General features: G+C 32.2%; 1 protein-coding gene and 1 long non-coding RNA gene across 2 annotated transcripts; one reads left to right on the plus strand and one right to left on the minus strand.

Moving 5' to 3' along the window:
• Positions 1–15790: 15790 nt before the first annotated feature.
• On the minus strand, positions 15791–45385 carry LOC149478009 (uncharacterized). The gene is made up of 3 exons (XM_089710064.1): positions 44691–45385; positions 17507–17694; positions 15791–16766 (listed from the first exon to the last, which is right to left on the minus strand). The coding sequence occupies exons 1-3, from the start codon at positions 45070–45072 to the stop codon at positions 16518–16520; spliced, it is 819 nt and encodes a 272-aa protein (XP_089566190.1). The 5' UTR covers positions 45073–45385; the 3' UTR covers positions 15791–16517.
• A 20024-nt stretch (positions 45386–65409) lies between these two features.
• Positions 65410–66891, plus strand: LOC149478010 (uncharacterized). Its single transcript, XR_016317520.1, has 3 exons — positions 65410–65964; positions 66091–66152; positions 66227–66891. It is a non-coding gene; the product is annotated as an uncharacterized LOC149478010 (long non-coding RNA).
• The last annotated feature ends 5198 nt before the right edge of the window (positions 66892–72089 follow it).

Below are 72089 nucleotides of genomic sequence, written 5' to 3' on the forward strand. Positions count from 1 at the left end.
CAGTTGTGAGTATTTGGTGTAGCCGCGTTGTTCTAAATTTATTGCACCAATTAGTAGTAGCTTCGTGAAGGGGTTTATCTTGAACTCCGATCGCGCTCTATTTGGGAGGTAACGGTTGATAATGGTCGAATTTCAAGGAACGCACCTTTGATTTTTTTAAGTATAGTAGCTATTTTCGGAAGCGAGAATGTAACAAGTTAATTGGACGAAAATATTCGTCGCCGACACTAACCGGTAGCATTAAATGATCATTATGGGCAGAGATTAATTAGAATTTCGGTCGGTAATTGAAGTGGAATTTCTATAAGTTAACAATAATGAGAAAAATCATTAAGCAAATTTATGGTTATAATGAGCGCTTTTAAGCCATAATAATATGGTCAAGATGAGGTAGGCACGTTTGTTTCGCCAGTGGTCGCAATACAAATTAAGTTTAATTATGAGGAAATTTATATCTCAAGAAATTCCTCGTTCCAAGGCATACACGACAAAATTCACGAATTTTAATTTGGGCACACAATGTTAAGTGATACTTTTTCTTGATACGATTCGGTCAATGACACGGTGCAACTGTATTATCTTGGCATCCTTTAAAGTATCTATTTTTTAATGATATAATTCCATAGCTTTTTTTAGTTCAGATACTTATATACGTACATAGTGTTTATATGAGTTGACAGGGACAGTTGTTATCATTTTATTTGCACATAGTTTCTAAACACATACATAGTTTTCATAAATAAGTGAACAGATGCATTGTTACAAGTTGGAAAAACAAATGCTTGATACGGTAATTATGAGACGTCAATATATTATGTTTACGATTAAATTTGCCATAAATGGTTGTTCAATATACCTTATCTGTTATTATTCAATAAAATACTGGTGTAAGGCAGTATAATTTAAAATAACAACTGAATAGATGCCCATTGCTGTATCCTTAATTGTGATACAATAAATAAGGATGATCTTGTACGATGAGTACCTACTATTTTAAAACTAATTGCACTTTATATTTATGTATAGTTTGCGAATGTAAACATTGACATATGAAACCACATTCCCTTTCGTCGTTTTTTTAATGTGTTAATTATTTATATAATATGTTAATAATGTTATAAAAACGAACATTAGTACATACAATACAGCAGCACATATGTCAACCATTGCTGAAGTATGTTTAAAGAAATTCAGTCATAAATGAAAATGTACATTTCTTCATACACCTACAACATTGGGTCGAAAACACGCTACACCTTTACGCAAAACATACAACTCTGTCACAGTAAGCGCTTCTCTACCCACCCATATAATTAAGCACACAGCTCACTTCGACAAGGTCCCTTCCCCGGTGTCGTTCTTAAATCCAGTAGCTAAAAGTAATTTGTGAAATTACTTTCTAAGAATTGGAGTCAATTAAGGGCCGTGTTGTCGACCAGTTTCGTGTTGGCTTTTATTTGGCCATTTTTGGTGAGATAACTCGACGAATAATTAGAGTAAGTGATGCTTGGCAACTATATGCCAAATTAATTTATTTTATTTGTGCTACGGGATGGATTTCTTTATTGTTTGCTTTGGTTCTCATTTTAAGAGGTATTTCGTGATGAAATGAAGAAGATGGTGCTGTGTAAAATGTCTAAGCGTAATAATTTAATAATTTTCTACTTCTACAAACTTACGTATACGGATAAAGGACCGACATGAAGAAGAGTTAAGTGTTTATGAGAATTGACGATTGAAATCAAAAGAAAATACATGCTTGGAAAATCATATCATACTTATATGCAAGAAATATGTATATGCTTTGTCATATTCCACCATAACTATCAGTTCGTAAGCATTTCTGAGAAATTACATTTATAAATCATCCACAAAAACTGCGATATCCAAGAAGTCCGTAAGTAGTTGTACCTAACGATTCTTAGACCACCTTGAAGTTAAATTGTCATATCTGTTATATTTTTTCGCTAAGCATTGCTCAGTAAACATCTACTTATCTATAATAATCAGATAATCAATGTAATTCGCTCCTGGGAACCAAAAAACGCGAACATTCTAGCCAGGCCAACATGTTTCTCCGTACTGTCCAAGGATTTCCTTCCAACCTGACTTCGACTACTTTGCATATAAACAGATATGCGGAATAGAAGACCTCAATTAAACCTATCATTACTTTAATAGTCACATATCTGAGGTGCCTAATATGGGGTCTGAAGGCAGAAGCAACAGTTGTATGCTAATTAAGTAGGCAAGGCAAAAAGTGTAACATCGATTGCTGGCAAGTTTTCGCGTCATATTAAACAGTCGGTGATCACTAATGAGAGTGACGACATGAAATTTTTCCACGAAGCATTTAATACCATTTTCAGATACACTTTCCAAATGGGGATTGAGTAAAAAGTGTAATGCGTTGTCTTTGAGGTTGGTGACCATGTTGTCCTAGGCGCATTTCCTGTGGTATACTTATGGATTCTACAATTATATACACTATTGAATTAATTTCCTTTAACTGGTTATCTGAGCTCTTTGCATATTGTTTATAATTACTGAGAATAATATTTATACTATCTAAGTGACTTAACAAACAGAAAACTCACCCTACTTATGAACTTACTAAATACTGCTGCATTTTATTTAGATGATATTGATCCTTATGAACCTCGCCAAACTGCAAATCAAATCTGTTTATTTGTTCGTATGAAGTAATTATTAGATACTCTGTTGAACAAGGTAATTGGTAAGCATTAGAATGTTTCCAATTTTGTGGGACAAAGAACACTTTTTTAAATAAGGCTAGCTAAATACCACGCTGGCTAAAATTTTTGTAATTTATTACGTAAGTATTTTTATACGTTACATAAAAGAGGGTAGTTTGGTAATAATTTTCGCTCGTACAACTAATGTGATCAATTAATAATTATTGTAAACAAGTGATCAATTATTATTTCGCTACAGATAAAATAAACTATGTTAAAATTTAAAAATTAAATAATTGAAATATTTTGCCTGTCACTCATAAATAAAAAAGGAACCGAAACTTTTTACTGAGCAAATAATTTTGTATCGTTTTGAAATAAACGTTATAATATCCCATCATAAAACCGATAAACTTGTATGAATTTTATCAGTACCAATAGTTGTAAAACAATGTTTTCCAACCATAAGTTTTCCTTAATTTAATTAATAAAATATCAGCACATAACCTTTAAATACTGGTAGTGATAAAAGTTAACAGCGGCCATTTTTTCAGTAAATTAAAATTTTTAACCCATTTATTTTGTTCGCTCGTTATGTAAATGCCCTTGTATTGTTTGCATTATCTTATGCATCTGTGTCGATATTAAATTTAAACATAATTAATGGCGAATTGTTTTTTTTATAGTCTGTGGTAATAGGCGTGTAATTTGGATAGTAATACGTCATCGACGAAGTCTTGACAGACTTGTACTGTATTGTAATTTGTAAGCCAAATTGTATAAGCTGAGCCACGTAGGCCGTAGCATATTAGTAACCTGAAATCTCACTAGTAGTACCTAACATTATGTACGTTTAGTGGTTGATAGGAGTTGTACTTTTCATATTTTTTTCTGTTATTTTTAATTGACACTTATTAAAATTTTAGTTCAATACAATTATTTTAATAAGGATAGATGTTTTTAATAGATATTTTCAAATTGTTCTTTTGATTCGGAACTTACCTTTAGCATATTATTAAAATTGAATACAATATAATTCTTTTTATTACCCAACCATCCTAACCACTACAATTCATTAAAAAATCAAAAATAACATGTCCGAAAACAAATAAACATAACTCATACACTGGCAATCGATTATTAAAATTGCGAATGGAATCGATTAATTCACACGAATAATATACCGAGAATCGATCGTTAATCGGAATGTTGACGTGTTTTGATAACTCACTTGCTAGTGGGCGTTATATTGAGCTTGTGTTAATCACGGTTTGAGATTAAGGATTCGAGTAATGGTGCGGATACACGGTGCCAAAAAATGTAATGGTACGTCCACACTGCTTACACAAAATGTGGGTTGTTTGATGTAATAAGCTTTAATTTTATGCGTTATACATAATTAAATAAAATAAACTTGAAATAAAACGTACAATTATACTAATTAATTAAATAAGTTTATTTCATTGCACTGCATTTATAATTATTTTATTTGTTACTCAAGTGTTAAAAACAAGATTTACTAGTTATCGAAACTGTAATCAAGTGAATAGTTTTTAATTAACCGTATTGCAATGTAATGCTTTGGCAAGTTCTTATATAATTCAGACTTATAAGTAAAATGTTTTCTTAATTTTTATGCTACGTAAATTTCTACAGTTTCTATTCCCGGAAAAATTAAATCTCAACAAAAAAATAATCGTCAAAATAGGTAATACGACGATTTGAGTCATCTCCTCCTTTTATAAGTCGGTAAAAAAAGTCTTACTTTGCTGGTTGCTTTTCATTTTCTAACAAGTTAAGATGAAGGCAAGTGAAAATAAGGTAAATCAAAAATAAAAGAAATGTGATAAAAGTAAATAAATTTATTAATTTGGCACACCTCAAGGCTATTTTGACAGGAATTGCGTTTGCAGAGTTTTATTTTGAAAATAAATAATTTATTGTCCCGATAAATAAACATAAAGTGCTCTGTAGACTGTACCGACCCATGTCAGAAATATAATTAAAAATACTTTCCGGTACTTGATTCAAAATTAGTTTTCAATACGGAGAGCTAAATGAAGATATTCGCCGACACTGGAAGGGCGTTAAACAATTTTCATGACTTCATAGCAGTAACTAACCAACCTTGAGGTAAGGGTTGCCAAAAAAAAAATGTTAATAATTTTTTTTTTGTTAGAGCCCTAAATTATATAATATTTCATAATACTTGCCTAATATCAAACACAAATGCGTTGTTGTTAAAAAAATGTAACAAAATGTTACGGATGAATACGCCTGCGCCTGGCTTAAAAATTCCCTACGGACACATCATGTGATTGTGTCAAATGCTTTGGATATCAATTCTTTAGTAAATAAATACATATTGCTTATACAACATAAATTAACATTTAAAGTTCCCAATATGATGTTAGAACAATTAGTAAATGCAAATTCAATGTGCAATATCTGCAAAAATTAATTAGACTTCGCAAAAAACAGCAACGTTCTTGTCAAAATAATATGCTCATTGTTCCGTTCTTACGATGCAAATATTGTAACTCATTAGTATCTACTTAATTTCGTTAATTGAATATTAATGAAATTCTCAAACGTTATTACCTACTGTTTTTACAATCGCTCCTGATACATAATTACAAACTAATTATTCAAAGTTACCAATTACGTTTGATGAATTAAGGTTGTTTATTAAGTATAAGTGATATTCATACCCGTAACTGACAAGTTACGCTTTAAACGATGTATAAAGAAGAAAGTTTATGACAATAATTTTAAATCTTTATTAGGTCTTGATGAGATAGTATGATTAGATACTGACGCCGGGTTGTTTCATCTGCATTTAAAACACAAAAGTTGTTTTAATCGTCGTCAAATCTGACTTTTCTCAACATAAATCTAGCGTGTGATTAAAATCTGAAAATTCTAGATTGCACTCGGTAATCATATAAAGAAGGAGTCCATTTGATTAATCTAGATTAAGAAAGTCGTCATCTGTATCTGTACCGAATATTTCATAATTCATTAGTCGTTTTTTCACTTATAATACCACAAGAGCTTCAAAATTATCGGGTATTTTCCGATAGGTTCGTTGCAAACAAATGAAGGAGTCAAGTTTTTAGTCAAGGTTAAAAAATCACGAGCGCGAAGCGCGAGTGATTTTTCCTGAAAAACTTGACGACTTTATTTGTTTGCAGGGAACCTTGAAGGAAATGCCAGATAATTTTGAAGCTCGTGTGGTATTCGGGAGATTATTTTTCCGTCCCAAATGTCGGCCAATAATTTCACAATTGAATTGAACCTGTCAGTTTGACGTCAACGACCAGAGAAAATTTTCAAAAAATTATCAGTGTAATACCATGTAGGTTGTACCACGTGACGTCGAATGGTGCAATTCTATTGGTCGATATTTGGGTCGGAAAAATAATCACTTATAATACCACAAGAGCTTCAAAATTATCGGGTATTTTCCGATAGGTTCGTTGCAAACAAATGAAGGAGTCAAGTTTTTAGGCAAGGTTAAAAAATCACGAGCGCGAAGCGCGAGTGATTTTTCCTGAAAAACTTGACGACTTTATTTGTTTGCAGGGAACCTTGAAGGAAATGCCAGATAATTTTGAAGCTCGTGTGGTATTCGGGAGATTATTTTTCCGTCCCAAATGTCGGCCAATAATTTCACAATTGAATTGAACCTGTCAGTTTGATGTCAACGACCAGAGAAAATTTTCAAAAAATTATCAGTATAATACCAATTACCATGTAGGTTGTACCACGTGACGTCGAATGGTGCAATTCTATTGGTCGATATTTGGGTCGGAAAAATAATCATCATAAATCTTCACAGATTAACAATTCGAGTACTTACTTTTAATATATGTAATTGAACTAGTGGTCCGCCGTGGTTTCGCACGTGGGTCACGAACATATCCAATGGTAAAAGATGTTTTGAAAACGGCAAACAAACAAACTCTTCTGCCTTATAATATGAAGGAATGAAGAATAGATATGTGAATATTTTACAAATGTGGAAGGTATGGAATATACAGTCATGGGTCAATGATAGTTATACATTTTTTGCCTGTCTGCATGTCTGTCTAGTCGTCACAGTTCCATTGGGGTCTTCATATTTCTACAATTTAATTGGTCAACGTTACTTGAAGGTTAAGTTCTAATATTACATTATTCCTGTATCTATACAAAATCGCATCACCAATAATATATCTAATTCGCACTATTGACAGCCCTACAGACCAATTGGCAAATGGCTAACACCGTTGCCTGTGGGCTAATTAAAACATCAAGCCAGGCAGCGGCCATTTTGCTGCCGACAGATAATCTTTCATATTTTGTCTTAACTGTCAGGTAGAGCCTTTGGCCATGTTCTGACTATTAAATATACGCGTATAAATATAAACGGTGCAAAATGATGCAGCCAGCTATTATTTAAAGTAGCTGCATTAATCTTTTAGTTCTATTAGCGATGCTCGATTTATGGTTCTGTTCTAGGTGTATTTTTAGTCTGTGGACGCTGTTGTTGAACTCTTTTTTTAGTGGCGCTCATAGGTGGCGCTACATGGAGAATAAATGTATTAAATTTTCTCATAATTTTAGCAGTAGCGTGATATTACTATTCACGTCAATATTATAGAGCCTATTTTAGCGTTAATTAAGTACTATACCTTTTCAAACAGCAGCAAAACAACATCGACAAATAAAGCAAGAAACATCGAAAAGTTATCTACTATCTATCTAGTATCTATATATGTATATCTATCTAGTATCTTTAGTGTGTAGGCAGGTACTTATAAATGCATTATCAAACATAACAATATCATCATAAAGTAGGTACTCTAATGCACGTCGACAAACCTATTATGATAGTAGTACATATATGTATACATAAGTATGTATAAATACATAATAAAATCGAGAAAATTGTTAGTTATGTGCAAAGATGTGTATAATCCACGTAATCGTACGTTTATAAGCAGTTTAAAACCACTGAGACACGTACTTAAAGCAGAAGTATCATAACTAATTATACCTGGGATTAATAAAGGACTAAAATAACATTTTGCAATCAAAGGGTTTATTATTCGGTTATAATATTTGCGTTCAAAACGAATTATTATTGACAAATGGCTAACCAGGGGATCGCGGTGAGTCAGGGTTGTCACTTGAATTTTATTTTGAATTTAGTAAGATATTTTGATGCTGTATAATCGATACATATTAAAAATATTGAACTCATGCAACTTCCAATTTTATAAGATAACAAAACAGTTTATCGAATTTTCCAAGCTATATCTACCACATTTTTTGCGAATTATTAAATTATGTTTCATATATGTATTTACATAACAATAGTGTGTTCTTGTCCTGAAATCGTTTATTATCAACTGATACTATTGTAATATGTTTGAGAATTGACGTAAGTTTATACTTTATAAGGATGGATGGACATTTGTAAGGTAAGTAGGTACTCTTTTACGCAAAATAAGGATTAATCTACATGTATGTCGACACTTGACACTCACATCAATTTGATATTAATTCCTATAAGTGTTAGTATATATGTATGAGTGCTAGTAATTTTAACATCTACATTGATAACTTACATTTAACAAAGAAGTGACAGCCCTAGGTGTTTTTATTTGCATGCAGGTATTAGTTAGGTGACTCCGCAATTACTCGGCCACACCCCGCTCAGTTTATTAACAGAATGCCGATTAGATAGTAATATGAGATATGCTTGCGTGCGTATGTTGCTAATTATTTTTCGCTTTTAGCATATAATTATAAGAGCTCAGCTATGTTTACTTGAATATTATCTGGGGATTCGTTATTTCGTGTTTATTTAAATGCACTTATCTGTAAATTACTGGGTATACCTAATAATGGGAAATAACACGATAAAATTAAAATACCTTCTGGGTTGACTTACCACTTTAGAGTCTGCCCATTTTTCATCAGGTGACTATGATCACACGTCTTTATTTCTAAGGACTGACTTTTCAATCCGTGGTTAACCTTATTCGTCGAATATCGTATTAAGAGCCCCTTGTACTGAAAGTTTAGGCATTTTAGGCACTGAGATGGCTCGCGCCCGCGTTGCGCAGGAGCCGGCGCGGCATGAACTCCGGTGACCTATGAAGGCGGGCGATTATGCCACAGTATAAATAAATCAGTAGTTCGATTTTATTTGCTATCGTAGGAATGTTGTTGATAAATAAATTTACTACTTATCCTATACCATTAAACGAGCAATATTTGCATATTTATATATTTGTTTGTATATATACAGTGTGGAAATTTTCGATGTGCCCTGAATGGAAAGTACTTGAAATACTAGGGATAGCAAATTTTTCTGAAAGGAAACATTCCTTTTTCAAATTTTATTTTATTATTCAAATCGATAGAAACAATATAAAAGATAATTTATTGTTAATTTCTCGTAAAAATTTTTTGGTCTATTTTATACATACATTTAAAGTTTAAAATGAAACTCTCGTTCTGGATACATTAATTTATTTTCTTCTGAAAATATTGGTAATAATAATTAAAAGTAAAACAAATAAAAAAGGCAAAATAATAATTGAATATAAGTATGTAATAAGTAAGTTAGTGTATTCAACCAACTTAAAAAAGTGTGACTATTTTACAACAATTTGAATAATAATCAATTAATGATTTGTATTATTGTATACAATATCGAAGCTTTTTAAGAAATGTATAAAATACTTTTTTATGAATTATTAATTATTATCATACATCATAATATTATGTTACCGGCAATATATTAAACCCTTCTTAGTAAATGTATGTTATTCCGAGAAACGGTCGGAATGAAATAAATTATATTCGTCACATTACCTATGATATCTTTAAATCTGAACTTTTCCTAAGTAGCAAATGTGGGTGGTTTTTGGGCTAGCGATTAACCAATATGAGGTCAAAACTAAAATCCAAGATGGCGCCGACGAAAATTTGAAAGGAAATTTGAAAAGATGAAAAGGATATTTGCTATCTCCAGTATTTCTAGTACTTTCACCCAGGGCCCATCGAAAATTTCCACACTGTATTTACAAACAAATATATTAATATGCAAATATTGTTCGTTTAATAGTATAGACTATAGAATAAGAAGTTAATTTATATTTACAACAATAATCCTAGGATAACTAACAAAATCAAACTACTGATTTATTTATACCGTGACATGCTCGCCGTTTTACTCGCCGCTCGGTTCTAATACGCGAGCGGCGACTGCAACGTGGTCGGGAGCAAAACTAGCACAGGTCCTCCTTCGATGACGTCCGGCTGGACTCTGGCGGCACTGACGTGGTGCGCGCGAGTCGCATTTTACGTATTATATTTTATATAGAAAAAAATAAGGGCTAAATTAAAAATCTATCCAAAAATTTCCCTGTAAAACCTGATTAGTAAATGAAATGTCAAATTTTCGTAAACATAGCGTTCCCCTAATTCTCATAAAACTGATTATGCTTTTAAAATCGATGTTACTTCTGATTTTTTTTTGATCGAGTCAAATGTTTAATATTGTGTTTTTATCCAAAAAAGTCACTAGATCAAACGTTTATCTGTGCTATATATTTTTTTAGGATTTTAAATATGATGATTTCTATCCAAAAACCATGATTTAGAAACATACATTTCGGAGCAGGGCCCCTTAAGCAACCATTTCAAAAAATATATAGGTATACGGTCGAATTGAGAACCTCCTCTTTTTTTGAATTCGGCTTAAAATGTGTTCTAATAATAATTATTCGACTATTTTTATATTATTTTGTAATAATTTATTGGATGGATACGTTTTAACCATTAAGGATTAAAAATATGCACTTAATTAAAAAGTAGTTTGTACGTGTAGTCTCATTTCAGTTTTGTTAACTCAATAACCTGCATGAAAACTCATTTCTATTCAAAATTAGTAGGTACCTAGTAGTTATTATTTTGAATAGTGTAGGTACGGGTTTTGCGTTGCTTCTGTGGCATTTAATAACTTTCCTATATTAGAGAATATTTTATATCCTATGTACCTATAACTGAAAGTGGAGTTTTTGCAAAAAATATTACTGTATAGAACACAGCGGGTATTTAATATTTATACTTTTAAAATCAATTAATATCACTAGTGGCGAATGTTCTAGATCTAACAACGATAAAATTAAAGCATCAACCCGCTAATTAAACACATTAATCAACTAATCAGCTAATTAATTGTTACTAATTAGTAAAACTAGTTTTTTCAAATTTAACTTAAATTTGGTCCGATTCTGGCTTGATAATTTACATTATAAAAAATAACCTATTCTAAATGATATACATAATCGAATGCGTGATTATTATATGGTAGTTTAGTTTTAGATACTGCGTAAAAAGGTAAAGGAAAATATGTATTATGATGAATTTAACAAAAACAATTTTTATGGGTTCCCAATTCCTTTATATGAAATGTAAAACCACTTGATCAAGTAGGTACAAAATACATAATATAAATAACTTGTTGTATAATAATTGCTGAAGTTACTGAAGTTGAATATAACAGAATAGATATTTTTCCAAGTAGGTATGCTATTTGTTTACTAATAAAATATATTTATCTACTTATAGAAGAATTTCATGGTTTTTAACCCACCAGCATATTCCATGCGGGTTCTTCATACTAGAACCCTTCAAGCTGCCCCCAACCAATTGTTCAATAACTAAAATACCTATGTTGCAGTAATTAATTGGAACCCGTCACAATACAAACAATCCCTTATACACACAATTTATGTAACCATTAATTATATGAATATGGTTAATTAATAGAAGTGAAGAAGGTTAACTAATTGAAATTCTAATTCGGATAATGATTAATGACTGTATATTTGTTATGCTATTGGTGTAGGGGGCGGAAGGTGGACGGTGGCATTCGACTATATAGGGACGACAATAAAAATTCTTCAAGTATTTAGCAATTCATTTCTGAACAAACTAAAGGTGACCATAGAAAAAGTTAAAATTGCTTCGTTACCGCTACGTTTTATGAGCAAAAAATTAAGTGCTGAGGCCGAACTCTGTTGGTTGCAAACGTCATTACGAAACTGACCAATTACAATAAATTACTGCCAACGTATAGTAATAAAACGGCCGTTTTGGTGAATAAATAAATAAATGAGTAATTAATGACAGTTGTCAGTGCGTTCCGTTCGTCGCAGCATACAAATCTGTGCATTAAGTCGAATTAACATCGTTAAACGAGCGGAATTGTGGCGTTTTTTTTGTTGGCAACACCAATTAGTGTTGGAGGGAAACCAGTATGTAAACTTGTACATGGTCTTGCCAACCGTGAATTTTTTTCTTCACTATTGACATAAGCTTGTTATTTCAGTTTTACAACCACTATAGAGAGTCTAGTATAAAAGTTCTTAATTGGGCAATAATGTGGCAATTAATGTTATGTAAATTTTGTGTTATTTACGCGTTAAAGGTTAGTATGGTGGTTTACTAATTTGTTTTTTGATTCATTAATATTCCGTTATTTTAAACGATCGTACCTAAATAATTTTCACATACGCTTGTCATGCTAAAAATGAGTTTAATGCAATATTTTAACCATGTTGACAAATTTAATTGGGTATATTACCTACTCGAAACTGTAATAAATAATGGCTTTAATTTGTACGACAACTACACTAATACGTTATAAAATGGTTTAACAATATTAATATGTGGATTGTTACATATTTTATTAAAAAAATAACGTCTGAAATAATTGATAACAGCCGCACATGCACTGCACAGCTTAACAAACTTTTCAGTAATCCTTCTGATTTGTTTTTATTTGATAAGTTTCTATATAATATAACATGAATATTAATTATGTTTTATCTAGTTTTTATGTCATTTCATTAACATTAATTTTACTAGATGTTCAATCCTATACAGGGTGTAATCGTTAAGTGTGCACATGCGATTATTCCGTAACTATTGTAGATATCAAAAAACTTTATACTGATATCGAAAGCCCTTTACCTAACGAGTAAAATGATAATAATAACTTTTAAAAAATAAAACGGGAAATAACCAAAAAAGTTACATTAAACACTCCCATACATTGAATTTTCCATACATTTTGTGTTCAAAGCAAATGTTTGAAGTGACGTCCTCGTTTTGGAATACCATTGTATTCCACATCGAGGTCTGTTTATAGTTTCTAAATGAATTTTTATTAAAATTTGCGAAGTAATTTAAGCACAAATTCAAAAAAAGAACCAAAATTTTTCATATTTCATGTTTAGGATAGTCATATCTCATACTAAATGTATTAGACCGGGAGATACTGACACAAAATTTCGAGTCATTTGTAACAGGATGGCGGTTCTACAGGGGTCTTAGTACGCAATGATAAAAAGAAAAATGATGGTGTGATCGCTGGTATCGGTGGCTTAGTCGCGTGGGCGTTAGCCGAACTCGTCGGAAAAATAGCGAAAGTCAAACGATTTGTAACACAAAAATTTTAGTATTTACCGATAGCCCATAAAAAAGAAGTAGGCGGTAGTGTCATGCCATACTTTTCCGGTGTGACTTACAGCCCGCCATACCGACGCGAATATGTTGATTTAAATAAAACAATTATTCAACCATTTGTACCAGGCTAACTTTTGCACAGGTAACCATCGTCGTGCAGCCATTTACGAAAATCGCCATGCCATACTTTTCGGACGATTCCAAATGGTCGCCATACCGCCGAAAATCTGCAAAAAAAATTTATTTCGCCAAACTTTTTGTACCAGTATTGCATTTGGATTTTTAGAGAGTATTTGATAAAATGTGACCATTATTATATTTGCCATACTTCTAGTAGGGGGAAAAAGTGCTGTCATACTTGAAAAATTAATTTAGTATTAATTTATATAAGTGAAGATTTCCAACACCTAGATCTTTGAAATTTTGTATTTATATTCTTTGATCCTCAAACTTCCAGGAAAAATAAGTGCCATACTGTTACAAATCGTTTGACTTTCGCTATTTTCCGATGAGTTCGACTAACGCCCACGCGACTAAGCCGCCGGTACCAGCGTTCACACCATCATTTTTCTTTTTGTCATTGCGTACTAAGAACCCTGTAGAACCGCCATCCTGTTACAAATGACTCGAAATTTTGTGTCAGTATCTCCCGGTCTATATGGGAGTGTTTGGTGTAAATTTTTTTGGATATTTCCCGTTTTATTTTTAAAAAGTTATTATTGTCATTTTACTCATTAGGTAAAGGGCTTTCGATATCAGTATAAATTTTTTTTATATCTGCAATAGTTACGAAATAATCGCCTGCGCACACTTAACGATTACACCCTGTATAGATTTGGAGGAATATAAAGTCGAAGAGTGCGAATAAGTAAACAATGATTATAATTAAAAAACTAAATACAGTTGTAACTTCATTTTATTTAAGAATTTAAAAGGAAACAAAATGCTTGACGATATTTTACATATTACAAGTCTACTATAACAGGAATTCACCTAATACCGAATTGATATTAAACAGTAAATTAACCTTTAAAAAATCTATTTTATAATATTAATCTTACGTATACAATAAATTAATGAATATTTACAATACATTTTTTTCTATCATTACTATAATTTTGTACAAAATAGGCCAAAACATTGGGCATAGCCAAAAATAATCATGTTTATTGGAAGCAGAATTAATAGTTCCATTTAATATTGTAACTATATTATTTATTGAAACATGTATAGATCTATTTATCTAGATAAGAAATGTAGCCTGTAATACACTGTTCGAAAAATCATTCACAAAAAAATATGATTCCATGTAGGTATCTGTAGAGCTTTGCGCTATAAGTATTTTGACATAATTTTTTATTACAATCGACAATCCATAACCGAGTTTAGTAGGTACATAACACAAGTAAATTAATTAAAATAATAATTATTAATCTGATTGCAAAGTGTTTCAAACGGACTTTACATATATATTTTATGATTGTACATTAGTTTTATTTAAAACATTTCAACATAAACTCGTCTAAGTAACAAAGTCTGGTATTTGTTAGCAATTAAGTTTAAACATGATAGGTCAGTCCGAGCTCAGTTGACTTTTGCGAATTTATTAGTGAAGGGACCTTTACAGTCATCTTTAGAACAAGATAATAACTAGCAAAACTATAGTTTAACCCGTGACGCGTCCTATGTACAGACGGTTGCTCATAACTAAAACTGTACTGTAGCGTCCTGCGTAACAACGACTGTTCATAACGCGGCCAATGACTTTGAAGGTCACCTGTAGTTCTTACAAGTGAATGTTTCCAGTATAAAAAATATTTCTCTATGCCTTAAACATTTATAATTCGAATCGACACGACTCCGAGACAGGCAATAGAGACCAAAACCACAAAATAAAAAAAAAAGTGAATCATTGATTGAGTTGCGTCATCGGCCATAGTTTGTGACATTTGTCTTGTTCAACGAATATTTGGATTGTGAATTATGCCGAGAGGAATAATTAGATGAGTGATAATTGAGACGTATATTACTGGAAATTTTACGTAGAATACGTTTATGATATTGGTTTTAGGGATATTTGAAGAATACTCAGTGAAAAAGTGTCTCAACTTTTCAGTGCGGAAGACGCAAAATGGCGCTTTTTTTCTTGTTTGTGAATAATGGAGATTTGTTATTATTCATAGTGAAATACGTTGTGTTAAATGTGTGAAAATATAAGTGAATGTATTTGGCAATCGTGTAGTGATATGAAAACGTGAATATGATCATTTGATGACTCAGCATTATCATGTAAGTGTTAGTATGTAAGCAATTAAAATTAAAACAAAAGAAAATCAATTTTTTATAATTTTATAGAAAAAATATATCGTCATGATTACATTTTTATGCTATAACTAGTTTCTTCCTCTTTCCAAAAATATATCATACATGGCATATAATTATAGAACAATAGGGTAAATAAAATTTTCAAACTCGGTAGTCATAAAAAAGCTAGATTTCGTGAACTCCCTTGACACTATCGGGATCGGTGCCGGCTGTGCGCCGGACGCGTCACGGGTTAAATTTAAACTTCGATTAGACATAAATTCTTGAAATAAATCTTTTAGAATAAACATTAAAATCAATAATTAATTAGTCACTTTTTTGAAATTTTTATCATTAAACAATGTCAGTCTCGAAAACCCAAATAAATATACTCAGTCTAATAATAAAAATAAATCGACATTATAATTGAATTCGTTACATAATTAATATATTAACTATAAAGATTATTAGAAGTAAAATAAGTACATACAAATGCAAACAAGGCAAACAATAGGTAATAATAATATTTAATTTAGACACTTTAATATTAAAGATTGAATTATTGGAAGGCTAGGCTATCTATTAGCTATAACTTAAATGATATCTAAAAAAACTATTACCATGGACTAATAAAATTATATTAGTCCATGCTATTACGGATATAATATCTAGTTAAATGATACAGTATGTACGTGCCTTTATTTACAAATTTTATGAGGGTATGAAACAATGACAATAAGGATTGCACTTATTTGTAATAACAGTATGTCTATGTGTCTAAACCTTTATTCCTATTTATATTTTACTGACTCATATTGTACTAAAACTATGACGTGAGAATCGCAGATCTACCATATTATACAGATATATTACACTCAATGCGTTCATGTCACTAAAATCACGTACAAGTATCTGAATTCGATTTTAAAAGTCTTCCACAAATCAAGATGGCGGCTGTTCACGCGTTCCCGCGTGTTCCGAATGTCAATGCGGTTGGAGGGAATTCAGGATATTCATATTTATGGCGTGTTGGTGCGACGGTGGACCTCCCAAGAAGCTTAGTTGCGGTCTCGTGGCCGCGGCCATTGCGGCAAAAAGGGGGGGTGCCCCTCCCCCTCCGAATAAGGCAAAAGAGGGTGGAAGCAGAGGCCTCGCTGATAGACGAAGCTTTTCTATTTCAGCTTCTTGTAGACGTTTCGCTTTGGCCCGCCGATTTTGAAACCATATTTTCACCTGCAACGAAAATATGTTGATAATAAGTATTGCATAATGGTAATATGTTACATGTGTTAAACTGTTGACGTACAAATCTTGATATATTATGTATTGATACTAGGACTAATTTGTCGTCAACGACCGTAAGCGTAAAGTATGTTAAATATAAAAATTATGCTAAATTAATGCCCATACATGGCCACTTACAGTTCAGTCGTACTTGCATACGGTTTTTAAAAGAGATTTAATCAACTATAAGTATTCGAATATTACCAAAGCTGGATTGACGATAATGTATTAAAGAACATAAACATGTATAAGCTGAAACAGCCGTTCGAAGATGGAAATATTTGTGGAAAATTGATATCATTTACCTACTCCTATCAATTCATACCTATAGGTAAATAATTAAAAACAGTCATTTCAAACTTCAACTAATCAATACAACAATGATGATGAGTGATGACTTATACAATGTGGGAGTAACTACTACTTACTTTATGGCATGAACTTAAAACAAGCGACAAATGTCTAATTGAATACCTATGTTTTAGATCTGTCGTTTTGATTTTAATATTTCAAATTATGGCGAATTAATTGTCGAGATAAAGTGTAAGAATATTAATTGTGCTTGTGCTTGCACTCTTACAAAAAATATTTATACATATAAATCTCTTGTAGATACTAGATACCGTCAAAATTGGCGCCTTATAAGAATTTAAGGCAGTATGACATGCAGTATCGACTAATGAAATTACCTGTGTTTCAGTGAGCCTCAAAGACGACGAGAACTCCGCCCTCTCTGCGATGCTCAAGTACTGCTTGTCCCGGAACTTCTTCTCCAACGCAAGCAACTGCTGCGTTGTGAACGGGGTCCTAGGTTTTCTGTTGGGCTTGTGCTTTCGTAGTTGACAACGAACTACTGGCGGACCGCTGGGAGCACCTGCTGTAATAGAAATAAATAAAATAAATAAATATTTCAGGACAATTTTCACACACGGCACGATCTGATCCCATACTAAGCTTTCGCTTGTGTTATGAAAACCAGATGGCTGATAAACATACATATATAATTTTAAATAAATAATTATATAGATCAAACATCTATGTTCATCACACAAATATTTGCTCCGGGTGGGAATCGAACCCACGACCTCTAGCTTAGAAGGCAGGGCCACTACCAACCAAGTCAACCGGTCAGTCAGTATAAATAAAGTATGTGTTAATACTTAGTGGGTCGTCTTGTTCCTAACATTAGAGAAAACTTGATCAATGATAATGACTTATTTGTCTTCAACGTAAGCGTAAAGTATGTATAATATATTATGTATATTGTATAATGTGGTTTAAAATGTACTCTCTATTGTTAGTTAGTTAGTTTTAATTAATCGCTCATCTTCAGTGGTACTTGGTGGTAGCCTATGTGCTAATCCAGACTGTAATCTATCTCTGTATCAATTCGCTATGCGTGACAGCGTAATAAACATACGTTCATCCATGAATAACTTCAAAATTTATAAAATTCATACGATTATAGTACCTATTACAATATAATGAAGAAGATAATTCCCTATCGATAATAGTAGCGGAATGAAGATGAGTAAGGTTTAGAAGATTGTGAAGGTAGTAGGCAATGATGGTAGTTCATTAGACTAGTGTATCAACTGAGTTTAAATTAATTAACTGAATAGTAGCATATATAATCCTAGAAGAAAAGGGTGTCCAAAATCACAAGTAGATTCATAACACTTAAGGCTATAAAGACAGCTACGTATAATTTTAATATCTAATTCAAAATAATATTTCTATAGTATTTAAACAGGTCAATAAACGGAAACAGGACAGCCATTATACAGTGCAGCGATTCGAGGTTAATATTCAAAGGAACAATATCGATTCTATACCGATACATCCGGTAAACATTGTATTCGGTAAATTAATTAACGTGTGACGTCATAAATTAGGCGGTAACATGTTTTAGAGGTTACCATGGCAATTTTTTAAGCATTTCTTTACGCATTATAGTTTAGTGAATAACGTCAAGTGCAATTAGTTAAAAGGATTTTAATTAACATTTAGCAAATAGGTAGATTTCCATGAAAGCTAAAAATTCATATAAATATGTAGGTATATATATTGACGTAAGAAATCGATTTTGGACTTTTTTGTGCAAAAAGAATTGGAATAGATGACGTAGATATTATTATGTTATTTGTTGTAACAATTTACCAAAAAGATGGTAGGTATATTTTACTTATTGAAGTCATATATAATGTTTGTTTAACATATTCTGACCTATATTAATATTAAGTGTCCAAAGACATGATTATTCAAATGACATAAAGCGATTATAAACACTTTATATATCGTTCGTTGACTTTATTGTTCCATGACCTACATTAACATACAAACAGCGCAGTCAAATCTATTATGCTATCACTGCTATAATTAACATTAATTAAATGATTAAGGAATGCATATGCATGTGCATATACTTAATTCTACTGTGGTAAAGCTAAAAAAACAAAGATATTAAAAATTATCAGTCTTATTATCGATATCAAACTATAATAAGTGACAAGTTTATTTGTGATCAAAGTTAAGTGTAGTTATGTAAATAATTCACAAAGTCATAGACAAACAACCAATACAGTCTATACTTGTAGTTACTATTGTCTACTTCTCTTTTTGTTACATAGTAGACAGTAGATAATAGTTTTACAATTATTCTTTCAGTTTTAGCTAGGTCTTCATAAACTAAAGCCTTTCTTTTTGATAGTGAAAAAAAAAATCGTACCTATTAATAATTATTATTCTAACCAAGCGAAGCGAAAGCGAATCATTATTGTTATTATAAAGAATTAGCTTTGATCGGAAAAAGCTATAGATTAAAGGATGAAGAAAAGCTAGGAATTTAATACTAGGTATAGGTATATTTCTACAAACAAATAAGCAACTAACTCGGCTTTACCCATCCGTAACACTTCAATATGGTTGATTGAATTGAATTGTAATTGGCATTGCGAGAAAACTAAAAATATTCGGTATTTTCTCGTTTCTCGTTAATTGAACAAAACAATAAGCGCATTACCAAGTAAGTGTTTCTGTGTAAACAACAGTGTTGTTCAATTATTTTGAATAGGTAATTGTAATTTAAAAACATGTTGCATGAATTAGGTTACTTTTTCAAAGAAAAGTGCCATTGAAAATCGTATTTTTGAGCCCAGTATAGGTACTAACTTTAAGTACGTAGTACTATTATGCTATATATTCTGTGCTTTAAGTATGAACCGCGTGTATTGTGCTAAGTATTTTTTTTTATAAAAAGTAAAAACATTGCCAATAAATACCGTCGTTGTTTTAGGACGTTAACGGCATCCTCACAAATAAATGACATGCGAAATGAAGTTAAAAGCAAACAGATGAATGGTTATGATAATCAGCAAGATTATTATTTTAACGGACTGAAATTCTATGAGACAACTGAATTGAATAGAATACAAATATTCTTATATCTTAGTGTCCCACTCATATTGCCAGTAAATACCGCTGCATTGACGGCAGATGTTATTGAGACCCGATACAATACAGTAAGAGACAAACTAAAAAGGCAAGTATAAATGCCTTTTGCGAGTGATAAAATACAAACAATTTCAATGGCCCAACCCTTAGACATATCAATGCGATGCCTTACGCTAATGAAGATATAATATCCATCTCTATACGTATTTATTTTCCCGCGCGTACGGCACCGCCATTTTGTTTTGATGACAGACTATAGACAATTTGTGCGTAATGACGTTCAATTATGCGCGCTCTTTGTTTTTAATAGGATTTAGTTGTCAATGTCGAAATTTAATTGGATTATTGTAATCTCTTTCGGTCAAATGCGTTATGCAGATGTTTATTAAGGCTTTAAATTGGTTGGATTTATATGAATTGCATATTCACGTTTTCAATGGCTATCTAAAGATAGTTTACTTAGCCGTATGATTTATATAGCCATTACTGAATATTTCCGTTATAAATATATTTGTTCATTAAAAACTTGCCATATTTCTTCGTAATCTATGTGTTTATTTGTATTTAGATCAAAAACAGAAATAATAAGATATTATCATAATAAAGGGTAATTATGTTTGTACATAAGTTAGTTTTTCAAAGTAATTAATTAAAAAACGTCACGTCCTCTAATGATCTAAAGAAATGATGAAGGGTTATTTGTTTTTCTATAATGATAAATTGAATTGACTAGGTGTGTTACGCTTTTATTATATGTATATACCTATTTATAAACAAAACAAAACCAAACAAGTCTTTTAATTTATACTTCAAAGGGAATTGATAAGTTTCAGTCAACAGAAAAAAAATACTACATACCTACCTATTATTAATTATAATTTATAAAACAACCCCATTTCACATAACCGATAATACACAGAGTGTAACTAAGTAGTTCGTGAATGTGTCCAATTAAATCGGAATATAAACGTGTGTTATGTGTATGATCTGTGCATTTTCCGGTAAATAAAATTATCGATGCTTCACTGCTCTCGATGTTTTTACCGATGTTTCTGCGAATCGATAGACATCTCGATTCTTGTATTAGATTTAATTGATTCTGCATTAATGTTTCAGATATGCGAGGTTTAATTAATTACTGAATGATTTTGTTTCGTAAACTATTTATTTTGAAATTAGCTAGATAGCTAAGACCAAGATTGGTCTGGATTTTTAGTGGTATGTACCTACTTAGGCACTTTCTGCTGCTAATTGCTGGTATATTTTACCATTGGTAATTTGAAAATTGAATATGTGACTGTGTTTTTTAAACTTTCACAAACATTCTTATTTCAATAACGCTGTTCGTATAATACGTTCCTACTTCCTACGCTTAACTTTACCATGTTCTTAAATAGATACTTATCTACTTAATAATAATTGAAAGGCAATTAGTAAACGAAATTTTTTATTTATGGTTATTTTAAAATATTTAGGTAGGTATCTACTTATTTTTAATTCATGAAGTTATATTAATACCAAGTATCTTGTGTTTTAGAAAATTATCTGACAAAACGAGCATTTATAAATTGATAATAAATATAGTCATACATCGTTATACCGTCTGCGCCTGCTTTTGCAGTTATCATCCATGTTAAAGAATAAATAATACCTAGTTGAAGTCTTGTCAATACAAAATGGCAACCTCAATAAAAACTTGACGATGGTCGATTGTATAATTTTTGCTTCACCTTTCTGGCTTATCAGTTACTCAACTCTTCACACTTACGCAATTAGCCGTAAGTCAGACAAGGACAGCGATAACGCATGGCGGCGAAGGAAATTTTATAGCTTTTCACGGATGTTTAATTTTTATAGAGAGTAGGTTTTAGTTTTAATAACGATAACAATTTCATATAAAATTATCGAATTATCGATTTGCCTATTACTTAAGCTGATAATGGCAGCTTTTGACTTTAATTCTGTGCTAAAAGTTTTAAAATGAATTTAAGAGATAAATTAAATCGCGTGTTTCTGTAAAAGATACATTAAAAGGTAATATGTAGATACCTTAAGACTTTAGAGCATTAAGTACCCACATAATACATTTAAAGTTTAAACATAAACATAGGTAGTTAACAAAAAAATAATTTTATTTTTCTGATCTTTTGGAGCTAAGAAAGCTGAGAATTTTGTAATATGTATTATAGGAATATTAAAAGTAGTTTTTCTTTTCAAATCTATCAAATATGCGGTTACTATAATATGATATCATAGAAAAAACATTTATACAAATAATTTTTAATCTGTATAACCGCACAAAAAGCATAGTCTGTGGTCGTGACTCGTGGCACAGACCACAGACAACAGACTACAAACAACAATTTTACAATTTGTCCCGCGCGCGCTTTTTGCGCTTCTGTAATTGGCGTTCACCTGCGTACGCTCGAGCTCCCCGCCAGCATAGCGCCCAAATATGGCATCCCGCTCAGACATTTCGCTTTTTAAGACTATCTGACAAATGTGTAATTATTAATATCGCTCCCGCAGACGTATTTGGCCACGATTCGCATACCAAGGGTTTTTCTTGAGGCTACGTTCTTTCAGCGTTGAGTTTTGATGATGCAGGTTTTCCGCTATTCATAAAAATGTTATTAATAAAATTCATATATGTACCATCATTAGTTGATATTTCCAACCTATATTACAACAATAAATCCTAATATTCACCCGCGTAAAAAGAAAAACCCGCATAATTCCCGTTCCCGTGGGATTTCTGGCATAAAAACTATCCCATGTCCTTTCTCGGATCTCGATGGACCTCTTTACCAAATTTCATCTAAATCGGTTCAGTTGTTGAGGCGTCAAGAAAAGATAGACAGATAGAGTCACTTTAGCACTTATATATCTACAGGGTGTAATCGTTAAGTGTGATTATTTCGTAACTTTTACAGATACCAAAAAACTTTAAACTGATATCGACAGCCCTTAGGAACGAACGGTTTATTTATATCATCATGCTAAGACAAACAAGAGCGGAGCAATGCGAGTAAAACCGCAGGGCACAGGTTGTTAGGATAAGAAAAGGTGGAAATATGTTTAAAATTACGATTCATGTTTTAGAGAATGACAAATATTTTTCACGTTACATCGTTATTTCTTAATTATTTAATAATTTTATAACCATTCAAGGACTGTCATCACAGAAAACGTAAAGATATAAATTTTAAAGTTTATTATCAGAGGACATTTAATGATGTTATAAATAATAAGTCTATAAAAGGTTTAATTATAAAAATCAAAGGTGTGGCAAATTAAATGGTTCCTCTCGCTAATTTTCACCTGTCCAATACAGTGCAGCTGCGAATCTAAGTGACATATCACACTAGCGGATTGCGAGCGGTTTCAAAGCGGAGCGGGTGCGCAACGAATACGTTGCGGTTGCGCAGCGAATTCGTTGCGGACGCGTGGCAGATGCGCAACGTTTACGTCGCAGTCATGTACACTCATTAACAAAATGGAATCCGTGCTGGTTGTTACTTATAACTTGTGATAGTATAATAATTATGAGATCATTATTTTTTACGAGTTTCATAACATGTTAATGTTTAGGGTATTGTTTTATCTATTAAATCTTGGTCGAAATGCAATCAGATAACTTAATTGCTCATTAAGAAAGTTCATTAGTGAAATAAATGTTAAAGCTCCTTAACTAAAACAGGGCTATCTTATTATTAGATAAATAGCAGTGAATAGAAAATTTTATCAAGCAACCAGCAACTCACTATCACTTTGCTCATAATTAGGTTCACAAAATCTCTTTATAACATACGTTGCTATGGGAGAGATTATACTGGTCAGTCGTTACATACTTTTGGAATGTATGGTACATTCTAAAAGTCCTAGTAATTCAATTTTATAGCACCTTTTTTAACAACTCCAGTTGTTATTACATCTTTAGTTAACTGTTAAGTAAGTGCATTTCCACAGTACGGTTAAAAAATTGAGTGCTACAGAAACGATGGAAATATTGAATGGAAGTTAGGCAAGGCGGAAGGGCTGGCTTTTGTGCGAGAGTATACAAAATGACGCGTCCGCAACGAATTCGCTGCGCAACCGCGGCGTGTTCGTTGCGCGCCCGCAACGTATTCGTTGCGCACCCGCTCCGCTTTGAAACCGCTCGCAATCCGCTAGTGTGATATGGCACTAAAATATGGAAATTATTGTAAAAACACTTGTAAATTCAACTAAACAATTCTATAATTTAGCACGCTAACTTTTCAGTAATTAGGATTAGCTTTCCTTTATATGTTTTATGCTTTATGAGGTTTTGTAGAGTGTGGTAGAGTTGACAAATTGACCATACTTACTTTACAGATAACAATTTTTGTTTTTGAACTTATGTTAGTACATACTCGTAATAAATAGGAATATAAATATTTAATATATATATGTATAAATATTTTTATCAACTAATTATTTACAGAAAATTATTCCTTTCTAGAGAATTTCTACCGTTTGACTTAAAAAAAAAGAAATCATGAAGCAAAAATATTTGAATTAACTGTTACATTTTCTCGTATTTAAGTACACGATTTCCTATATTCCATCTTGAAACACCTCAAATGAAACTATTTACTATCATTACCGCGTCTAGGATCACTAGGGGGTCCCACCTCATTACCTTATAATTACGTACTTATTAGAAATTTGCTGTATTCCCTTATATGGTATAAGTAACCATTACACCTAGTGAACCCCCCGTGGCGAATCACGGGAAAGCCTACTTTTTATACGAAAATTTACAATTCATGCAATTTTAACAAGAAATAATTTATATGAAGTAGGTACTTGAGATGTTTTTAAACGTTAACAAGCTGGGTTTTTGTTTGTTACTTTGCGTTTCTTTTGGAGTATATTTATAAAGGTATTATTTGCGCAATTATATTTATTTTTATATTATAATTATATTAAATAGGTATTTACAAGCCTGTAGACGGTAGTAGGCTTTACTTGGGTTAATTACAGAATTTTAAATTTTATGAAAAAAAGTTAAAATGCTTCTTTCTATAGAGTCTGATGTATAAACAACAATTGAGAGTGAAATCAGGGTGTGAAAAATGTATGTTAAAAAAACATGCATAGCTTATTGAAACAATTACATGTCCTAAGTGATTTGCTAATATTCAATTAAACACTTATATAGTATCTATAATTTTATCGTGCATACTGCAGTACCTATATACAAGTTTTCATTAGAGATACATATTTGTCACAAGATTTTCTACTCCATTTTTACATTAATTTTCTTTAATTGCAATATATTTCCACGTATGTAGGCACACGTTTTTAAATATTTAAATGAACACCGTATCAGTATCTCAAATGTAATTGAAACATATTCCACGAAAGGGAAACTATTCATTGAGTTTATAAAGCGATTTGTACACTATATTTGTACCTCGAAAGTTGTATTCGAGCTATCTCTAATTGCGTCTCGTTTAAGGCAAAACCGGGGCGGTTGGCTAGTTAAGTCAAAAGGAGAAACGATTTCTTGCAATACCCCATAATTTATTACCTGGTTTTAAAATGTTACGCGTAGCAAGAAAATATTTTAAGATGGAAAACATGGCTATATTTGGGATTATAACATCGTGATGCGTAGATATGGATGGAAAGTTCTTTGCTTTCAAGTATCGTACGGTTGGTTTATGTGAGATACCGTTTAATGTATTAGGATTATTTAGAAGTGTGGTGCTGAGTCGAGTATGGTTTGATCACGCTCTGTTCCAGGATATAACAAAATAGACTTTTCATTTATAGGTACCTATGGTATATCATATAAAGAGGGTTTAAAGAGGGTTGGGTTTAAATCTTGTGTTCTAAAAAGTTTTTTTGAAGTGAAACTTCTTTATCGGGGTTGGACAAAAATTTAGTGTAACATTTTTGCGTTACGCCGTACGCGTGACATTTTTGCGTTACGCCGTACGCGTGACATTTTTGCGTTACGCCGTACGCGTGACATTTTTGCGTTACGCCATACTCGTGACATTTTTAAGGTCATAAAGAAGTTTCACTTCTTACGTGTGTACTCTAGTACACGCATACATTTTTTTTTTATAAAGGAAAGGTTACGGTTTGTATGCTGTTGAGTAAAGATAAATACTAAGTATGCAAGTTAGGTAGGTACTATGTAATTTAAGTATTTGCAGTTATGTATAGTAATTAGTAATTCAAATACGCATACACTCTCACTCAGTAGCCGTAAGGTGCGTGTACAGATAAATGATAAAAACTGAATCAACTATTTTTTTCATAAAATACAAAGGGTTAATCTCTCATGTCATGTTCTCAAACATGGCGATAGAAGTCTTCTGCAAATATATTTTTTATTGCTAATCTAAAATAGTCTTTATGTAGTTGACACATCGTGTGTTTTTAAGTGGTTTTTAATTTTTATACTATCTATCTATACTATAGTAGAGCCATTTTAATAGGCAACATTTGACAGTTCAACAAAATTCAACAACGTAACCTAGTAACGACGACATAGAATAACATGATATTTCGTGTTGTTAGAACTGCACATTTGCTTAACTTTTTTCAATTACGATTACATATTTATAATAATAATGACCGATACAACTAATTTTAGGATTTGATTTTACTGATAGACCATTCTAAACATAATAAACAATTTCTGATTTAAAGAACTGACGTCGCTACAATTTTGTGTCAATAAACCTTTTTTCTTTTTAAATACCAGAGACGTTACTCTAAAAATCGAAATCTGACATCTAGAATCGAATGCATTGATTACTTGGGAATAAAAATAAATGATGATAAATAATTGACATGTGTTTCAAGTTCGATTGACAAATGTTTCAAGTCCGTATCGATTAATTCACTTTAATCGATGTTTTTAAGCAGGTTACCACCCTATGAAGATAAAATTGATAGACGTCAAATGTTGCCTATTAAATTGGCTCGACAATAGATAATATTATAAAGCTGAAGAGTTTGTTTGTTTGTTTGAACGCGCTAATCTCGGGAACTACTGGTCCGATTTGAAAAATTCTTTCGGCGTTAGATAGCCCATTTATCGAGGAAGGTTATAGGCTATATTTCATCACGCTACGACCAGCAGGAGTGGAGCCACGGAGGTGAAACCGCGCGAAGCAGCTAGTATATAATAAAGGCTGATGGTATGAAGTATCTATTCGTTATTACCAGTTACCACCTAACATTTTTAAACAGCAGATTAGTTGGGAAGAGGCTATCCGCTATAGCATTCGAAACAAATGAGGAAACTACGCAGTTTTATAATGGGACAAAAAACAATTCACACTAACAAACTAGTTTGACATTGAATGCACTACAAAAAGAGTTTCTATGAACGTTCATATAAATTCCTTTTATCTGAAAGTTTTTCTGAATAAAATATACGTTCATTCATTAGGAGTAACGGTTGCTTTCCGTTCATTCATCGGTCAACATTCAATTCATCTTGATCGTTAGCAAATTCATAAGAAAATCTGGTGTTGCCCTAGAATCTGGTTCCATACGTATTAAAAAAATATAGTTAACTAGCTGTGCACCCCGGCTTTGCATCTATACTGTCGAAGATTAGATAGTCATATCAACTCCGAAACCTTCTTGGGTTCATGCACAACACTTTACTGACGATCACAATATTATGATGAAATGTTATACATTACGATTCTATAAAAGACATCAAACAAATATTTATTTTTATTTGGATAAATGATATTGTACTAAAACCGCTCTACATAGGTATTATAAAATTCATTAACAACTCTATCAGTCTAAATTTTAATTGGGGACAAAATACAAGAATAATTAATATTTGAAGTTGCTAATAAATTTTATTTTATTATTTATTTTTTATTCTAGATTTTGAATCTCATAAACATATACTAAATTCGACATAAATAGGCAATTAAACCGTAGTTACATATTTATAATATTGTGTAACTATAAAGACTCAAGATCTCATTGGTCAAATAATTGCCAGATACAAATCAATTGGATATGCAGGAAATAATTAAATTGAAAACCTGACTTTCTTGATTAAAAGTATAATCTTTTAATTGATTTACGATCGCTTCTTTGTTGCAGCTTACGTAAAATGGAACTTAAATGAAGCAAGTACGAATAGAACTTTAATTGTGCACTTAATTAGAGTAATTTCAATTACATAGTAGTTCAAAATATGACGCACGCTATGTTAGTTACTATTCTTTCCTAGGGGCACCTAGACAAAAAAAATAAAGATGGCTCATTTTTGGCGCGTTTTGGAAGGAAAAGACCTGTAAATTCAGTGACATCCGTGAATTCATATGTGATTTGTACTTGTGTTCGTGACATAGTTTGCAAATAGCACCTTGAAGTTAAAGATTATAGTTTAAAGAATTCAATTTTCATTGGTATTTTTCAATAGTTTTAACATAATGCTGTTAATTTGCTCGTCAATTATTTTTCAATAGTAGGTACTTCTCAATTACAATATTCAGGCATCTTTAAGACAAGAAGAATTTCTTGTTCTGAACTATCAATGTAATTCTTGGTAACAACTTCATTTTTTATTGAAGAAATTCTTATAATAAATGCAACTCAAAGCTTTCTTATCTGGTCTGATTACCATGTTAGATTGTCGGATACAATTATAATATAACAATAATTAGTTATGTATGAATTAACTATGGGATTTAATGAAGCGGCGCAGTTTAACTTGAGATTATTTTTTTACAAACTTCGCGTGATTATTATATGTGATGTTAGCGTACATAATATTATATTATAATTAATAATATTCTTTATGTTAATACAATTAAATCCAGGAAATGTTATGTTATTACATATTAATATATCTATGAATATAGATTTACCTAGTTAGGTGAGAAGTTTTTGTTTCAGTGCTTGCTTATTTAAATTATTTACAGTACGGCCGGCAAAAAAGATATTATGTTAAATATTTTTAATTTCATGTCGGTAATATACATACATATAATATGGTATAATGGCCTATTATCATATTTAACAACATGTACCTATCTATATGCTTGAAATAATTCATAAAATACTTATATGCAATAAATATTTGTTTAAACCAGGACCTATTTGAAACCCCTATGCATTTGTTTCCAATTTGCTAAAACCTTTAGTCATAATGATTAAAAATTCTTATTTATTCCGAAAAATATTAAAACTATCTACGACCTGTGCTACGACTCATAAATTATGAGGGTAATTATACTAATTGCATGTTTTACTAATTCAGATGACATGAGAATGTGTACACATGAAAATTCTTGAAAATATTTATTATTTATTTATTTAGAACTAGCTGTTCCCCGCGGTTTCACCCGCATTGCTCCGCCCCTGTTGGTCTTAGCGTGATGATATTATAGCCTTCCTCGATGAATGGGCTATCTAACACGGAAATAATTTTTCAAATCCGACCAGTAACTTGAGGCTAGCGCGTTCAATCAAACAAACAAACAAAATCATCAGTTTTATAACATTAGTATAGTAGAGATTTTAACACAAATTTATATACCTGTGGATAGAGCTCGTATCGAATGTGTCCGTAACATGAACGATGACTTAGAACGCATTTCCGACTGGTCTCGCAAGAACGCACTGGTTCTAAAACCCAACCAAGTCCAAATATCTTGTTGTTGGCTCTAAAAAGCAACTCTGGGAGAGTCTTGGACGAAGAAGATATCAGGATTTGTGTAAACTCCATTTCTATAGAACGGGTTGCTGTTGCTCGAAACTTGGGCATCGATTTCGACAGTCAGTTAAGGTTTGAAGATTATGTTACTAACCTAGTTAGTAGCTGTTTTTATCGACTCAAACTTCAAAGTTCTTTATAATATTCGACCTTTTCTGAGTGTCGATCTACGAATAAGGCTGTGTGAAGGCGTTGTGCTTTCCAAATTAAACTACGCTCTTCCCGTTTACGGACCATCTGTACAGCGCCTCATTCAGAGGGACCAGAATTCCTGTGCAAGATTCTGCGTTACCATTCCACCCAGATCACATGTAACTCCATTTCTAAACAGCATTAACTTTTTAAAGATGAAGGGTCGGCAAGAATTATTATTGGCTTGTCTTTTATTCGATACAATACATACTAAGCAGCCAGGGTATCTCTATACTAAGTTGTCGTGGCGTAGGGATACTTGTAGGGGTGAAATAAGGAGTGGAACTCACGAACTATCCATTCCGCAGCATAAAACCTCAGCCTTTTGTGGGTCATTCAAATATAGCGCGACGAAATGTTGGAACAATATCCCCCCTCCAATAAAAAATCAAGTGTAAGTCCAACTTTCGTCGCACTTACAAATCGTTCCTGCTAAAATTCCAACATTAGTAATTTAATATTCTTCGACAATACCTAATACCTATACATATCCAAAATTATATTATATTATATTGTTATTACTTATTGCTTGCTTATATCGACTTCATTTCAAGATTAACACATAGATATATACTACCCATAAACTTGACCAAAAATATTGTCTCATAACTTATCCTTTATATTTATTGTATATCTATTTATTATTATTTATCTTATTTCATACTCCTTCCATCAGAGGCGCAAACTAGTCATGTGGGTATTTGGCAGAATTACCAGCGTTGTGGAGTTTGCCTCTGCAACATTATGCTGAGCCAGGGCCTTTTTGCAGCTACAATGCAAGTTTGATATAATTAATGTCAGTTATAATTCGATTGTTATCATATATTTTATTTTTGTAATTTTTTTGTATTTTTTGATGGTGTCTTAGAATGTATGTATAAGCTTATCATTGTGTTGTTTGGTTGCAATAAATCTTTTTGTATTGTATTGTATTATTGTAACAGATAGCATTTACAATTCTTATTATCACTTCTGACTATTTATAATTGTCTGTACGCAATCAACTTAAAAAGAGCTAAACTCTTAATTAATGGTCATATGGTTTCATTAACAGACAGAGTGATGCATGGGTAAGAAAATTTAATAATTGTTAAGAATTTTGTACAATAAATTAACTGGATTTTTTGTTCACACTTGTTTATGAAATTAGCAAAATCTGACAGGAAATATCATCACTGAACAATATTAACTGTAAAGTAATGAATTACATAAAATAATAAATTGATTGATCTTGTTAAAATGTTAATAATTTATATCGAATAAGATTAATATTAACTGCTATTCGATTAGTCTAAGAATATAATATAATACTCATATGTATTGAATAAAATGGACAAATGACAATGATGTTATCAGGCCATTATTTACGTAATTGAAGTTATTTTATTTATATATGGTAATTAATTTTTATATTTTATACAATAGACGGTTAATCATGTTATTTGCGAACAAACAATTAACTGCCTAATAGATAGGACTTTTTAAAATGTATTTTGTAAAACGAAACCTCTCTACTGAAATACTAAAATCATTGCTTACCCATCATGAGTGGACCGCACTTAAAAATGCTTAACCAAACGTTGTTGTACACTCAACAGAGTGTTATTTTTTATAATTTTGAATGCATTTTGCTTGATTAGGTAAATGTATGGTTCCAACTGTTTGCCAAAATATCTAAAATTTCTCAATTACTTTTCGAGTAAATAAAAGAGACAGCTATGTCAATAACATCCATACAAAGATTCTTGGTACCTATTTGTAATATTAAATACCAACTTCTGAGTAACCAGACTGCTCATAAAACTAATAAACTATACAGTGTTTCATAAAGCTGTATAAAAATGGTGATAAAACCAATATTGTGGATCAAGGAACGTTATCAATACAGAATGTCGCACATGAGTAAATTGAATCGAAATCAATTATTTACAGCTATTGTTATTTCTTATATATTAAATCGCGTGCGGTTTTGTTCGAACGATTAATTTCCTTTTACGTTATTTATGAATAATATATAAATTATATTATGTTATTAGTTTTACAAATCAGCGCGTGTGAGGCGAATAAAATGATTTATTTTATGTAAGCGTATTTGGATTTGTTTGTGGTACATTATTATGTAAGAACATGTTGTTTTGAATAGGTATATCTATCTATACCTACTTAATATTATAAAGCCCAAGAGTTTTTTTATTTAATCACGCTAATCTCAGGAACTACTGGTCCGATTTGCAAAATTCTTTCGGTGTTAGATAGCCCATTTATCGAGGAAGGCTGTTTATCATCACGCTAAGACCAAAAGGAGCGGAGCGATGCGGGGAAAACCGCGGAGCGCAGTTAGTAAAATTTAAGTATTAATATTACCTATAAAGTTGAAGAGTTTGTTTGTTTGTTTGAACGCGCTAATCTCAGGAGCTACTGGTCCGATATGAAAATTTTTTTCGGTGTTATATAAGCCATTTATCGAGGAAGTTGCTATAGGCTATACTTTTATGACCAAAAGGAGTGGAGCCGGTAAAACCGCGGGGCACAGCTAGTTGGTAGATATATCTATAACTTATAAATATTGTATTAATTTTGTAGCGTAACTAACAGCTATTAATTAAAAATGTGAGGTTAATTGGCTTTTAATTAAATTAACATGATAAATATACTCTGTACTTGTACCTACTTTAAACAGGTGAAAACAAACGAAATATAAATAAAAAAAGTTGTTTACCTTAATTTTCCAATAGGCAGGTAGGTATGTAGTTACATAAATATATATCACTATCTTTTTAATTAATTTGATAATTTCAAGAAGAAAACGTTTATTTGGTTCCCAGTAGAGCAAAGAGAATAAGAAAATATATTTTTACTCGTAAAATAGAATAAAGTTATGAACTTATGAAATGTTATGCACCATCTTAAAAGGGATATTGAATAAATTTTGGCAGACGAACTGTCAAGGAAAGACGAACAAATATATACAGTAGAGATAAACTACGATAACATGGCGCGCCCCTCCAAATTACTGTTTCAATGTGTGTAGTGAAATACAAATATTTAAATATTATATTATTATTATTTATAATAATATAATAATTAAATTATTAATTTTTAATATTATATTATATTATTAAATTTATTTATTATGAATTTCACAAATACTTTCAAACGTTTTGAATTTTGGAGGGGCGCGCCATGTTATCGTAGTTTATCTATACCTACTACCTAGAGTTTAGAAATTCTGCGCGATTGTAGATACTTACGGTGCATTTACATCAAACGAACATAGAGCTAAGGCTAGAGCTAGAGCAAGTGCATTATTTCGTGATCTTTTAGTGTAAACGAAAACTCGTATTCAGTGTTGTTCAGTATTAGAACATTGCATAGAATATTTTAGAACGAAAAGAACTACGAAAGAGCTCTACGCCTATTTACACTAAAATAATTTGACATAGTGGGGTTAGAATGAGCATTCCATTGATGTAAATACACCGTTAGAAAAGGTAAGTTGAACCTTATGTAAGAGTGTTTTGTATCTAGTAGGTAGTTAGTAAGGTCTTAAATACCAAAATAAATATGCCAAAAAGCTTATAAATAATGTTTTTAATAGGCCCAATAAATTCCAAAAGCCTCTAAATTAAACAAAATTGATTATTTTAGTCGCAACGGGTGACTCAATTAGCTTAAAATGTAGAATAAAATATTCATGTTCATTAATTTATGAATTTATTAATATTAAACAAAATATATGATGTGTAAATCATTTAAGCGTGTAATAGAGTTATTAAAATGTGATTAAATTTTTGACTAGAGAGGAAAAGAGATAGAGATAGAACCGAATAACAAAAATTTTCAGTGTTTCTATAACTAGCAGAGGTTTATCTATTTGTAAATTTGCATTTCCCTGTTTTTGCATTAAACCAGCGCTGTACCTATAATCAATATGGATATTGGATGTATAAAATTATAGGCAATTTCGTAAAGTTATAATATAATAATTGTAAATGGAATAAGGCACATCAATACATCTTTAATGTCTTTAAGTTTTAATCCTTAACCTCTATTTTAAATCTTGATGTAAAAAGAAGAAAAGTAGACTGCAGTTGTCTAAAAATTTTATAGAAAAAAAAAAAACAATTCCCTAAAATACTGTCAATTGACTAATTTTTTACCGTCCTCGTAAAATTTTACTAACTATTGCTGTAAGAAAATAGATGAATAACGGAATTAAATTCCGTCTATTTTACACATGATATAGTGCCCTTTAAACCTGTCACCAGAATCAATGATTTCGAGTAATTAACAACATTTTTTATACTTCCAAATATTAGCATATGTAATAAATTAAATGGTTTACGAGGTTGCCTAATAATAATTAGACTAATCATATGCAGATGTCGCATGCTTATATGGCATGTCAATCAAACTATGACAGAATCGTTTAGTTTCATTAGTATGCCAAACATGTTACTGGCTTTTAATTAATTTGATAAATACATTTACACAATGTTATTTGGAGTTCCGTAATGCTTGGATCTTTTTTTTTATTGACCGAACATATTGTTTTTTTTTATTATGTAATTTGTCAACTAGATATAGGAGGCTCTTTTCTTGATAAGACTTAAGGATGTAAAAAAATAATAAATAATCGTTTATTTTCTACCATTATTTACTACATCACAATCACCCAGGTTCCTAATATAGTTATAAACTGTTTTTCAGGAGCCTCTTTTCACACTAAAGGTAGCATTCGGATCTGGGCGGCCGCGACCCGGCAGCCGCTGCCCCGCAGCCGCGACCGTGGTCGCGCCGTACCGCTTCGTAGGGAATTGTATGCGATAGTTACCGACGCAAGCGACCGAGCCGCGCGGCCGAGGGGCGCGACCTGCTCGCGATTTTGGCAGCGCCGCCGAGCCGCTCCGGGAGCAGTACGGTCGCGCTGCTGGCGACGTTTACCGATGAAAACGACGAGTTTTTAGTTGAATTAATTGCTAAAAATCCACCACTTTACGATCCTCGACTCAAAACCTATAAGGATAATATTATGATAAAATAAATCGATTTTATTCCTCTTTGATGATAGTAAGACCAACATTATTTGATCGTCCTCTTCTTCGTCCTCTAACAGTCTCTTCACGAGTTCTCGCTTTCGTATATTTGACTATTATTTTGACTGAGTGCTGTTTGACTACTGCGCGTGGCAGTCGCTGCCCGGGTCGCGGACGCTGTTATCCGTAAGCTTCTGGCAGCGCCGCACAGCAGTGACAATTTTCCCGGCTGCAGGGCCGCGGCTGCCAGGTCGCGACAGCCCAGATCCGAATGCTACCTTAAGATGTAACACTAGGTATATTAGATTGCCGTATCACGAGTTCATTCAGCTAATTAGAGAGTACCTAATGATTTGTAACTACCTACATATTAAATTCATGAAATTCGTAAAACATAGGCACAAAATGCTATTAGGCATTTAATTCCTTGAATTAAAAAGGACATTTATAATTTATATTCCGTTCTTATACTTCTGTTTTAATTCAAATTAGACTTTGAGGATTCTTTTTTTTTTTAATTTATGTAATTAATTTGACGTTGATTAATTTAATGTGAGGCATTTTCTACTTAACCTTTGTCTAGCCTATTAAAACAGTGACCAGCTTAAATTTTGGTTTTTATATTAAATAAGGATATAGTATATACCTACTAAAGAAAATACGCAACTTTTTTCAACAAGACATTCGTTTTTAGCTTCAATCGAAAACATATAGGGAGCCGGACCTAATGTTATTGTAATTTTATTATTTATTAATATTCGGTCCGGGTATAAAATACATTCTTTGATTCAATTAATAAGTCATTAAAGACAAGACATTAACAATATCAACAGAACCTATAGATTAAAAAGATTTCAACTGATATCTGAATTTTCGTAAAAATACTTATATTTTTAACAAATGGCGGCCCTAAGTCGAAGTTCATTCACCTTCAAACATGCATAAATAAGTCGTCATGCTCCCAGTCTAGACAAATGCCATTAATTTCTCCGCTAGGTGGCGCTGACACATCATCGTTTATCACAATAATTAACGGATTGACACAAACACTAGGAAATGCGCGGGAAATAAAAAAATGTGACAGTTAAAATACCAACTTTTATAATGGTCGGCTAATAGAAAATATTGTCGCTAATTGGGTCGCAGGAAGTCAGAAATGTGGCATATTAATTTATGGGGTATGAATTATTTATTTTTTTATATAAATATTTGCGAAACGTGACAAATATTGAATGACAAGGCAGCAATTGTCAGTGTGTCTGATCATCGAGTTTTTTACAATTTTGAAAAAAAAAAACATTAATAAATTATATAAACATAAGTATGTGTATACTAAAACTATAGAGAAACGCTAAATTTTCAACCAACATGAAACAATTCAAAATGTGACGGTGATTATGTACAGATAAAAAATATACAAACCGAATTTTATATCCAGTAGTCAGCCATGTTTATTATAAAACAGTGTTTTGGCATAATTATGCGTTTCCGGCGTTGTTACAATTAAGACGTTTTTGACGTACAATTAATCCACTGAGATTAAAACAAAGCATGATTATTTAACAACAAAAAATAGGTGCAGGTGCGTCTTACTTCAAGATTAGATATTCGCTCTAGCGCATCACCTCTGTTAAAATAATATGACTGAGGGCTGATTTTTCAATCCTTGGTTAATACTTATACTTAACCGTGGATTGAAAAATCGGCCCTTAAAGAATATTTGTTATTTGTCGATTGAGAGATTGTGACAAAGAATGTTTAAAACATCGATTATATGCGAGATGGAATTACAATTTCATCTATAACTAGCGGTCCGCCCCGGCTTCGCCCGTGGTACATGTTTACTTTTTCTCTACATAAGAACCATCCTCGTACTTCCAGGAATATAATAAAAAAAGAATTATCGAAATCGGTTCAGCCGTTCTCGAGTTATGCGCTTACCAACACATTTTGCGATTCATTTTTATATATAAGATGTAAGCATTTTAATATTTAAATTTTAATGCTAGGTAGGTATATGAACTGAAAAAATTTGTATTACCTAAATATGTATAAGTTTATAAGATACTCTGAAATATAAGTTAACTAGTAGCTTTTCTTCTGCAGCTTGGCAGATATTTTTTAAAACATTCATTAATTAGAATCTAATCTTTCTCTAGATAGAGCTAAGTAATAAAAATAACCGTAGAACTGACACAGTAGCTTGTTTCATAATAAAAAATGGTTATAAAAGCAAGAATCGAAATATGCTATTCTTTTTTGGCATAGCGACATTAGGAGGTACCTATTGTACCTACCTACTAAAAATAATAACTGTTTATAATCTTAATATACATAAATCTCGTGTCACAATGTTTGTCCTCAATGGACTCCTAAACCACTAAACCGATTATAATAAAATTCGCACACCATGTGCAGTTCGATCCAACTTGAGAGATAGGATAGTTTAAACATGTAAGTACCACGGGCGAAGCCGGTCGGACCGCTAGTTGGTTTATAAGTAACAAGAAAGTAAACAAGAATTGTCACCAATGTTCTCAAAATGAGTTGTTCCTGCGCGAAGTCAGAACGTCTTTGGGGCCATCTAGTAACTACTTTAATTTTAGTACTAATGTAATATTATTAATTAGGTATATATTCTACCAGGACATCAGACTATGAATTTTCTGTGGTATATATAAATTATGCTACTAGGTTTCTAATTAAAACGAAGTACCGGTTTATTCGCCGAATTTAAATTAGCATACAAAGCCAAATTAACCTTTAAACTTGTTAACGAGTTTTTGTAATTTCTCTTGAATTTGTAAGTAATTTCAATACGTCCATGGCCTTGTCTAGAATGACCGATGTTTTTCCTTGCATATGCATTTATATACCTACCTTTTGTACATAAATTGTTTTTGTGACTTTAACAAAAAAACTTGATAAATTATGTATTTTTCGCCATTTGTACTTTTCCTTTACCAATATTATATGCTTTATACTAGCTTTCGCTCGTGGGTTTGTCCGTGTAATCAAAGGATTCCCATGGAAATAAAAGGTACGTTTCAACGCCATAAAAAGTAGCCCAAATCACTATCTAGTATCTAGCCTCCCAACTATGTCCAGACACAAAAATCATATTATGAAAAAGCTCCGTTTTCACGTGAAAGATAAACAAACAAACATACATTCACGTTTGTAAACTAACATTTCGACCTTTGTAACGTTAGAAATAATATTATAATGTAGACATTTGTACATTTTTCATAACAACTCTTTCCATCGAGAATTATTATAACTATAAGAGTTCAGAATACAAATATCGAATACATGAAAATTCTATTAATTAATTCAATTTCCTAAAGCAAAAAAATATATTTGAAATGTGACACAAATTCAAGGAATAACAAAATGTTACTATTGTTGTAAGTTACTTGTATATGTATTACAAACGGCACGTGTAATGAATTTATGCGAATTGGCATTTGGTTAAATTTTAACACGTGAATATTTTGAATGTGCTTCATAAATTAATAAGTTATTGTTTGGGAATTAATAATTAATATGTAACATTTACAAAATGTCACTTTTTAATTATGTTACCATATTCGTAAAATTTTAAATAATGTTAATTAACACACTAAGCATTTCTTGAAAATGTAGAGTTTGGAATCAAATTGCCTTAAGTATTTAATTTTTAAGGTTACGTAGGTACCCACTGTCTAAGTCTGTTTGTCGGTATGTCCATCTGTCCATCCGTCTATCACCAATAACTTATATTTAATTATATATATATAATTAATGAAGTTAGGTATAACTAATGAAGTGTGATAGATAAATACCTATGTAGTTGAAATTTTCAGAGATGTTGTATTTCTGTTGCCGCTTTATGAAAACAATTGGTATCGAGAGTCCGACCTGCACTTGAAAGATTTTTATTATTTAGTATCCGTGCCTATATGCACAGCTACTTAATTTGGAGTGAATCCTGATGATAGGAATAAGACATTTTACTGCGGTAAAAAACCTTTATTACAAGAGTTTAGAGAGTAAAGAGAGTTGAGGCTATAGAGCCTCGTACCTACTGACACAAAAATCATATCTACCACGAAGTCGCTCTGTTGCGACGTCAATGAAAGAAAAACAAACATATTTATAAATTTTTAATGTTATTAAAACATAACATCATATCATCAGCACGCTTATATTTTATTTATACTAGATTCATCTTTTATCTGTTACATTTGCATGTAATCGCCTCCTTTGCAGTCGATTTGAAGTACATTTATCAAGGATCGATAATCCATACTATTATTATAAATGCGAAAGTAACTCTGTCTGTCTGTCTGTTACTCAATCACGCCTTAACTACTGAACCAATTTGCATGAAATTTGGTATAGAGATATTTTGATACCCGAGAAAGGACATAGGATAGGTTTTATCCCGGAAATCCTACGGGCACGGGTTTTTCTTTGAAAACGCGGGCGAAGCCGTGGGCGGAAAGCTAGTAATACAATAATTTAATGGATTTATCTAATTAAAGCGTGTTTTTTTAATTAATTGTTTAAATAGTTTTCATATGCAGGTAGACTTAACAGTCTAGTACAGATATAGTAGGGTAAAAGTGGGATAGATGCCCCACTTTTTGAAATAGCCTCATAATTTAAAAAATATGAATCTTATACGAACACTTTGTATGAATATAGCTAGGTTAATTATCTGTTTTGAATTACTATATATATTTTTAATCCTATCATTTATAGATAATGTGTAATAAATATTTTTGTAGAACACCTTTTTTGAGGATAGATGCCTACCTAGTTGGATAGTTGCCCCACCATGAAAATACTAAGGAGGATAGATGCCTGCAGAGTGGGATAGATGCCTGACAATGCCTGAAATCTAATAAAATTAATATGATAAACCAGCAAATGTCAAGTTCACATAGTTGTTCTGTTGTCCAAGAATATACTTGCGCTCGCACTCCTTCTTTTCTTTTGTATTTTCGTGGCGTGGTTCTCCTACAATCAGTATAAGGGCAGATCATTAATAAGTAAGTAAACATAACAAAAAAAAAAGCAAATTAAACGAGTAAAATCGGTTAACATAGAGAAAACCTCTGACGCAATCAGGTAAAAATATAAACAGTACCTGTGATTATCGATACTAACATGTACATATGTATTGAGGGATAGATGCCCTAAGAGGCCCCTAAGGGCATCTATCCCTCGAAAAAAAAGGGGCAACTATCCTTTTTGATAAGGATAGCTGCCCCAGTAGTTTTTTTATTAAATAAAAACAAAAGAGCCACTATTTTCACTTAGATTTGTACTTAATGAACCAGTGTATAGACAAAATAAGAAATATAGTGAAATTTATTAATACTTATAAAGTTATGCAAAGGCAAATATCAACCTATAATTTTTAAATTTTAACGTGTTCGTGAAGTTCGCCGCCGATATTATAACACGCACTAGCGAAACACGTCTTCACCAAACAACAGCTCATGCGTACACGAGGTGCGGGGTGATAGGAGCTCCTATTTAAATCATTAATTCGTAGTCAGGACTCTGGGAAGTGAGGTTTTTTGAAAATGGGGCATCTATCCTAGTGCGGCATCTATCCCACTTTTACCCTAACCTATAGCACCTCCAATTAAATGTAACAAAATGCTAATAAAATGAATTTACAATAGTCCTTGAATTGTTAAAACTTTCCAAACATTAGAAAAACTTATATAGTACAACAATTTAGTACCTATATATTAGTTACTAACTATACTGAATTAAAAATCTAATTAATACACAATACAAAAGGAAGTACAATTATGCATACATTTTGATTAAACTTTTGATTCACCTTGGCCTTACAATGTGTACCTATATATTTCTACTAGCTTTCCAGTTTTCACCCGCGGCATCGCCCGCGCAGTCAAAGAAAAACCCGCATAGTTCCCATTCCCGTGGGATTTCCGGGATAAAACCTATCCTATGTCCTTTCTCGGGTATCAAAATATCTCTATACCAAATTTCATGCAAATTGGTTCAGTAGTTAAGGCGTGATTGAGTAACAGACAGACAGACAGACAGAGTTACCTTACTTTCGCATTTATAATATTAGTATATGGAATATGGATGTAACGACTTGATTTTGACCCACTAATTCAAACTTTGTACACTCATCAAGGATCGGTGACTTTTTTTTTCTTTCGTCCGCCTGGACATTTTTTCTTTTTTTCTTAGTAAGGTTTTATACATTTCCAACAATTATTTAATTGTCCTAATCCAAATGAATGAAAATCTTACCAATCAAAATTTTGAAATCGGTTTATTTATTTATTTATTTATTTGTCTTTGGGAAACAAACAATACAGTGTTTCTTAAAATTAAAAAACAAAATACTATACATATATTAGCAAAGTTTCCACTGAAAACAACTGTTCAACTGTTCTTTAGATAAGTTTACGTTTAATTATAACTAACCCAGCTTTTATATTGTGTATGTATATGTAACTATGTAGGTACAGAATACAGATTCATAATATTTTCCGTTTTTACCTTTATTGTTTTATATTGATAGGATAAACACTTGGTTAAAAATTGGAAGAGGCGTTATTTAGTTTCGCTATGTTTGTCCTCAATGGACTCCTAAATCTCTTTAAACTGATTGCTATAAAATTCGCACACCATAGAGAGATAAACATGTAGGTACCACGGGCGAAGCCGGGGCGGACCACTAGTATTATAAATAAACTTTTCGTTTTGTAAGGTGTGTGTGTTTTATTTTTTGCTTGTCACAACTTTTATGTGTATAATATGAAAGGTCCTTTTGGGACATTAATTTATTATGAAAGAATTGAAAATTAGTTACCACGCCGTGATTCGAAAATATTGCATAATTACTTCAGAATATTAAAAATTGAGACTTTTTATAGCATTTGCGCAACGGTGGTTAATTCCTGTAAAGGTCATAAAGATGCGTTTTTGTATAAATATTATCAAAAATTCAAAGTCATTGAGCATTTACTCATAATTAATTCCGAACCTTCAGTCGAAATTTAACTTTTTAATGTTCTTTGTTTGAAACAAATAATTTTATATTAATTCGACAATTAGCATACAAATTATGGTCAACGACGTTCTTTGTTTATTTGGGAATAAGAATTTATGTTTCATGTGGTTTTAAGGATATTATTGTTTGATACTACGCTACCGTGTAACAATGGAGTTTATGTTAATGAAGACTTTGAAAAGATGCGATTTAGTATAAATTATACCTATTGTTTTAATTGACACTTTTGCTAATTAGGTTTATGTATGGGACATTAAATGCGGAATTTCAATTTAAATAAGTATTTCACTGATAAATAACAATTAGGTGCTAATACTGAAGCACCTAAATATGTTTTAACTCTTCAAGATAGAGTCGGCAAACGCTCTTTCCGTGTTTTAGAGGCCACAAAATATTAAATACTTAATAGGTAGGTAATCTGAATCGAATAAGAATACCTAATATAAGTAAACTAGGAATAGATTAATATTATTATAAATAGGAAATAAAAAAAGAGGTTAGTTTAGCAGCATCTTATAAAAAGAATCTTTATAGTATCTGCGGGAATCTTGTATAGCCATAGGTACCTATGTATTATTTTAAAATATTGTTCGGATAAGTACCTATCCAATGGTTTTAATAGGTATAGGCAATATTTATACGTAAAAAAATCATCCTTATTTACGAAAATTGACTAGACTAGACTTTAGAGTATGAAATCTATATAATATAGGTATAAAACTCAAAGGTGACTGATATAGTGATTTATCAACGCACAGCCCAAACCACTGGACGTATCGGGATGATATTTGGCATGCAGGTAGATGTTAGAACGTAGGCATCCGCTAAGAAAGGATTTCCCGAAATTCTTGCGGGAACGGGGAAAAACGGGGATGCACGTACGAAGTCGTGGGCGGAAGCTAGTAAATAATATAGACAGAGGAGTTCAGAATGCAAATATTAAAAAATAACATACCTACACTAAAATATTACAAATCTATAAAAAAATAAATTACTACACACACTACCGTGCATTTTACACACATGCAGAAAATAAGTGACCACTCGTAGTAAGATTCTTCACATTTCTCCTTCAAATTTGGTTGTTTGTCTAACCAAAGCTGTCATGTAGTTGTATACCTATAGTTTATACATAATATTTGCGACTATACAGTAGTTCTGTAGGTATCTACACATGATAAAATTTGCATGCAAATACTGAATACAACCAAATATTGCACATTGATACCTACTAAAAACTACAATGTAGAGCTTCCGCATTTATTTAATTATATATGTCGGTTTTACATAACATGTTATTACTTACGTATCATTAGAATTAAAATGAAATGTATAAAATAGTTAAGAGGTATTAAGATGTGTACCTACCTACTATAGGTAAGGTAAGGCCCTAGAAAGGGCTAATGGAAAATGAACCTGGAAAATTGGAAATGGGAACGCTCTAGTTTTGTATAATCCTGCTCTGTTCGACTGGACTTCTGAATTCTGATGATAATAATTTCTTTCATTTCTATGATAAAAATAGTCTTATAAATTATCGGAAGCTTGTAATAAAAAGGGTTGCAGATTTTTAGCCACTACAGTAGTGGCTAAAATATTAATTACCTAATAGGTAGTGGCAAATAATTTGCACAATAATTAATATTTTTAATTTGGTTTTCTCATGTGAAAATTCATAACTTTTTTCACATTTTCTTGACCTTCATAATTAATTAATAGGTATATTTTAATTGCAAGATACTTGTCATTGTTAAAGATATGCCAGTTGGTAGGTACAGACAATAAATGCTTGTGACCCTGTGTTGTGACCCTATGAATTAAATGCAATTTATTAATTTATACGTCAATAAATATATAATTAACCTTTTTAAATATGTTTATTGTCATATATACATGTATCCATTAGCTTTGATCAGTTTTATATTATAATTATTTAAAATTGTACCTATTGTCGTCGTTCATTAAACAGTGTAGAGTTATTTTTCCTTAAAATTATGGCAATAGTCTTTATTTCATTGTTATACCAGTAGGTACCTAATTTAGCTTTGAAATATTTGGCACCCTCCTTCATGCAACTTTCTTCTAAAAACCAACAAATAATAATTAATATGATTGTATATAAATAATAAGTATGTATGTAGGCTATTTAATCATTCGGTAGATAAAATCAAACAGAAGAAAATACCTATTAGGTATTAGTGTGCAAAACTGTATAGCGACACAAAATTGCAAAGTTTTTTTACTATATACCTACTCTATGTTACGGCTAATACTCTACATTATAATTCTACAGGCAATTTTATTAGACTTGTAAGTACATATTAAACATTAGATTTAACCATTTTAAGGTATCTGTAAAAACAGGTACATGACAGGTACATATAAATATAAAATGTTCTTACTATTGGGCGATCCAGCTCTGAACATAGGGTTAGGCGCCATCCAAGGGAACGCACCAAACGGCCAAGCATGCGGCGCCGGGCCTTGGTAGAGCCGCGGCAGCAGCGGCTGCGGTACAACCACACCACGATTCTCCATCTCCTCCCCATCATTCGTGCTCTCCCTTTCATCCCGCTCATCCCCAACATTCGACTCTACATCCTCTATATCTACGTCGCTGTCGTCGCTCTCCAATGCGCTCTCCGCGTCATTGCTCTGCAGCTCTGGCGTGTCCCTCGGCGCGCTGCTCTTGCTCCCCAGCAGAGAGTCCACGCTGAACGATATGCGGCCTCTCCCGCCCGTCTCGGCGGAGTCCGACCGCTCGCATTCCAGCGACGTCTTCATTTCATTGACATTTCCCGATCACCTCCCCGTCGGCCGTGACATTGACATTTTTCACGTGTTTAGAATGTGCCTTAGTAATCAAAGTTCGTCAGTTCAAAGCTACGATCACATCACTGTCCGCGGAAGCGCGATTGAAATATCACAGTCACAGTGATTAATCACAGATCACAATTAGTGATTCGGTGCGCAGGACGCAGTGTCGCGAATACGTTCAAAAGCCGCGAAGTCCGCGAAATGATTCGCGTGGCGGCTGGCGGAGTAATCGCGTCTGTATTGGGGAGACCGCGGCCCGCCTTTCCCCACGCGAGAGAGACGCAGCTACCGACCGAGGAATTTTAATAAGCGGCGCGGAGCGAACGAGACGACGATACAATTCAACATGTGTGTAAACGCGATATTAAGTAGGCGGAGACCGTCGCGCTCAAATTAATCGCCTCTGTGGAATACGCCTTATAAAATTTCACGCTGCCGTTACAAATTCGACCGTATTTGAGTGTGCTAAGGTGTAGTTCAGCGTTGAGTGGATACAGTAATAGTGACGTGATAATAGTGAACACGTCAGATTGCAGTTGCTATTGTGTTGAATGAAAAAGGAGTAAATAGACGACTACCGACGGTGGAGGGGACTTTACGATTTAATTATTCGCGAATACGGAGGCATTTTGTAGCGAGCTAATGTCTCATTGTCTCATTAATATCTCGGGCCGGCCATGTTTGATTTGTTTATGACACGGGCGAGGTGCAAATGTTGATGTTGCTGGTTCGAATGTCTATTGTCTGGTGGGAACTGAGATTGGAGCGATGTAACAAGTTGGGGAATTAATTTAGTAGCAAGCGACGCTTGTTAGCGTGTGCTTTGTAACTTTGTTAACTGTTATGATTATGTTATTATAAGTTTTAATGAAAAATTATAGTGATGCTGAATTACCTACAGGTGTCCATTGCAATTATTTGGATAACTATAGACGTAGCTTGGATATCTAATATAAAACTTCACCTTTTATTTCTTTTAAACGACAGCCATTTCTTCTCTTTAGAGAGAATTTATAACCTACTTACTACAGTAAGTAGGTTATAATTATAAATAGGGTATAATAGGTTATATGTAGGGAGAGCTCTACTCTACAGAGTAGAGCTCTCCCTACACTTAGCTAATGTTTTTAAGTCCTTAGTCCTTAGTAGATAAGTGACCCTTAAACCTATTACCTAAGCATAACGTGACATTACCGAAGAGCCAAGAGGATTAACAATATGTATATCCAAATTAAACCATTCACTAACGATTTTGTCAATGCAAAATGCAATCCAAAATTAATGACATTAGATAAGCGAAATAAACAAGATCAAACGATGTCATTAAATTGACATAAATATGTCAAAGCCGGGATCAAATTGTTAGCGCTATATCGTTTAGTTAATCGCATTATCTGTGCATTTGTATACATTGTCAACCTTATTCCAATGGGATAGAGTTCAAAATAGGAGCTTTATTTGCGAAAATCACGGACAGTTATTATAAAAGTGTTATGGGAAAATAGTTCTTATTACAATGGGATAAAGTTGATAAGTAATTGAGGTGTTCCCCTAGCCAATTACAGTGATTTAATTGTTAGGGACTATCGCTTAATGAAAAGAGTGTAATGTGTACGTTATCGGTTGTATGAAAATTCGTTTGATCATAAATGGTGGCATTATAAATTTGTTTTTATGTTGATAACTTTGATTATTATTTTTGTGATGTAGGAAATTAGTTTTTTTGTTAGGTCGGTATTTAGAGTTGTTTTATTAGAATGTGTGGCAAATTTATGAAAATTATATACTTATAGGTATACAGTAGGTACCTAGGTTTTAACACCAGAAGGTGCAAGTCAGTAGGTAAGTCAGGTAATAACTAATAGGTAGGTAGAATAAAATATATCTACAAATGCAGTAAAGTTAATTTAGAAGTAGGTAGGTAAATGATTATTTTTTTTTTGCTATGAATATGAATGAAATAAAATGAATGAAGTAGGTATAGTTAATTGAGTACCGAAGTGGTGTTTTTATCCAGAATAACAGAAAGCTCTAGGATATTGCTTTATTGCTATAGGTAATATTTTCACGCTTGTAGTAGATAGGTACCTACCTACTGCCTATAGGCACAGCACAGGTTACAGGTAATATTAGATATAATATCTAAACATAGGTATTAGGTACCTAATAACTATTAGGAAATGATAACTATTAGGAAATGAGGACAAAATTAATAAATAGACAGGTAAATATCTAATACCTAATGAACATGAGGTAGGTACCTACCTATCTACTTTACTGAATTTATTACAAATTTTCTTTCACTGATTTGATTATTCTGATCTTATTACCGTTGTTGATATTCTTTATTTTATTAAACACTATTAATTAAGAATTCGTTAATAACAAGCTTGGCTTATTCAAAATGAACAATAAGTTAATTTAATTAGAAAGCGGTGAAACCTTCTAAAATGCGGCACTGAAAAGTCTTGCATAAATAAAGGAAAAAAATGCCTTACATAATAAAACTTGAGTTTCAAGAGGCCCTCGGCGAAGCGATTTAAGTGAAAATTTATACTGAAATAATACGAAAAGGGCAATCTTTTTGTAATAACGACTTTCATATTCCCGAGTGGAGCAAACAATTTAGCGGAGATGAGATATTTTTTTTATTAAAAACCGGGGACGAGGGGGATCGGCCATTACTCCGCGCGAAATGAGTTTTTAGTTAGCGCGCTTTTTTCGTTTATACGGGGTGATCTAATTGTCAAAGGCCAATTAATAGACAATTTGTTAGGTATGTATTTGAAAGAAGTTCAATATATAGTGGTCTCGGAAGGTTAGCTTTTTGACTGATTTATCCCCATTAACAATACAATTGCCAGAAAAAAGCTTATAAGCTTTTTTATTTTGAAGCATTATACCTACCTATACCTACCTAAGCGTTATTTAGTGAAAATTATAAGTCAAATCAGTTTAATATCATAATAAGACAGAAGGATAGGATGTAGCTGACCGTCTCATTAAATTTTAATTAACTTACAAGTTACTAGTTAATTAACATTTTAAACCTACTACATAACCAGTATGTACTTGTTCTGCAATTTGAATAAGCCAATTCTTATGAGCAAATAGCAATAAATGAAGGCAATGAATTCTACATTTATTCAAGTGCAAACGTTCTCTGGTAGAGCAAATCTGTAATTTCAAATGCAGTTTCTTTTGAAACACATATTTAAATCCCTTTAAACTCAAATGTCATTTGTGAAACACATAAACTTATGTTAAATCTTGCCGTCAAAATTCTCGCACAACCAAATCCATTGCCACCAATAAAAAAAAAAACAAAAATGAAAGTAAAGTAGCGTCCTGTCAAAATTCTTCCACCAAATACTAGCCATCGATAAAAAAATATGCAACGTCTTGTCAAAATTCTCCCACCAAATCCTGGCCACCAATAAAAAAAAAAGAAAATTTTCCAAACAGCCTGTGCCTGTCTCTGGCAGAGCGGCAAAAGTAATAAAACGTGCGTCGCCTACCCGCCGCTGACGTCGTAAAAACATTTCCCTTTTAATATTCCACAATTGCCACTTTTCCTTATATTTTTATGCTTAATGTCCGTCCAGATAACTGTATCCTGGGGGTGCGAATGCGTAATTTCATTTTAATGGTTAAGTTTTTATTACGGTAAAGATTAGTGGTACCATTTAGTTAGAGGTTAATTAATAGACAAATTAAGTTATTGTAAATCGTCAAATAGTAAGTAGGTACAGCAATTAGCTACTGTCACTTGTGAAAGTAGTAACAATAAAGAACAATGTTAATAGCTTAATGTTAGTAGATTCTGGTACCTTTCACTGTATCTCTACATAATAGTTTTTAGTTAAAAACCTTGCTTAGCATAGGTAATAATTATTATTTACAATTGATATTAGAATATTTTTTACTGAATACATATTTAGCACTGTATAATGCATATGCATCTACCATTATCCTTAATTTTAAAAGGTTTTCGTTTCATAAACATTTATTTAACAACACATCATATCCAAAACAAACGCATATTAGCACCGAAGTTCACAAAAATTGAAATAAAAAGTCCCAAACATCACGACATTAACCATGTCCTTTGTCCGCTCGAAAATAAACGCCACCTTATTAGAACGAGTCGTGTAAAGCCTAAAAACAAACAGAGCCCTAAAACAAGCAAACATCAAGCTCCCACTTAAGCATCACTTAAACCGACCATTTTAAAATGACCCCTCACCGCTTCCCCATCGAGATAAACCGTCTCATTAAAATGGGGCTCTACATTATTTAAACGCATTATACTTTGAACAAATATTTTTCCAAACGTGTAACAACGTTGGAGAAATGTAACAAGTTCAGATTTCGTACGGCGCCTCCGGGCCAAGCAGATTATGGCTTGGCCGGTTCCAATGTTTGTGTAACAAAAATGGAACGATGTTTTCGCATTAACACCTTTTACTGTTGTGCTTTTAAGGAGTTTAAACATGCTGTGTGTGGTCTAGTAGGCCGATGATTTTTAATTTGTGACTCTCCTTTTAACGTGTTTGCGTTGAGAATTAGTACCTAATTGTACAGGAGAAGCTCTTTGTTCGAATCAGTTTGAGGGTTTTATTTACGCGGTTTATTACGCTGTAACAATTTTATTTAAACTGTTTTAAACAGGCTTTTCTATAACAATGAGTTTACATCTGACTATACGATTTATTATTAAAATTGGAATCTAAACGCGTGCTCATGAACACGTGCAAAATCCCTTTTGTGTTCAACTCTCAAGGGTCCTTTGATACCGTGACTATAAGAAGGTGACGCGAAAAAACGTCAATAAACAATAATAAAATTATAACGACCGTTCTAAATTCAAAATTTCTTGACAGCCAGGTGATTCTTTTAGAAAACAAAATAAGGTTGAGGTTGCATTGTCAGCTTGTTGTCTATGGGAAGGTATAAGTTTGTAATCTATATCAAAAATGATGTCTTCTTTTCCGTGAAGATATTTAGATAACATTAGTAGCTTCTAAACGGTTGTCCGGCTTCAATGGGTTCCCATATAAAACACCATTCAAAAACTATGAATGGCTGACGTTTTTCCATGAGATGGTTTTATGTTGATAAATACGCGACTAATCAAATTATTTATGGCATTAAATCGTAATAAAATTTTAAGGACATCTGCTCAGCGGTTTATTTCGTTTGAAATTATTTGAAAGGGTTCGCTTGTGATGTTATCTTATGTTATTTGATTGTTTTGGAGGGAAAGAAAGAAACAGAAGTGTCAAAATGACGTGCGAAGTTTAGTTTTTTAATCTTTGTGTGTTGTCTGTTAAGATTTACTATGTATTTTATAGAATATCGCAAATATTTTCAAATACGCAACAATTGAAGATTCAGAAAAGAACTAGCTTTTTGAATCTTCAATAAAACATACGCATTTGGTTCAATTTAATTAATTAACTAAGAATAATTACTTACAAATGTGCATTATCTTTAAATTAATATCCACACTAATTACCGACATGTAGCAATTGTTTTACATAAAAAATCATAATTCACAAATAACAACCATATAAGTCAAGTCTACTTTACATGAATCCCGTCTCAAAGCTTATTAACTTATAAAGTAAATTAAACGAGGGTGGAGTAAACATCAGTGTTCACCTCATTAACTCTCAGTTAAGGACCATTATATACTTTATGTATTCCTAAATTACCTATCAGAGGGAGTTTACCCTAAACCAGTGTAAGATGAACTATACGTATAGAACTTTGTATATACAAGTGACTAAAAGTCAGGGGTCTTGGTAAATTGGTCGGCTATTATTAGGTGTTTTAAAGTGTTTGATTATGGAGTTGTTGAAATTTAATGCAGTTGTTGTTGGTCTTGTTGAATAAATGATACGGAAACCGTTAATCGGAGTGTTATTTTTGATAAATATAAAACTTGGGAGGAATTTGGATGATTGTAGATGATTGCGACTTGCGAGCATATATCACATGGATGAATACATATCATATTGGTTAAATAGGTAGGTATATACTATATTATACGTTATTTCGACATTTCAGTATGTTTACATATTACTAGCGGTCCGTCCCGGCTTCGCCCGTGGTACATATTTCGTAATAAAAGGTAGCCTATGTTCTTTCTCAGGGTCTAAAGATTATCTGTGCTAAATTTCATCAAAATCGGTCCAGTAGTTTATGCGTGAAAACCATACATACATACATACAAACCTTTCCTCTTTATAATATTAGCACAGTATTACAATATTATAGATATTGTAATAATAGATATTGTAAATTGTAATACTGTGATATTAGTATAGATAAGATGCTCTGTACATTATTGTTTATTACTGTAATTTCTTTGGTTTATAACCTGTCTCTTACATTTTTTTCTCAGCTCACAATGTTCTCCAATATATTTAATATTATTTTTATCTATTAATTACAATATAAACGGATAACATTAACTTGAAGCCCCATATGTCCAAGCGAGTCTATTTATCGCAGTTCTGTTGTCACCGCTCCATTATACGGAGTGCGTATTTAATACGAAATGTTAGGGATACTATAATGTTGGATTTTTAAAGACATCATTTGGTTTTTAGTCACACGAAGTTGACATGTTTGAGGTAAAAAGTTAGTTTATTTATATCACTCAATAGCTAATTATTATTTTGTTTGTATGTCTTTCTATACATAATATGTAGTACATAATATGTACACACAGACCGACTTTACCATTTATTTTAATATTAAGAGAGCACTCGTTCGGTCTGTAACCGGAAATTAACTCTATCACTCTATCTTTATTCTATTGCTCTTATTACTTTGATAGTTGTTTCATACTGGTAAATTTATAGATACCTATATCTAGTAATTTATAATTTATATACTTATAGGTATATTACTTGTAGGTAGGGATGTAACGATACATGATTTTGCCGATACGATACCGATACCGATATTTGTAGTAATGTATCGGCGATACCGATACCGATACCGATATCGATGGCTTGGTAGAAAAATAAATAGTGAATTATGCATAAAAAGTTACCAACATTTAACAGAGACTCAACTGTTAATTGTATTCTTTTAAATAAAAATGCCAAATCAAAAAACAACAAAACCATTTATTTTAGTATTATTATTTTGCAAAGTCAGTTAAACTATAAGTAATACACATACAATCAGTACCTAATAAAAGTTTACTATTGGTAGTTTTTTCAGAAAACAAAGTTCGCACCCGCGGGCGGCCTCCCGCATCGTTCATTGAGCGCGGTTTTTTGAATTGTTTGATATCGGTATCGGTTGTTTTATTATCGGCGATACCGATATATCGGCTTGCCGATTATATCGGCCGATATATCTGTATCGGTATCGGTATCGTTACATCCCTACTTGTAGGTATAGTAATTTAGAAATTAAAATATGTTTTATATTATAATAGCGATTATTGTTGGAACAAACGAGATAGAGGAAAGCTATTTTGCTTGATGAAACACAGTATCTAACATTCACGGTTTTCTATTTCAGGACTATCTTCTGTGAATGTGTTTTAAGTTTTAACACCGTCTACGAGTGAGGTTTGTTGATAGGAATACAATGATACAACGTGTAATAACTCATTTCAAATGATGATGATATTAAGACCAACTTATATTCTAATTACATACTATACGAGTATCATACTCGATAGATTACTATAGTAAAGCTTAAATACTTGACTCTCTTTTTAAAATAATATAAAACTATCCCTAAATCGCCTCACGTGTGCACACCCTCGCAAACACAATATAGACCCAAACGCGCATTCAGACCCATTTTAATGACCGACTGATAGCCGTTTAAAAACGAATTTGCTCACTTCTACTACATTTAGCAATTATTCACATAATGGTGTAGCGTGAATTCATTTCTACGTATTGGATGCTTTAATGTGAAGATAAATGATTTTACTGATTATTTTATTTTTTTGTTTGATTTTTCGCGAGTATTATGTTTAGACTCATATCTCCCCGTGACCACACTCCTTGTAAAGTGTGCGAAACGTCGGGTTAATAATATAGGTAATGAATAAATCGTCCGTTAAGTCTTTAATTTCTAACCGATTGTTATTATTACAAGCATACCAGCTTTTCGCTCGCGGCTTCGCCCGCTTTGTCTTAAACTAAACAAAATATATTTTGTAATAAAACCTTCCTCTAGCACATACTCTATCTCTATAAAAAAATCGAAATCCGTTGCGTAGTTTTAAAGGTAGAGACAGACAGACAGCGACATTGACTTTGTTTTATATACTATTGTAATCATGTAATACCTTTAGTTAATTTGTTTTCGAAAGACAATTAGGCTATCCTTGAAATAAAATAATCTATTATAATTGCACACAAAAAATTTCACCTTGATTCGATTTTATATTGTAAATATAAACTAGGTATTCCTTCTATAAATTGACTCTGAAAAACAAATTAGCTATTGTTGTTTACTATTTTTTCTATTATGCCGATTCCAAAGTTCCAAAGTCTAACATAAATGTTTTAATTATGAAAATTACTGTACATACTTACACAATTTATAATTAATGACCATTATTCTTATTTTATATCAATAAAAAGTATCAAAAATTTGTGTTCGTTGCATTTGTGTAACTACTTTTTTAGCAAAATTTACATTGAAAGTATTGGATGTATTTGAAGGTATTGATAAAAAAGCATGTTAACAATATATCTAATCAAATTACACTAGCCGCTCGCCCCGTTTTTGCCCGCGTAGACGGGGAAAATAAAAAATAGATCCTTTGTCATTTAGAAATGTGGTAAGTTTTAAGATATGCCTTAGATCATCTCAATTTTGGCTAGATTCTAATTTTATATTAACTATAATATGGTACCTATTAGCATGTATCCTTAAAGTAGATATTATTTAATTGTTAAACGATAACTATTTATAGAGAGAGGAAATACAAATTCGATAACGTTGCAAATTGACAGGAAAAGATAATTAATTGTATTATTGCTAATTTGTTTACGGAAAAGGAGGTTTTGGAATTTTTACAAAGTTGATAGTAAAATTACAAGGTCGCGTCATGGCAATACCGTCACGTCATGGAGTAAGGCGACGATTTTGATAGGTGTCTTTGAATCTTGCCAATGAAGTTTCACTTTTGACACGTGTGTCCGGCTCACACGCTCTTTTTTCTATATGTAAATCAAATTTTGAAGAAAAGTTTTTTACGTGAAAGACCTCGAAATATGTAGTTACGAGAAAACTAATAATCTTAATCTTAATCTTAATACTATTATAAAGGCGAAAGTTTGTATGGATGTATGGATGTATGGATGTATGGATGTATGGATGTTTGTTACTCTTTCACGTAAAAACTACTGAACCGATTACAATGAAATTTAGCACACATATAGAGGGTAACTTGGATTAACACATAGGATAGGTTTTATCCCGGAAATCCCACGGGAACGGGAACTATGCGGGTTTTCCTTTGAAAACGCGGGCGAAGCCGCGGGCGGAAATCTAGTACTATTATAAAGGCGAAAGTTTGTATGGATGTTTGTTACTCTTTCACGTAAAAACTACTGAACCGATTACAATGAAATTTAGCACACATATAGAGGGTAACTTGGATTAACACATAGGATAGGTTTTCTCCCGGAAATCCCACGGGAACGGGAACTATGCGGGTTTTCCTTTGAAAACGCGGGCGAAGCCGCGGGCGGAAATCTAGTTATTCATAATTTTGTATAAAATGGTATTTTAATTCAACGTTCCGGGTTTCCTGGTCAAGGTAATAGTCGTTGAATAATTTTTATTCTTTTAGCTTATGAATATAAATACTAAATTATATAATTCATATTCATTATTAAATTTATTTCATACCGGAAATAGTTCATTGAACCCTTACTTAATATTATAAATGCGAGTGTGTTTGTTTGTCACAACGGAGTGATTTTTTTAGTATGATTTTTGTGTCTGAAGATAGGCTAGGCTGTGGGTGTCTATAAATACCAACGAAACATCTCATTTCTATGGGGATAGAATTTTAAATATTTGATTATTTACGGAGAGGTAGCTAACTAATTGTTAAAATGTAGGTACACGTTTGAATCAGAATAAAGAAAAGCTTTTAAAAAACCTACGTTATCAATGATTATATTTTCTCTTTCTTCTTTACCTAAACTATCACGTTGATAGATATGTGTAATGGAAAAGAAAGAAAATTTTCGAGCGAAATAATGCATTAGAAGTCAAAGCTCTAAATTAGTTCACGTTCCTAAAACAAATTTAATAATAGGTAATTCAATTTTTTTGCACTTCGATAATTATGTGATTTCTCCTTGAAATTACATTTCCATTTTGTTTTAAATTCATAAATAATTGTATACTGATTGTTCTAGAACCTAGAACTAAAAAAAAATTAGGCTTGCAAAGTAATAATATGCATATTAGTTTGATTACCTATATATTTTATACTAGATGAGCCCCGTGGTTTTACCCGCATTGCTACGCTCCTATTGCGGTCTTAGCGTGATGATAGCATAGTCTTCATCGATAAATGAACTATCTGACAGTGAAATATTTTTCAAATCGAACCAGTACCTAGTTCCTGAGATTGGCGCGTTCAAGCAAGTAAGCAAACGAACAAACAAACTCTTCAGTTTTATAACAGCATTAGTATAAATTAGTATTCCTTAAAATAAATAACAATAGCCGTCAAAAAAACAGGAAAACCACAAACGAAATAATTCATTATAATCGAATTCAAATAATAATTAACATTAATTAACATTGGCAATTATATTTTTTCCTTGTAACTCTGCTAACCTCATAATTTGTGGTTTTTGAAACATACTCTACTTTAGTAAGCTTTAGCTTATGCATGTAAAATTATATTTGGTTTATCCTTATAATTCAGAATTACAGAACAAGGAAGTATTTTAAATAATCTTTAATCTATTCATTATAATCCTTAAAATATTATTAATTTGCAAGCAGAATTATAATTATTTATGTTACTTCGATTACTTAAAGGAAAATTGCAATTAAATTAATTATTAAACAAAGGATAGGATTAGAGGAAATAAAACAATAAACGATAATAATTCTTACTATTGTCTTACTAATTGAGACCTATTAAATATAAACTTAAGCTTTTCCTCACAAAAACTGTATTAACATAACCAACTAAAAGGACATATTTATTGTTCTAAAAGTCAAGAGAACTTTCAGTAACACATTGTTCAATACAAACACGAACATTTAGTCCCCTATAAAGAAACCAAAAAGCGTTCCAAATCGTATAAACGTATTTCGGGTTCATAATAGGCCACTTACTCCCCAAATAGGGGACGGAATAAACTACACATAAATATACTGCGAGCGACAACCTTACTGAATGATTTGACAATTACAATTGAGTTTATTGAATTAAATTGCATTTTTGAAGGGTACGTTGTGATTGTAACGTGACGCTAACTCATTGATTAAATTACCTATGATCTGCTAGGAGTGGTTGTGTAACTGTTAAAGTGATAGTTAGATGTGTTGTCAAACAGTTGAGAGTCGATTGATATTTTGTTTTTAGATTTGTTAGACCTTTGAGATATGGAGTTGATACTTTATGGTTAATCGTATGTGCATGTGTAATTTAAAATATAGTAGTGTACCTATATGACGATAGTGTACCTATGTATAGATTAGAGAGAGTCATGGAGAGTCAGATTATTGTAATAATTATAGATTAGATTATTGTAATATTAAATAATAAACCTAAAAAGTGGCATAATAGGTATTTGGCATTGTGCAGTTTAGTTATCATATTTTTTTATAATTCTTTATTGTATAAAATATGAGAAAACAATAGTATGCAAAGAAAAGAAGTATTACAAAAGCATAATTTGAACAAAAGGCGGCCTTATTGCTAAACAACAATCTCTACCAGGCAACCTGGCTGGAGAGGAAATGCAGGAAGATTGGGAAGTGGGACAGTGCAAAAATACAAACAAAAGTATTTTTGCCATAAAAACTAAAAATAAAATAAATATATTTATAAATAAAATAAACATATTGTAATAACAGGACAACCAAATCCATTGTCGTCATTAATGTATAGAGATTAATAATGAAATATCATCATGAATAGAAGAAAATTTGTAACTTTGGGATAATCCATTAAATATAGAATTTGCAGTAATCAATACTTGATGTTCCGCCAATAAATTTACATGAAATAACCTCCTTTGGATCTATTCGACTTGAATTGGAGTAAAACCTAAGACAAACTAGCTTTTTACATTCAAGAAGAATACATACTATGTATTTGTAAACATGAAAATCGGTCAAGTAGCCTATCCATTGCTAACTAGATTAATTTAAGTCTGTAAAGATCTTTTTACGCAAGTTGGGTTATTTAATATGAAAGTAAATTAATTAAATTTTTTAGTTAGAATAGTTAGTATGAGAAAATAAAAAAATAATTGTTAAATTAGCACAATCAATCTCTGTCACAGTTAAGCATATGTAAATGTTTGTCAAGTTACATATTTTAATATAGCAAAGGGTCGTTATAACCCACCCCTAGAAATGCGTTTAGTCGGTATTAAATTTGATATTTTTCCATATCATTGCGGGGTGGGATGCTGGGGGTTAGGGGATGGTGTTATGCGAAAGGGTGATTCATATTTTATGAAATAAATTGCCTTTAATAAGCAATCCTACTAAACGCATGTACGTGACCTAAACGTGAATATTGTATCTATGAATGTATGGATGTTTGTTACTCTTTCACGCCAAAATAGCTGAACCGATCTGTATGAAAATTGGTACTGAGATAGATTATACTTTTTACCCGGGTATTTACGGGTACCACGCGAGTGACTCCACGGGTCCTAACTAGTTTAAAATAAAATTGAGGTAATTATTTTATAATATTATCGAATATGCGTGACATTTAGCCTATAGATATTCGTAGACTGCCTAAAACGCGACCTTGATCCATTCTTTTTAACAATTCTAATTACAAGGTGGACCAAAAGAAGTCATCCGATGTTGTTTGGCTCTCATTTTTTTTCTAAATGAAAAACTTCGATTCTGCTTTTTGATTATGTTTATTTGAACCTTTAAAATTTTATTGGTTAAGTCGAGAAGATGATATCGGCCAAATGGGCGCCGTCACAATTGATTGCCATACGGGCTCGTTTTATGGCATTTCTCATCACTTCAGCGAGAACTTCGGGCGACAAATTCTCGCACTCGTGTCTAATGTTGTCCTTGAGGGCTTCCAAGGTCTCAGCCTTGTTCATGTAAACACGGGACTTCAAAAAAACCCCACAAAAAACTCTGGAACGGTTAAATCGGGTGATCTTTCGGGCCAGTGCAAATCGCTAAAACGAGAGATGAGGCGACCCGGGAAAGCCGCCCTCAGAATATCGGTTGTGGCTCGCGCAGTGTGTGCCGTTGCTCCGTCCTGTTGGAACCACATATTCTCCAGTCCTAATTCGTCCAATTGCGGCAGAAAAAAACTCAGTCAACATGGCCCTATAGCGTGCACCGTGCCCGTAGCATGTTTCCGGCGACAGCTCGACATCCTCGGCAACAGCGGCGATATTCTCGGCAGAACGGGCGCTCCGGGGCCGGTCACTCTTGGCAACGTCTCGTGTGGTCCCATACTCTTCAAGGTTGGTGGCCAAACGGCGCAGTGTTTGCGCAGTCAGTGTCGGACGGCCGGGGAATCGGCGACGAATTGTTACGCAAAAAAGTTGACACGATTATTCCGCGTTATTGGGTACTGTATCGCTCCATGGCTTGTTCACTTGTATTCTACATCTGTCCAGTACACAAATGTCAAAACAGATTTGACATTGGCGGCCATTTGCAAAAATGAGAGCATCTTCCAATAGGGTGATTTCTTTTGGCCCACCTTGTATAATCAATTTGGGTGAATTACTATGTCTAAGTATTTACAATCATGCCACGTAAACGTGCATTAGTTTTTAATTATATTATAATCTATTATTCATTATTGACTTTTATTTTCATTTTTAATTTACACTCTTTCATTGTTTTATTTAATGAAATTAGTAGATACGCCTGTTGACTATTTTTGAACTTAAATAAAAGCATAACAAGCATATTAATATAATAATTTATAATTATGAAAGCAAAAGACCCGACTGATAATTAATTTATGAAGCCTATATGTCACTACCACAATTCTGATATTCTAAATCAAAATCCGTCGATTAGAAATATACATACACTCGAAAAACATCCTCCTTCTTTCGCTCTCGGGTAAAAAGCAGTAGCAAATAATTACATGTAGTTCCAACACTGAGAAAATTTTGCTTTAGCAAAGTACCAATTTAGCTCGGTTAAAAATTATTCTGCTGCATTCAATCAAGACGTATTTAAAATGTGTATTAAAGCTTTGCTAGTATTATACAAGCAAGTATTGCTAAATATTCTTGGCTATTATTAAAAAAGTACTTATTTATTTCAAAATTACCGACTCGGTCAATATTACCTTTACCGAATTAGGTTCAAAATAGACAAGCTTACGTTATTATTTAATGATAAGTAAGTTATTTAATTTTAGACTTAACCATAGTTGGTTACTATTTACACAGAGTTCGGTTAAAAATAAACAAGCTCACATTATCATTGAATGACAAGTAAATCATTTAAATTTAGACATAATATTATTTGGCTAAAATTAAATAACTTGCTATGATACATATAACCGTGTTTCTTACATAAAAACAAACAAGTAACTTATCTATTGGTAGATAAGCACAGCTCGGCAATTAACAATGGAGCGAATACTATTTTTGACCGAGTAACTTGATAAAAATTAAACAAGGAATTGGCTGCGTAGCCCGCAAAGTCAGCCATTTCTATCAAATCATAGTCGAGTGACGAACGTGTCTGTTGAAGCGCCGGCCGCCTCAGCACCTACAAGGCAGATTCAAATTTACATTAAAAACAATAACTTTTCATCATCATTTTGATTCATCGAACTATAATAGAAGAGCAAGATGCAGAAGACAAACTATTATGGCTCAAAAACTCCTCTGAGCCATGGACAGCCGTAGAACTAAAGTGGCAAGAAACTACAGAGACGAGGCTAATTCCTGCAAAAGAGTTAACCATAGCTCCAATACGGTATAATACCTCAATACAATGAATATGCGGATCTTAAAAAACCCAAAGGATATCTTCTGGTGAGTTCAGTTTTTTTGAATTTATTGTCTGCTTTAGTTTAATTACTTTTATATAAGTACTTAAATTTTTTTAATTTGTTTACAGCTAGAAAAAGATTTTGAAAACCAAAGGACAATATACCTACCGAAATCACTGAAAGCTTCCCCACAATCAAGCCAAAAATATTTGAATTACTTAGTAAGTTACTTCTGATCAAGCAAGATATTGTCATATACCTATTACTTTAATATGTAAATTACATAAGATACGATATAGTTCGGATATAATATCTACACATCAAACATGTCTATAATCCTAGATGTTGACAATTTTTTGGATAAAAATCATTTCCAGTTGCTGAAATACTTAAAATGGCCTTGGGTGAAGACACATTTCATTTTATCTAAAAAGTGTTTTGGGTGTGGTTTTTTCACATTTTGTAACGAGGTTCAACCAGAACATTTTATAATAGAAAACGAACAATATGTAAAAAGCTTATTGTACTTTAATTTTTTTTGGTGCAAAAAATGTTTAAGTTTTAGCATTTATGATCATTTTCCCGACGACGAATGTGAATTATGTTATATAAATTTATAGTGAATTATGTTATATATATTTATAGTGAATTATGTTTCAATTAGATTAAATGTTAAAAAAAATGACGGTTTTACTTGTTGGGTTGTAATAAAATTATTAGATCAAAAAGATTACTTATTCTCCTAGCTTATTCTATAGTTTTTGCCTAAACTTTTGACTTATCAAATACATATAAGTACAATTTAGGTGTAGTAACTTGCTTACATTACCATAATGGTTGTTTGTTTTTTATGTAAACAAACCTAAACCACTTTCATTAGAGAACAAACTCCAACATCGTGAAATAAAATCAGCTGTTCCGTAGATTTTGACAGAGTAGATAATTCCACTTTTGTATATGAAACAGTTGATATTTCTTTTACGATGTTGGATTTGGTCCTATACCTAATATAAGTTGTTCAGGTTTGTACTTCGTAGTCTGAGTCATTCCTTAAAAGTTTGCTCATGATTTATATTTCATCCTGTTATTGTGCAAATTAAAACACAGAACACCATTTAGACCGGGAGATACTGACACAAAATTTCGAGTCATTTGTAACAAGGATGGCGGTTCTACAGGGGTCTTAGTACGCAATGACAAAAAGAAAAATGATGGTGTGAACGCTGGTACCGGTGGCTTAGTCGCGTGGGCGTTTGTCGAACTCGTCGGAAAAATAGCGAAAGTCAAACGATTTGTAACACAAAAATTTTAGAATTTGCCGATAGCCCATAAAAAAGTAGTAGGCGGTAGTGTCATGCCATACTTTTCCGGTGTGACTTACAGCCCGCCATACCGACGCGAATGTGTTGATTTAAATAAAACAATCATTCAACCATTTGTACCAGGCTAACTTTTGCACAGGTAACTATCGTCGTGCAGCCATTTACGAAAATCGCCATGCCATACTTTTCGGACGATTCCAAATGGTCGCCATACCGCCGAAAATCTGCAAAAAATTTTTATTTCGCCAAACTTTTTGTACCAGTATTGCATTTGGATTTTTGGAGAGTATTTGATAAAATGTGACCATTATTATATTTGCCATACTTCTAGTAGGGGGAAAAAGTGCTGTCATACTTGAAAACTTAATTTATTATTAATTTATATAAGTGAAGATTTCCAACACATAGATCTTTGAAATTTTGTATTTATATTTGTTGATCCTCAAACTTACAGGAAAAATAAGTGCCATACTGTTACAAATCGTTTGACTTTCGCTATTTTCCGACGAGTTCGACTAACGCCCACGCGACTAAGCCGCCGGTACCAGCGTTCACGCCATCGTTTTTCTTTTTGTCATTGCGTACTAAGACCCCTGTAGAACCACCATCCTGTTACAAATGACTCGAAATTTTGTGTCAGTATCTCCCGGTCTAATTATCGTTTCTTGACATTAAGAATTGTGTACTATTTTTAAAAGTAGTAGTATTTACGTGTAAGTAGTATGTTACTTGAAATGATTGTATCGTGTACTGAATAAAGCTAATTTCATTAATGTGCATAATTTTCTTTCAGTTTCTTCTAAGTTTTTGGTGTGTCGGCAAAATGAGTGTTGTTTTCCTACATGAACGTTTCATTGGCTTTTTTTCCGACATGCCAAAATTTTGCCCTCTGCACTAATAATGGTACAAATTACAACATATCGAACTAGGTAAATATTTTCAGTATGAGCTGACCTCACATTGTATATAGGGTGTAACAGAAAGGGGTACACATCTAAGCAGGGCGTGATGTACTGATGAAACTGAACAACTTTTTCCAAAGAACATAAGGTCAAAAGATGAAAATAATGGAGAGGTTTAATTTTTTTTTTTCATCTTTCGACCCATTTTCCTTGGGAAAAGTTGTTCAGTTTCATCAGTACATCACGCCCTGTTCGTATGTGTATATCCCCTTTCTGTTACACCTTGTATAGGTTTTACGAACATTTACAGGTCAGCTTATACTGAAAATATATAGCTTAATATGTGTCGTTTGAATTAGTACTTGCAACAAAGTATTTTAACTATGGTTACCTAATAAACCCGCCTAAGAATTCAAAGTAACTTGGCTAAATATACCAATCTTAATTGACTAGAAAGAGTATATGTATTTAGTTATAGTTACCCAATGAACACGATTGACAGTACCCAGTAACTTGGCTACGTATACAAATTTTTAATTGAGTAGAAGTAACAAAGTAGATTGGCTGTCCCTACCCAGTAAATATGATTAACATTATCGTGTTACTTAGCTAGTTTTACTGAGTTACTTTGCTAAAAACAGCAGAGCACGTTGCGTATTATTAACAGAGTAACACGATTCAATATAGTAAATAGGTTTGTTATGTTTACTGAGTGAATAGGTTAAAAGCAACAAACCTTTAATACGTATTTTTTGACCACTTTAGTGGGTTTATATTACCAACATACGTTAACAAAGTTGACTTGTATAATTTTAGCAACAAACTTTGCAGGCTCCCTCCGAAGCAAGTTACTCGGTTGTAAATAGCAGCAACTTGTCTATTTATAGCCGTTACGTTTTCTCAGTGAAAGTTTCTGTTGCATAAGACCGTCCCCTTAATTCGGATAAGCCCCAGCAAACCCGGTATCAGGGCTGATCCAATAATCGGCCCATTTGAATTCATTAATGTATTTGTACTCTATCGTTATTGCACCGGGAATTTACTGCTTTTTCTTAATTTCCGCTCTGAATTATTGTAATATTATATCTGTGGGGTTCATGAGCTAAATAATTGTAAAGGGTGCAATGGTTAGTTATTGTTTTTGATGAATATCTAGTGGTCCTAAGTTTGATGGTGATGTTTTTTGAACCTAATTAGTTTTATGTTTTTTTTTTCGTAACATAAGTAGATACTTACGTAGGTAAGTACGTAAGTACTTATGTAACGAAAACAAAAACAGGGAAAAATTAAGCCTTAAACTATTAATAGGTAAGTACCTATCTTATTTATTTTTTATTTATAGCAAAACTTGTTGAAATCTATAATCACAGTTCACAAGTAAATATACTAATAATTATTCACAATAAACTTCTTCATGAGATGGAATCGGGAACACATGAATACGAAAGTTAATAGTTTCTAAAATCAACCATTTATCAATGAACACCCAAAATTGTTAGAATTCTGACAATCGGCAACTACACATGCTCCCATCCTTTCATCATGGAACATCATTAATTATACATATCATTAATCATTAAAATGAGACTTAAAAGGAGAGAAAATGAAGTGAAGATATTGAAGTAAACACGGTTCTAATGATACAATTGAAAGATTAATTATTTCGAATCATAGTTGTTAAATGAACGGGTTACCGTACTTTCTAGGATACTTATTATGAAAAATATACCTTGATTTTTGGAATATAGAGTTCAAAATAGAGTTGTATAAATCTTGGCGTCGGCATGTCTGATTATAAGTATTTGTTATTGATTTTTTCCAATAGAATGACTGAGTATATTTCATTGATAATTCACAATGGATTCTGTAAGGTTTCGTGGTAACACTTCATTCACAATTTCACACTATTTGTGCGATACTTATAAGGGTTTTTAAAACGTATTTAAGAGCAATTATTTGGTGTAGGTACTTTATTGTGTTCTATTACATTAATGCAGCTTGAGTTTCGTGACATTAGAAGGCACTCATGGTATTTAAATCTTACTTTTGTTATCTTCAATAATCAATTCATCTTTTCATTGCTGGCTTCGCTATACACATATCAAAAATAAGCGATACCTATCTACTTATACCTACTTAATATCTTAAAAATTATTGTACTAGTTTTATTTGTTGGATCTGTTACAATATATTAATATGATTTGGATAGCATTCCTTATATCTGTCTATAATAGTAAGTACAGTAAAAGCTTTTTATTTTCGGTTCGGTAAATGTGATATTATTTTGATTTGATATTTCAGGGATGTTATACTATGAGATTCAGAAACTGAGATGGCACAACATGAAAAAGTGGGATAAGCATATTATCATGTAATATTAAGTACTTACACAAAATCAAGATTCACTTTATATTATCTACCAGAACCGTGATTATTATCTAGTTAGATAACAATAGACACATTTAATAAATTATCTTTGTTACTAAATAGAATTAAACGATGGTAGAGTAATAAATAGCCACTTACAGTTATTATTATCAATAATACTTCGATTAAAAAATATATAAAGCTACGAATAATGACTCCCGGTAGCATAATAGGCGTCCTATAAATTAGAAATATTGTCGCGCACAGTGGTATAGGTAGGATCCGCAGATAAATCACGATAATTTATTATTTTAATTTAATTTAATAATTTTTTTATTTCTCGTTTATATAAACGTCTAACTATGTTCTGTTAATCTCATATGACGGTTAAAACATAATTGATTTGATTAAGAATTATTAATAAAAAAATCCTACAAGTTAAGTCTCATGAAAATTGGTCGAGCCTTTTTGAGGTATTAATTTTGATTCATTAAGGTGATGAATTAATTTTTCTAACATTTACGGCCCTTTTCAAACCTTCGTAATTTTTATATTATTAAAGTTGTCGTGATGAAAATTCTTGACAAGAAAGTTCAATAGTAACACAATACGTCTACCGTTTTAGAAACATGATTCCATGATATTTTCTCTATAGAAAAAAAATACAAAGTTATCATTGTTATTTTTTTTTAATCTCTGGCATCTTCAAAATAACAAACGTAAAGTTACGACTTTTTGGATATTAACTATAAAATATACAACCTATACGTCTACCGTGTTAGAATTTTGAAATATGCGATGGTTTTGAAATAAACAAGAAATACTTGAAATTAGCGCGCGACCAGCCAATATAGCAAGAGCCGCCCTGTACCTTCCTACCCCGATCGCTGCACGAGTCATTCCCGCTACGGCCGTCACACGGGGAACTTGTGTCGCTCGCGCAATCGTAAAAAAAGGGTGACAACACGATAAGACAAAATGAGACAAATGGGGACAATAAAGAAAATAGGAAGAAGAAACATAAAGGTTGGAGGAAAAAGAATGCTTACAATTGGAACAAATTAATGAAGTAAGTTGGTTTTATTTTAAATTTGATGATAATTGTATTATAGACGATGTTTGATATGTACCCCTGTTTTAAGTACATAACGAATGTGTAAGATTTTTTCATTTATAGCATAAATAATCTGTTCAGAAATCCGGAATCCAGAAGGAAAATAAACCCACTGATTGTTCACAATGTGAATCCACTCCTTCGTAAGTACCTTTATTCAGTCAAAAATGTATGTTATCAAAGCTCTACTGGTTTTATCGCATGATTCCATTTTTAGCAAAAAGCAACAAAGTGCAAAGAAATAAAAAATCATGGTGAACTTAGTGGAAGTATGGCGGACATAATATGGAACAGGAGCTCATTGGAGTAGTATTATATTTAAAAAAAATACGAAATAATTTCAAGAATTACATTTCTTAGAAGGTGGTAGATAAGTATGTTGTATAAAGAATTTGATGTTGATATTTATTTCATTTATACTTACTACACCTGTGCGGGAAATTGCTTAGTACTAAAACAGGTTTATATTCATATTTACATAGTAATGTGAGTTTTCATTTCGAAAAATTTTGTGTAAGTATGTATATTAAATTGACTTCCTGGATGATCTGGAAACACAATTGGGCCCGGAAGATGGCGCTGCAGTCACTCCTCCTAATGACATGAACCGATTTGGATGAATATTTGTGTGCACATTTCATTTTTGTGGGATGATTGGTTGATTCGCTTTCACATTAGCTAATATTATGTATTTTTGTTGTTAGAAAGTAAACTTAATTTAATGTTTATAATACATTATTATTGGTATAAATAAGCCAGTGTTCGTCTCACATTGCTGTACCTGCCTACCTACCCTACCAGGGCCTAACTTTGTTCTGGCTATTTTATTTTGATTATTTGTAATGAATAATTACAATTATAATAGAGTGCAAAAAATAAATACATGCGTCAATATATTTTGTGTTTTTTTAAACAATTTTTTATTAAAAATTTATTAAAAACGGAATGATATTTTTAAAAAAATATCATTCCGACCGCGGCTTTGCCCGCGTGGAATTAGATTATATCGTGAATCCTGTCTTATCCCACAGAAGTGTTCAGTTCGGATAAAAAGTATCCTATGTGTAAATCCAGGCAATTAGCTATATTTTATCAAAATTGGTAATGTAGTCTTGACGTGATTAAGTAACAACTTACAAAAAAATATACAAATTAACATCCAAAGTTTCGCATCAGTTTTACTGTATTAGTGATATCTTCCACTCTTGACTTTGACTGAGAAGAATTAGGGTTTATAACTTCTTTCAGAAATATTACCTTTCATTTCTGGGCATGATGATCTAAATCCATTCAGTAGTCCGCGTTATTGAGTACCATTTCATTTTTTCAGAGTCACAATATTTTTTGTTATTTTAAAGATTATTTATAACCTGTATTATTTTGTAATAAAGTAAACATTACGAAATAATAATAATTATTAATAATGTCTAAGTAGTTGTTAAAAAGAAGATTATTTGTTTATAAGCAAGAAAATAAAACCAATAAATCAACAATTAAATATAATATGTATAAGAATATTATAACTGTATGACGACTCCATACATGTTTGTCCCGAGTCGGCCAGCGGCAGCGCGGCGAGTTTGCAAGAATGACTTCGCGCACACCCGCGTTCGCGATAGCGAGCTATTAGACTCCGCCCGCCAAGCAGTAGATTTTTTTTTGTGTATCGTCTTAAGCCTAATTTATGAAGCCGAACTTTCTCATGTTGCATGAAAATATAATGTGAACATAATGTGATTGTTGTAACTATGTTAATCATTAAATTACAAAAAAAAACGTAGCAAGTGAACTGGTAGGATTACTAACATACAGTTAATAACTCAGGCCCCGGAACCACAGACACAATAGAAAATCTATTGTGTCGTGGACCGATCGGGCCGTTCGGGGCTCAATGGGGCTGGAACACTTAGGTATCTTTATGTGGTAAATTCTTACATTTTCTCAAAGTACATAATATGCACTAAAATCCATACCTACTCTACATATACTGTCACAAGTAGAGCAATCTTAAACTATAATCGGCATATAAACGATCAAAATGATGACAAAACGCACTGTTGCATCTGCCCATACACAATATACTATCAACAGAATATGTTTGGAGGGAAAAACTAACAATGGCTATAAGTGACTGCAGTTAAATAATAAACTTTAACGACACCTTATTAAGAATGTATTTGTACACTCGAACTATTATATTGTAATTTATTACAAATAATATTGTATTCACAATAGTTTTTTAGTACATTTATAACGGGATTAAATTTGACTACTGTTCGTGAAATGCTTTGATTTTTAATGTAATCTGAGTGTGGGTTGGATTCTGTGTGTAGAATACTAGCTTCTGCCTGCAGCTTCAATTACGTAGTTACCATATACACTCATCGAATCTATCTCTGTGCCGAATGTGACCGTTTTTGCACAAAATAACAACAAAAACAATCCTAACAAAAAAGAGCTTTTAAAATAGTACACAGAAAGTCTTTATGGAAAATAGAGACTTTGATGTCACCTAGAACCTGAAGTAAGGAAAGCTTGTAGTATGCAAACAAGATAGTACCTACATAAACGTATGACCTAGGTCCTAGACAGATACGGTAGATACCATCTTATAGAAACCTACTATAGTCTGCCTTGCTGATTTTTCAAACTTTCCAAATAAATAAGTACTAGATAATTAATTACGTGTTGTAAAAATAAAAAGCTTACATTGTAATTTGTAAGTGTAAGTCATTAAATGTAGGTATAAAAACACAAAAAGTTATACTACTACAGCAATTTATAAAACAATGGACTTATATGAAACAGACATTCTTATTCTTTAGGAGCGGGATAAATTAAATAAAACACCAGAATTTTAAAAAATAATTTATTCGATAACGCATCATCTGGTTTTATATGAATCATTAAAATTAAATAACGAGAATATAAATCTTAATTATGACAGCACTAAATGTTAACCGCAAAAACGTGTCCCGGCGGCCGGCGCTAATCACCCGCCATTGTATCTTGTCACTTCGCACTAATTTCAATGTGACAGCAAAAAGCGCGGCAAAAACTTTTTTTTAATTAGTCAAAACAGTGCCTAAAAAAAGAAATGTAATTTAACACAAAATAATCACAGGTACGTGTGTAATCACTGAATTGTTTTCTGTATGCAGAATTTTTTTTATTGTCTTTCTTCTGTGTTTTGTACGTTGGTAGAGTAGTACCTACTTACATATAGTTACAAACAGATAGTGTTTGGCGAATTATTAAAACGGTATGAAGTAAATGGTTATAAATACATAATCACCAAATTAGTATCTACCCTAAATTTGAAAAACTAATCTATCCATAAATATTGTACCCAGCAAATCTGTTGTGGATTATTGATAATCTGTGCCACATCCGCAGACGTCAAAAAAAGTGGCGCCAAGTGTCATAGGTCAGTGAGCTAGGACCCGCCTCTTGACTTTGCCCACATCTGACGAAATTTAATAGCGCCGATTTCAAATGAAGCGCTTTGCGAGATTTTTTGTTTGTGTGGCTATGGTATTATATTTCTTAGACTATAATATTATGAAGCGATTGGTTTTAAAGTGATAGTTTTGGTAAAATAAATTCAAAGGAAAGTAAGATCGTTATTTCGAGTAACATTTTATTTGCAAGAAATTTTTCGAAATCTTGTTTAATTTTTATCCAAGATTTGCACTGTATTTTTAACCAAATACATAGGTATAGCTTTTATTTATTTTTAAAAGAAAATCAATCAATCATAGATTCATGTATTTAGCTAATTAACTTTAGGTAGAGTCGCTTTGCCATTTTAATATATGAATTGATGATTTTCAGATAGAATTTAATTTAAATGACAGACGTATGTAGGTATGTTGTTTTAACATTTACGAACATTGACTAAAGTAAATTGTCGTTTTACTAAAGGGTAAATATTTTAGAAGCAGTAGTGAATAATTTAAGTGTAATTTTAGATTTGATAATTTTAAGACATACAATTTATTAACAAAGCACACCGAATATGAGCAAATTGTATATTTAATAAAATATGTACCTATACAATTATGTAGAGGGAAATTTTGTCTGTTGGTAAATTATTTACCTATTTAAACTTATTGATTTTGAAAACCCAGAGAAACACTGAGAGTGGTATCTATCCAGGGCTAAATTTTTCTTATCGTGGTACAGGTGAAACCGGAGCAAGCCGCTAGTCCTACTAGTCATGTCCTATCCTACTAATATTATAAATGCGGAAGTTTGTGAGGATGGATGTGTGTGTGTATGTTTGTTACTCTTTCACGCAAATACTTCTGAACCGCTTAAAATGAAATTTAGCACACATATTTTACTTGGATTAACATATAGGATAGATTTTATCCCGGAAATCCCACGGGAATGGGAACTATGCGGGTTTTTCTTTGAAAACGTGGGCGAAGCCGCGGGCGTAAAGCTAGCGTATACAAATACAATATATGAAACCAAGTACCCAAATCGTCGCAGTAATAAAGTGTCAAAGAATTCAAAATGGCGGTCATAATTCAAAAATCTCGCAAATTCAGTAACGAACCGTAGCGGACTCAGGTAGCCCGGTCGAATGGCAAAGACACCGCTTTTGAGTTACATCCATAAAACGGTTTCGCTTTTAATTTTGGTTGCCTGTTTAATCAAGCCGGCTTAATGTATGGGAGTTATTTAGGTATATAGGTTTTAGGGTAGTAAGTGCAACTTGATATGTCTAGATAATGAAATAACATAGTACCTACCTATCTATGTACAATAATTGTACCTCTATTATTTTAAGGGATATATGTACATATAGTAGGTAAAAGTTTTAACTAATAAAGTAGTTTTATTCCGTCAGTCCTCGGATCACAGACACAATAGAAAATCTATTGTGTCTCGGCCCGATCGGGCCGCTCGGTGGTCAATGGGTTATTCAATAAAGTTTAGGTTTCAATAATATTTATTCAAATATCCATTTATTGGGACAAAATTCAACGTGTATGTCCATTTCTTTTATAAAAAAAACCTTTAAATACGAATGAAATTATCAAAGCACATAATACTTTTGAATGTATCATATATACTTACCTATAAGTATGAATCTCACACAAACAACGTCGAAGGCACGAGCCAGCATAACATTTATAAAATATAATTAAACTAAGCTCCATACAAAAATCCCTACAAATAAACCAATGCCTTTGAACGCAAATACCGTCAAAGATTTGTTGAAAGAGAAACAATATTTACGATCAAACGCAGCCAGATGTCGCAGTGTTGCCAAATACATTTAATTTCGAACGCAAAATATTTATGGCGGCAATATTTAATTTTCGCGACCTTTTTCGCCGCCGCGGTTTTATTACTTTTTTCGGCGGGCAACCCTAATCCGGGTGACTTGTTAAGTGATTCCTTTAGATTAATGGCTGGTTAATGAGGCCTTATTACGCTGCCAACACGGGCTTAATCGATTTCCAAGTTTATCGGTCGTTAGTCGATTATGTAGTCAGCGGTTGGTTGATGCTTTTTTATCTGTGGTATTAATTTTTAACTGAGATCGAGTGGAGTTATATTTCAGGAAGGAAGGTTACCTACATTTAAAGTTTAAACAACAGAGATGAATTCAAATATTATGTACCTACTACTTACTAATTAAAAATGTTTTAAGTGAAGTAAATCTAGCTAAAATCGGCTGTAAAATTACTGTACAGTTTACTTTATGAACTTCATAGAGCATTCTTAAATATACGAAAATGCTAAGAATCTATATCTATACAAATAATAAATCTGTAGAAGGGTCAATTCTGTACATTGAAAATATTGAAAAAATAAATAGCAGGGGGTGTTACTGGATCGATACCAAACCCAAATATGTGATTAAAAAAATTTTTGTCTGTCTGTCTGTCTGTCTGTCTGTATGTGAAGACATCACGTGAAAACTAACGGTTCGATTTCGATGAAACTTGGTATAATTATACCTTATTATCCTGGGCGTAAAATAGGATACTTTTTATCCTGGAAAAATACGTAGAAAAAAAAACAATCTTAATTTTTCAGTTTTATCCATAGACGTTGTTCTG

Source organism: Colias philodice, chromosome 23, assembly GCF_061535455.1.
Source record: "Colias philodice isolate Cphi_HAF_F1 chromosome 23, ilColPhil1 Martin Lab GWU primary, whole genome shotgun sequence".
NCBI lineage: Eukaryota > Metazoa > Arthropoda > Insecta > Lepidoptera > Pieridae > Colias > Colias philodice.

Coding starts and splice junctions, on each gene's coding strand:
- LOC149478009 (XM_089710064.1), bottom strand. CDS start 45,072: ATGAAGACGTCGCTGGAATGCGAGCGGTCGGACTCCGCCGAGACGGGC. Junction 17,695..44,690: donor CAGAGCTGGATCGCCCAATA/GTAAGAACATTT, acceptor TTTCTATTACAG/CAGGTGCTCCCAGCGGTCCG. Junction 16,767..17,506: donor TGAGGCTCACTGAAACACAG/GTAATTTCATTA, acceptor TTTTCGTTGCAG/GTGAAAATATGGTTTCAAAA.